Genomic DNA, 70,957 nt, shown 5'->3' on the forward strand with positions numbered 1-70,957 from the left:
CCACTGTGAGCTATGCACCAAATCTTGCTCTTGTGCCAAATAAAACCTGGGAGCTCCTAAGGGTGGGTTCTGTCTCCTGCAGTCATGGCTGGCTTTGTGGATGTGTAACCAATGTAGCTGCATGGAACCCCACGCCCAGGAAGGCCCTGTACTTCGTTTTCATACTCTGCTGTCACTGCTATGAAACTCTTAATTTTTAAATAAGGGGCTCCACACTTTTATTCTGTACTGAGCCCCACAAACTACATAGTTAGTCCTAGCTCTGGCTCTGCGGGCAGGGCCTGATTTCCCTTCCTAGGGCAGCTGGGCAGAGGATCAGATACAGCAACTTCATAAGTGAACCTTCCCACCAGAGGAAGGAAATGAGGGAGATGCTCCCAGAGAGCAGGGCCACCTGGGTGAGTCAGCATGTGGTCCCTGGACAATGTGAGCTGAAGGAAGCCTCGGGGAGGTGCTTGAGCTGGACTTAGAAGGACATAGAATTGATGGCATCCTGGGGTTCAAGGAGGGGAAGGAAGACAGCAAGAAACCTCTGGGAGAGATGCAGGGCCTACAGAATAGGCAGGGCTGTGGGCCCCTGATATTTAGGCTCCAGGCCTAGCTGTGACCCAAGCCGACTCATAGGCCCTCCCAGCCTGTTTCCTCAGTGATGACATGTGAATCTTAGCATGTGCAAAGGGGTCTGAACACATGCACAACTAACAAGTGCTGTCCCCGTGAGCAGAGCTGAGCATCTGCCATTTGGGAGTGGCTTAGGAAACCAGTGCCTCTCCTGGTCTGTCTCAGAGGAAGACAGTGATCCCTGGCTGCCAATGTGGGAACCCCAGACCTTGGCTCATGTCTCCTGAGGTAAGTGCATGTGGGTGGTGGCAGCCCAGGTAGACGCCACATTGGCAGACAGTGGAACCACTCTAAGGAACCAGACAGTGACGGTCCTCTGTTGCCACAGGTACTCAACCTTTATTTCTCTACCAACTGCATGTCCACAGATGGGTACAAGGCCCTGCCACCCTTCCCAACCTTAAGATCTCCCTTCCCTTCAGCAGGAGAGAAGCAGAGGATCTCTGTGGGCTGGTGTCTGGGGGAGCCCTGCCCAACTCTCTTGTGGTCTCTCTGGAGACTTTGAGAGAGGGGAGGGACAAGAGGTGGGATAAGAGGCCACAGAACCTGGAGCCCATTTGCTTAATCTTTGCCAAGGGGCAAAAGCTGAGTTAAAAGAACATTTGCATTCACCAAACACTCTTTTCCCATCATCAGACACGGTCCACGTAGACACACATTCCTCCAGCAAGGAAGGAGGGGGAAGACGTGCCCTTGGGTGACTAGCCATTTTTAGTGACATCCTTGCAGCTCATGGGTATGTGGCACTGGGGGCAAAGAGTGACGCCAAAAGTCTGATTCTGGGGATTCGGAATCACCCAGCCGTGCAGACTATGGTATGATGCATACGGGATTGGGCTGGAAGGGTACAGTGACCAGGTAGCCAAGGATGTCTGGGGTCTTAGGCACCAGGGACACGAAGGGCAAATCTGGCCTCTGCTTGGCAGGCTGGGCAGCACCGAGAGAGAGACTTGGCATGTCTCATTTGTTTAGGATGGGAAAATTGGAGTCTGGGAGTGCCCAGAGCAAGGCGGGCAAGCCAGCGGTCTCCTAGAAGTGGATCTTTGCCCTCTCCTACTACCATGTGCCTCTCTCTGACCTCCTAACCCCTGAACATATAAACAGCAAGAGGCTCAAGCCCTCGTGAGTCCTCTGTTTTGTGGAAACAGAGTATAGGGGGCTTGTCTACCCTCGCTGTGCACAGTTGGGCCCAGATGTACCCCCCTCACCCCTAACTGATCAGGCCCCAGACCAGACACTAAGTGAGAGGTCAGAGATGGCAAAATTCTGGGAGTCCTTCATCAGTATAGAGGCACCAGTCACCAAGTAAATGCCCAGCCTCCAAGCAAGCGGGTGCCTGCTCTAGAATGTGCTCACGGATTTGGGGGTGGAGGTCCATGTCTGGATCTGGCTTCTGGGCAGATTCCTCCCAGGCTGCAGCTCCTGGGCTAGAGCTTCATGGCTGAACTTCCCAGTAGACTCCCAGTTACATGAATTATAGAGCCCCCCATGCGGACGGAAGCAGGGACAGAGACCCCTGGCAGGGCCCAGTGAGCAAGCGATGAGTGTGATGGCAGTGTGGAGAGTATGGGTGGACGCTTGGGCATCATCAATCTGAGGTACACACTGGAGACTCCACTCTGTTCCTGGCACTCACTTGTGGTCCTTTTCTTCTGGAAGAAAAACCCAAGAGCACACTAAGTACACATTCACACTGGGTCCTTCTAGCTCCTTTCATGCTCCATTTCTCCTGGAACAGTTACATTCTCCACAGCATTCACCAGTGGATCCCCAGTCCCACTGCGTCTCCCAAGGCAGCCCCACTGATGTCCCCTGGACCTCCTTCACTCCACATGTTCTATCAACACCCCCGGGCCACCCCAGGGCATATTTTCCTCTTGATTTTCAATTTGGGGAATAACTACTCAGTATGATGAGATCCAGAAACTGATTGCATCAACTCTTCATTCACCCCATACACTCAGGCCTGCTGATTTTACCACCTACATCTCTTGAGTTCATCTCTTCCCCCTGCTGCCCCCAGGCTTCCAGTCCTCTCAGCCTTCCCCTTCAACCCTATCTTAACACACCATAATGCTCCTGCCCCTGGCATCACCCTACAAATCCAGGCTGTCTATCCTCTTTGGTGACTCTCCATTGCCTTCCGAGTAAAGTGCAGGCCCACCTTATACCCTGGACTCTCCCCTGGAGAGTCCTCACTCAGTTTCTCCAGGCCTCTTCTCTCCTCAGTCTGGCCTACTGGCCTCTGCCTGACAGTTGCTCAGCCACACCTGGGTACAGCCAAGAGATGGGGCAAGAGGACCCCCACCGCTGCCCCCTCACCTACCCGCTGGGGCTGACTGGGCATCCGCAATTCTCCCCAGGACACATCCCTCATAAATCACACGGAAGCTGCGAGCGTCAAGCCTCCGCAAAACTTCCCTAAAAGGCTACCAGGCTGACTTGGGAACGTAACAGGGTCCCCTCTCCCACCCCCGCCCCATCCGGCTTTAGGAGGCCCGAGGGACTGCAGCCACATGGGGCAGAGCTGTTTGGGCTTGCAGCACACCATTCCACCTCTCAGATGTGACCACAGATGAGCAGTCTGAGTCTTTCCTGTGGGCCCCACACCACTCCCTACAGCAGACCGCCACCCTTTCAAGCCAAGCCTCACCAGGACCATAGTCAACATCTAAGGTTAATGCTAGAGGTGGAGGTGTTGCCCAGAACCAGCTCACCCTGGGCTGGCTCATTGTCTCCCCTCAGACCAGCTCAACATAGCTCATCAGCCTCCCTGCCTTACCCCTCCTATCTGTCCTCCATGGTTTCTCCAGTCTTTTCCATGCTTCCACCCTTCTGCGGCTCTCATTGCCATGAGGATAATGTCCAGGGTCCTTCCCTTGGCATTCAAGCCCCTTTCCACATTCTAGTCTCACCTCTCTACACTGCTCTCTGAGCCCCAGCCCCAGGAGAGACACCAAACCATACTAGCCTAGCTCTTTCTCTACCAAGTTCTGTCCTCCTCTTTCAAACCTTTGCTTAGGCCTTACCTCTTCTAGAAATCATCTCCAACCTTGCCCCAGCAGGGACTGCTCCCTCCTTAACCCTTCCAACATGCCCCATCCTGTTAGGGGCCCCTTTCCTCCCCCCAGGCCACCATCCTGCAGCCAGTACTGAACAATGCCCAAGACATAGGCTTTTTCCCATTGGCTAAGAAATTTTCTCAAGAAAATACATTGAACCCATTGACAGTTGTGGCTGCTAAGGAAGGCTCTCAAGGAGGACAGAGAAGCTTCCTGAGCTGCCAAAAAGGCTTGACCTCACAGATGAGTTAGTGTGATTAAGGCTGGCCAGTGGATTTCCTGGTAGACCCCTGTGCTTCAGCCAGAAATGGGGAAGCCCTGGGCCCCTGAGGATGGCCTATGGCCTATGAAATAGGCCATAGACCTATTTCACCTTCTTCAGCTCCCTAGGAGTATCCATGGTGGGTGGGTCAGAAATAACCATACAGGGAGCAAAATGCCTTGTCCAGCTCCCTGCTACCTCACCCATGATTCCCACAAGGCCTTGCTCTGGCTGAGCCCCTGCCTCCACCCTCAGGGGAGTCCCTCTATGTGTGTCTGGTCACCCTATGGACAGACCTGTGGAGGGTGAGCTTCTCTTTAATAAGATAAAATGTTTACAGTGGTCAGGAAGACTGGCCAGCGTGGGAGATAGGAGCCGATTGATTGCCTTGGCCCCTATGGAATGACAAGTATGTGATCTATTTATAGCCCCCCAACTCCAGGCTCCCTCCCCTGAGGCTGGGACACATTCCTGCCAGAGATGGCCCTCAAGGACCCAGCTGCTCCAGGGCAGGCCTTGGCCATGGCTGGGCCTAATCCAGACCCCCCAGAGCAGCCTGGCCATGGGGCTGCTGCCTTGGCTCAAGCTCCCAGGAACAGTGAGTTTTTTGCCCCTGCTTCTTCCCCGTCTAGGCAGCTCTGACAATGAGAAGATGCTGCCTCCTTTGCCCTTGGGAGGTTCAGAGTCACCCTCTCTGAAGCTCCATCACCAGCAGAGGTCAGCAGACTTCTCTACACACTGCCCCCAGCCCTGACCCTGCCATTCTTCCTCCATCACTGGGTTAAGGCAGACCCAGAGCTGTGAGCTCAGAAACAGAGAACCCCCTCTTCCACCCTCCTACAAGGTGATACCAAAGAGGCCAATCCAGTATGGCCTGGAGTCCCAGAGGTAGTCAGTGGCTGCCCACTCCACGTCTGGGAGATTGTCCTGAGAATGCCTGCATAAAGACAGGCTAGGTTCAGAGAAGTCAGAGGCCAAGGCCCAGAGGAGGGTACAGTGGGCCTAGCCATGCAGGGTTGGTGGCAAGTGAAGAGAGGGAGACAGCATGGTCCTGAGTGGTGCTCCTGGCCCCTGTAGGGTAAGATCCTGCAGATACCACAGGTCAGAGCCACCAGACCAGAGCTCCTTCTTATCCTCCACTTGGTGATCCAAGAATACTTCTTTCTCTGTACAGACGGAAGCCTGGGAGCAGAGGCAGGTAGGGAGGTAGACAGGGAAGCAGGCTAGAGGCAAGCAGGGTGGGGGGCTTGTCTGCGGCTTCCCACTCACCATCCATGTGGTTCCGGGATAGGTACTTGAGGGCTTCATCAAGCAGGATGACAGGCAGAGATATCTGGAGCACCACCACCCACTGGCGCCCGCTCAGTGGGGTCACCTGGAAAATAAGCTGGGGAGGGGAGACGTTTGGTTAAAGGAAGGACTTCTTGTGCCCCTGCCATCCACCTCATCCACCTGTTTCATACACCGGCTACAACGGACTCTTCCTGAGCATGTCCGAGATGCTCCTTGAGGTGCCGCCTCCAGATCCTTGTTTACCCTCGTTCCTCTGCCAGAAGTGCCCTCCTCTGCCCTCCCCCAATGACCAAATGCTCTTGGTCCTGTTTGAGAAGTGGGAAGGATTCTGTACTGAGAAAGAACAAAATCTTTCCTCCCGCCCTCACCTTGGGAGATTCCCCACAGAAAGAGGTCTTATCTCCACCTCTTTGTTCCCCAAGAGTGAGGGCTCCCATAGCACAGGCTACCTGTACCAAGCACATTCAGATCTCCCCACTCCCAGTCCTCCAGGCAGCTTCCATAGTAAAAGGGCCACCCTGGTCCTCTCAGTGACCAACCCAGGGCCCAAATGTCACAGGAGGGTTTGGATCCTGTCACAGAAGAGGATTGGGGCAGGGCAGAAACTCACCGGCAGGGGTGGCACCAGCAGGATGAGAAAGTGCAGGGCCATGGACATGGCCACAGCTGCCAGCAGCCAAGGGTTCAGCCAGGGTGGCATCCGCAGTAGCGACTGGTTCTCTGAGACACTGCCAAGAGCACAGGGTGCTCATCTCAGGCCAGGATGGGAGCAGGCGCTGCTGGGGGCACCCGTCCACCCATGTGGAGGTGTGTGTGGGGTGGCCTGGGGCCTCAGCATTTCCCTAACCGGGCCTACAGACTGGACCACTTTTGGGAGGCCAGTGTAGCCAGGAGGAGTGTGTCTGCTCAGCCACACTGGCCTGTCCTAGGGCTTGGATGCCCTTTCTCTGTCCCTCAGACCCAATCTTGGCCCCTCCACTTACTCAGGCCCCAATCTTGGCCCTCTTTGTTCCCTAGATCTCAAGTCTGGCCCACTCGTTCTCAAAACCCACTTTGGGACCTGTCTGACCCTCAGGTCCTAATCTTGAACCCCATGATCCTTAGGCCACAGTCCTGAATACCTCTGACCCCAATTCTGGGCTCTGACTGGCTCTCAGCCTCCACACTTAGGTCTCAACCCCCATTTCTAACCCTCTGCCCAGCCCACCTGTTGAGGGCATTGCACATTTCAATGGTCACCAGCACAGACAAGGCCATGGTTGTGGGAAAGCGTGATTCGAAGACCTCGCAGTCAATGTCGGCAAAGAGTGGGTTGTCCTCGGAGCACTTCAGGAAGTTCCTCTGAGGGCACCAAGAAGGAGTGGGGTGGGGTTGGGGAAAACAGTGGTCAGGGGAGGGGCCAGTATGTGGGAAGAAGGAAGCCTCACTCAAACCACATCTGAGGACATAATACAACCAGTGGGCAAAGTGCTGCCATGCGGTGGACCCAAGGAGGGGTGCCCACCCAGAATGGGGTTGGACAGGCTACACTGTGCCAGGGAAAAGGGAGGTCACCCTGGGGTGGGCGTGCAGAGGGACAGAGGGAGAGCAGCTAGCATTAGGATGGGGAGGACAGAAGAGGGTCTTGGGATCAGAGGGAGGATGCAGGCTTTACTTTGAGGCTTCATGGGGCACCCTGAGTATTGGAGGTGCAGGAATAGGGGTGGTGATTTACTGAGACCACAGAATAAGTCAATGCATATGAAAATCAATCAGCCAAACTGCTTGAATAGAATTCACCTTTGGTGGGTAAACAAAGGCTGCATGTATCCTAATCACTGTTATTAAACAAGATTTTATTCATATCTCCTTCCATTTCTGCCACTGAAATTGAGCTCTACCAGACTTGGCTTTTGCTAGGGTGCCTGGGTGGCTCACTTGGTTAAGCATCTGCCTTGGCTTCAGCTCATGAAGCTGGGGTCCTGGGATTAAGCCCTACATCAAGCAGTCCAGCTCCCTGCTCAACAGGGTAATTGGCTTCTCCTTCTCCCTCTGCCCCTCCCCTCACTCGTGTTTTTTTTTTCTCGCTCTCTCTCCCCATCTCTCACTCTCTCTCTCTCAAATAAATACATAACATCTTAAAAAAAGAGACTTGCCTTTTGCTTACAACATGGGTTAATGAATTGCTAGGTGCAGGCTTACTACATGGCTTCTTCATAATTAAGCAGCAGCTCTCAGAGCTCTGTAGGGGAAGTGGCTCTTGCCCCTGCAGTCCCAGGGGAGAGTTTTCTTCCTGTTCATAGACTTTGCTCATAGATTCTGCTGTGATAAGATGCTGAGTTGAGGACATGCGTGACAATTTCTGTTTTGTTCTCTCCCACAATACTGGGATGAATGTTCATAACGGTTCAACAGCTCCCTTCTCCAATAATAAAAATCTGTTCCCTGGACTTTCATCTGAACACAGAGATCTTTTAAGCTAAAGGTTTAAAAACTGGACCCACATGCTATAAAAATAACCCTCAAAGAGAAATCTATAAAATGACAGGCTGTCTGAGCTCCTGTCCAGTAATTAGATCCCTGTTTTCCCACACTGCATAAAAATGGCTAAGGTGACTGCCAGCCAGAAGGGGCCGCTAGCACTTTCCCCTTCTCTCTCACACAAGATGAAAAATTATTAAAAACTCTGGCTTGGCTAGATTTCTTATTTTAACAAGGAGATGGAGATTCTTACCTTATTTAAATCAACAGTGGGATTTTCTCCAAAAACCAAGCTCTAGTATTTGGGACAAGTGCATGTTTTTATTTGGCACTGATCATATTGCAGAGAAAATGTCCTAACATTTGATTTCCATCCAGAGAACAAGAGGACCAAATACCTCTTCCTATTGTACCACTGTGGTCAGGCCCCACTTCTCCAGATCTTAATGGCCCATGCAAACACATGCACACAAATACAGCGTATACACCTCCCACACAGGCATGTGCAGTCCTAGATCCTTATGCATGTGCAGAGGGAAAAAAATACAAACAGGCTCACATCAAGATGCGTCAATAGATAAATGCCCTGCCCAGTTCAGACCTTCTGGGTTTTACCAGTATGCATCTGCTACATACATGCATTATGTCCCAGGTCATGGTCACAGTGTGGTCTCTTGAATTGTTTATTAGAAGGTACTCAGGGCTGGAACTTCTGTCTCATAGGTTCACTGTGAGCCTTGTAGGGATGGGGGCTTGTTTCTTTGGGTGATGCCACTGTTCCACTTGCTCCTTGCCTTTGCCTCCCTGCTTATATCCTATGTACCTTATCCTGCAAAGCCTCCTCTGTGTTTCATTAACTTAATAACGATACAACTCTTACTACGTGCCAGATGGTCTAAGCACTTTACAAGTATTGACTCAGCTAATCCTCCTGATAGCCTTCTGAGGCTGAGGTGGGGACTATTATTACCCATTTTATAGATGAGGAAATTAATAGAGAGGTTAAGTAGCCTGCCCAAAGTTACATAACCAGTGTACAGTGGAACTAGGGTGTGAGCCCCTGACTAGGGTCATGCCCCTTGGTAGTCCCCTAACCAAATGACTGGGAGGAGGACTAACGACTTCTCTGGCTCAGGAGTTGGGCTGCTATCTCTAGGTTTCCAGTGGCTTCTGAGCTTGGCTCCTTAGATGATGGGTGTCTATGTATGCGTATAGGGGTAGGGAGGCACAGCCATTGGCCAACCACAAGGTTCTGGACCCCTTCTCCCTGGAACCCCAACAACTGCTTGGGTTGTGAGTTCTACCTCAGGAATAACCCCAACAATGTCCCTGGCCGTCCTTGCTTACCAGTTGGTAGAAGGTGACGTGAGGTCCCTCGGCATCATATAGGAACCACCAGGTGGCGGCAGCCACTGTGGCCAGGCCTACGTACACTGCAAGGAGGGCAGGAGGAAGCTGGCTATAGTGGATTGCTGTGGTGTTCTGTAATCCATTTCTCCTTCCTAACAATCCCTCAAATTGGTCAGGGAACCACTCTCTCCCTTTCTGAGCCCTGTGGTTTGCAGAACCCATCCATAGTAACAGTGGTGGGTCTTGATTGGCAAGCAGCAATCTGCCACACCCCTGGCCGTGGTGATTGGCTAGGAGATAAGGAGGTGACCCAATGGGCCAAAAACAGGTCTGAGGCTTTTATCATATTACTGAGGGATAGATAGCTCTCTCTTCTGTTGAATTTGGGATTGTATTGGAGTAAACATGAGGGCTACAGCTGCAGCAGCCATCATTCTACTCCAAGGGGCACCTGCCTGAGAATGGAGCTGAGGCACAGCCAAAATACACCAAGGCCTGGATCCAGCCATGCCTGAGGCTTGATCTAGTCTTTCCCATTAGATGAGTCCACAGTTTCTTTTGGCATAAGCCAGGCTCAGTCATATTGTCTATAGTTTGCAAGCCTAACTGATAGAAGCTCTCAGGAAGCTCCTGAAACCCGACCAAGGACCCCACTTACCTCCAATAGCCAGATATCGAAAAAAGAGCCAGCCACTGATAAGGGCCTCATGAGGGTTCCTCGGCAGCTTTTCCATGATGTCCAGGTCTGGTGGGTTGAAGCCCAGGGCTGTGGCAGGTAGGCCATCTGTCACCAGGTTCACCCAGAGCAGCTGCACGGGGATCAGGGCTTCCGGGAGGCCCAGAATTGCCGTGAGGAAGATGCTGGAACCAGAGTCATAGGCTTTAGTCCCCAGCAACTGGAGGGTCTAGCTCCTACTCATACCCCAGGCTGGGAAGCTCACTTGCCGTGACCACAGGAGCCCCATCTCACTTTGCTAGTTCTTACGCATGTGAGACTTGTGTGTACATGGCTCTGGCTCCCACTGGGCCACTCCTGTCCCCCACCCCCACCCCCACCCCTGTCTCAGCTCTGGAGCCTGGGCAAATCTGCTCTCCAGGCCTCTCCTGTTAGGCTGTTAACTCCTCCCTAGGGCATGTACACATGTGGACAACGCATACTGGGTACATACACATTGTTTACAGCCAGGAGCAAGGCTTAGCACAGGCCCCACAGTCGCACAAACACAAGTAAACACCCATGTGCCTGCCCGGACAGGCGGAGATGGCAGAGTTCCAGGTGTCCAGGAAGGCACCTGCTCACCATCCCCCATGGGCATCTCTCACACGTGAACTGAAGTGGGTACAAATCACACCCCGGCACAAGCCCTCCATGCTTATACCTATGCCCAAAGATGAGCGTGTGTCCACATAACTTCCATTCGGGTACACACACCACGCTCACACGTGACCATGTGCTCACATTCACATACACACGTGAGCACATTACTGCCCAAAAGTGGGGCTGGCTGTCCTGTCTTGCCAACTCTAAATGTAGGAGTTACAGTTAGAGGGATGACAGTAGACTTTTTAGGCACCTCTTTGGGGACTGGGGTACATCAAAGGAGGATTGATGAGGTGCTCCTGCCCCTGCCCTCCTTGAGGCAAGACCCTAGGAGTCTCTAGCCAGGGCAAGACATGTGTCCCTCTATCCCTACAGACCCATCACAGGAACAGGCGTTTTCCTTAATGACCTAGAGCTGGTCCAGAGGGCTGGGAAGAGGAAATAAAGGGCCTCACCAGACAACCTCGCCTACATTGGAAGAGATGAGGTAGCGGATGAATTGCTTCATGTTGTTGTAGATGGCCCGGCCCTCCTCCACTGCAGCCACGATGGAGGCAAAGTTGTCATCTGACAGCACCATCTCAGCTGCTGACTTGGCTACAGCTGTACCAGAGCCCATGGCAATGCCAATTTCTGCTTTCTTCAGAGCCGGGGCATCATTCACCCCATCTCCAGTCTAAGGGCCAAGTTAGGAAGGATCATGCCTAAGAAACTTCACTTCCTCTTCCTTGACTCCCCCCCACCCCGAGATCAGAGGATGTCCCCAGGAAAGCAGACAGCTGAACAGAACAAATGGTGAGGTTGAGAATGAACTTAGAGACTGGGCTGGGGATGAAGTTAAGGGGAAGAAAGGGTTGCAGACACGGACAAATTTGAAGAGAAGATCAAGTTGAAGGTCAGGGAAGATGGTGATGTGGACTTGGGAAGAGGGTGGACGGGTCACTGATGATGGTGGAGATGAAATTCAGATTGGATGCAGAATAGGGGTTAGGGGCAAAGTTAGGTTAAGTCAGGGATGAGATCAAGGTGATGGCTCAGGTAAAGGACCAGGCAGGTGTTATAGTTAAGGTAAAGGTTGGAGCCAGGGTGAAGGTCAAGGTCAACACTGGACTCAGGCTCAAAATTTAAAAATTAGACTAAGGTAAAGGTCAGGTCAAAGTCAGAGGCCAAATCAAGGTTATAATCCACATCAGGAGTAAGGTCTTAATCAAGGTTGGAGTTGCAGTCAAGGTCAAGATTAGAGGCCAGATGAAGTTGAGGTCTACATAAAGTATTGGGTTAGGTATCAAGGTCAATGCAAAGCATCAGGTCAGGGTTCAGGTCAAGACTGCAGCCCCTAACAGGGTTGAGCTCAAAGTAAAGATCAAATTAAGATGGTCAAGTTGAAGGTCAGGAACCAAGTCAACACAGAGGTCAAAAATAAAGTCAAGAACCAGGTTACAATTGTAGTCAAGTCAAGATTGGTGCCTAGCTCCATATCAAGGTCAAGACTGGGCCACAGGTTAATATTAAAGTCAAGGTGAAGAACTGGGGGCTAGAGGTTAACGGAAGCCAGGTCAGGAGTGAGACTGGGGTCAAGAATCAGATTAGCATTGGTGAATAGATCTGTAATCAAGAATGAGACAAAACAAAAAATGGCCCAAACAAAATGTCCATCCAAAGGTGAATGGATTAACTATGGTTATATTTACACAGTGGAATGCTACTTAGTGATAAAAAAGCAATCATCTACTAATACCCAAAACAACATGGATAAATTTCAAAATAAAGAAGCCAGACACAAGAGTATTCATAACTGTATGCTCCCATTCATATGAAAATCTAGGACAGGCAATCTGTGGTGGAAAAATGGCTTGTTGTGGGAGAGGGGCCTGATGGGGAAGGTACATGAAGGAACTTCATGGGTCCATAGTAATGTTCCTTATCTTTTTTTAAAGATTTTATTTATTCATAAAGACAGAGAGAGGCAGAGACACAGGCAGAGCGGGAAGCAGGCTCCATGTAGGGAGCCTGACGTGGGACTCGATCCAGGGACTCCAGGATCACACCCCAGGCTGCAGGCAGCGCTAAACTGCTGCACCACCGGGGCTGCCCGTAATGTTCCTTATCTTGATAAGGGTTTGGATGACATGCAAAAGTGTGTCTGTACTTATCAAAACACATCAAATGAATGATATGTTTAAGACTTGTGCATTTCACTGCATGTAACTTTTTCCTCTAAAAGGAAAAAAAATAGAAGCACAAAGGAATGCTGCTCTCTATAGTATGCATTCTAACTATGTGAGGGAGAAATGTGCTGATGTCTGCAGCCTACTTTGAAATTTATTTAAGAAAAGATGGATTAAGGATGGATAGATGGATAGGTATGCACAAAGCAAATAGAATACTACTGGTAGAATCCAGATCATAGACGTTACAGGTTTTACTATAAACCTATCTTCATTTTTGTGTTTGAGATTTTTTTGTAATAAAATGTTGGAAAACCCAAGAATGAAGAAGAGGCAGGGGTTGTATCGGTTGCTTTCTAAGTTCTCTGGTCAGAGGTCCCCCAACGCCTCACCACCTCCACTAGGCTCCCAGCATGTGGCCTCACCATGGCGGTGACCTCGTTAAAGGACTGCAGGTTCTCTACAATTCGGGACTTGTGTGCAGGTTCCACACGGGCAAAACAGCACGCTGTGCGGCAGGCATGGCGCTGCTGCTCGGGGCTGAGGTCATCGAATTCGCGCCCCGTGTAGGCCTTGCTCACCACATCCTCTGCGTCCCTGAATATGCCAAGGCGGCGGCAGATGGCCACAGCCGTGGCTTTGTTGTCGCCTGTGATCATGACCACACGGATGCCGGCCCGGTGGCAACGTGCGATGCAAGCAGCCACCTCAGGCCTTGGAGGGTCCAGCATGCCCACGCAGCCCACGAAAGTCAGGTCCATCTGTAGCGAGGGGGCAGATGCAAGTGGGGCCTGGGCCCGTGCTCAACCTGTTACCTGCCCAGCCTCTTCAGGGAGACACATAGCTCCCGGCCCCGGGGCTCTACCCTGGCACCCACCTCGTACTGCACAAACTTGCTGCAGTCGTCCAGCTGCATGTCCTCCTTCCTTGGGGGTGCATCCCGGGTGGCCAGTGCCAGGCAGCGCAACGTGTCTGAGCCTGAGCCCCAATCCCGGATCTTGGCCAGGATCTGCTCCCTGGAGGTGGCATTCAGGGGTACTCTGTGGCTCCCCACTCGGACTGAGCTGCAGCGCTCGATGACACTCTCAGGAGCCCCCTGCATCATGGGGGAGGGCAGAAGCAGCTCTGTCAGTTAGGAGCCCTTGCTTCCTCCTCTTGCCTACCTGAGGATGGTTGATGGCTAGAAAAGGTGAAAGGCCGTCCAAAGGGACACAAAGCAAGATATGTACCAGATTCCATTCTCTGAGAGCTCAGAGTGGGAACCACATGGGCCTTGCTATGAGAATACCCAAAAAGAATGGGGGAGGGTTGGGGGCTGCCCATGGTGTGGCACCCCAAAGCTGAGAAAGTCTGCTGCAGCATTTGGGGAGGAGGGGGACAGGACTGGCAGGCCTCCTACATGTCCTGCCTCCCTGCCAACTTGGTGCTACTGGGATCCCAATTCTGTAGACGGCTCAGCAGTGTGGAGCAGTATGAGCCCTGCCTGGGGAACACAAATAGAGCCATGCTGAGGGTGTGGCTCTGGGAAGGTGTTCTTGGGTAACAGACTCCTCAGTAGCCTTGGGGCCTCACTTTAGGTCTTGCCCCAGGCCTGGGAATAGCTTCTGAACCCTCTACCAATCCTTTTCCCCTCTTCCCAAAGGGCACTCCAAATGATGTTTTCAAAGTGGTCTAAGATCCCAATACAGAAACTTTTTCATTTCAAAAAGGATTAAAACCTCCACTTCAGTATGAAGTTAGGGCTGTCATTCCTACTTCAGGTTGAAAAGCAGTGACAGGCATGATGGGCAGAAGTCTGGATGGGAGGCTTCCCTACCTAGGACTCAGTTTCCAGAACATGAAGCACCAAAGATGGGCATCAACCACCTCAATACCCCCCATCAGAGGTGAAAGGCCTCCGAGACCTCCCAGTTTGACATTGACATTAAGATGGAGGGACTGGGGCCCATGGAGGAGCAGAGGTGACCCCAAGGTTATGTGGCAGGCAGGGGTCCCTCAGCCCAGAGCTGGGACTGTGATGAGCGGCAGGCCTTGGCATCTGGCCCTGGCTTTATCTCCACCAAGACTGGATCCTGCTCCCAATTCCCCATGGCAGGCAACCACCCTAGTTCCTGATTTGCTGCTTTGACAGTGGGCCTCACACCTCCCTTAGTCTCCACAGTTGCTGTCACTAGCTCTTCAGAAGATTGAAGGTCAGATCTCCCAGGGCCCTCACACGTACAGAAGCCCCCGGGCAGTTAGGCAGGCCCCACCTTCACAAACATCTTGCTGCCCTGGGCTGCCGGGCCAGGGCTAGTGGGCGTGCAGTACACCGACATGGACTTCCGGTCTCGGGAGAACTCCAGAGTAAACTCCTTTCGCATCAGCTGCTTGATGACCTAGGGGGCTCAGGAGGGTCAGGACATGAACAGATGCAGCCAGCAACTCGCTGCTTTCTTTCCAGCTGCTTGATCCCATGAAAACACCACTCCCTGTGGGATGGTGTCTATCTTCCTCTGAACCTGATATTCAAAGCCCCCATCTCCCTCTCCAGCCAAAGAAATGACAAAAGGTTGCCACTTCTGATGCCGCTGTGCACTTCCCAAATCTGGGTCCTCCCCTACACTCAGTCTTCTCTTCTCTTTTCTCTCTAGCCAAGTCTCCCTAGAGTCTGAGGTCCCTCCTCCTCCCAGAAGCCTCCCAACACCTTGTCCTCCCCTCTTCTCTAGATGGCCAGAAGCCCCAGCTAAGAGGCCTGCTCACCGCATTGCAGGCACTGGCTCGCTCCACTGGGGACAGGGCCTGTAGGTTGGTGTCAAACACATTCATTTTCTCCACCAGGCAAGTCAGAGCCGTCTCCGTGGCCTCTCCCACCTTCTCATACACGCCCTTAGCCTGGTGGGGCCAGGAGTGCAGGGTGTGAGGAGCAGGGCAGCCTCTAGTGGAGCCCCAGACTCCCCTCCCACTCATTCCCTGACCCCCCAGAGCTCCCTTTACTGGAGTCACCTTCAATCTCCTTTGCAGCAGGCCTGTAGGGCCCTTCCGAGTCCAGCTGACTCGGGGGCTGGGTAGTGTCTGGCACCAATACTTCCCTTCCCTCTGATGTCAGTGAACACGCACCCTCCCTGCCACCCACCTCAGCCTCCTTCCACAGATTCTTCCTTCTAATCTCTGCTGTCCAGGCCCTGCCCTCTCTCCTACCTCCTCCCCCAGAGGCTGACCCCTCCCCCCACCTTTCAATGTGCTTGATGTCCAGTGCCCAGCCAGGCAGTGACTGGTCCCCTGAGCTCCAAGCCCACATCTCTGATGACTGCCTGTGGGACCTCAGGCCACTTCCCCTTCCCTGGTTTTGCCACTCCAAGGACAGTCCCCACTGGGACAGCAGCCAGGAGGTACCCTCCAGCTCTTTCACCTAAGCAGTCACCAAGTCTCATCCAAAATCTCTAATCCATGCTTTCTTCCCTTACTCTGAACCCCCAGCCAGCAACACTCTGACCTGGAGGACCACTCAAGTCTCACCCTGTCTGTCCCATCCTCCACATAGAAGCCTAGGGGATCCTTTGTAAACACAAATCTGACCCTATCTCCTGCTCAAAACCCTCTGGTGTCAGGGCACCCTCTGGGTGGCTCAGCGGTTGAGCATCTGCCTTCAGCCCAGGGCGTTATCCTGGAGACCCAGGATCGAGTCCCACATCGGGCTCCCTGCATGGAGCCTGCTTCTCCCTCTGCCTCTCTCTCTGTGTCTCTCATGAATGGATAAATAAAATCTTTAAAAAAAGAAACCAACCCTCTGGTGTCTGTCTACCCTCCACTTGTGATGGGACCTGATTTGGTCCCATGGTCCGTTCCATAGCTCTAGTAGCAGGTAAGGGCATTCGGCGCCTATATCACATCAGGCTGTTATGACGTGTGGGCCTATTTCTGGGGTGCGCCTTCTACTTTAAACACCTTCCCTAGTCCTTCCTAAATTTGCTTCCCAAATTTCTTCCAGACACTGGCACTACAGTCCCTTACATTATAGCCCTGCACAGCCCAAGAGCCCTAGGGCATGGTTCCAAAGGCAGTCTGAGAAAGCAGTGGCACGGTGTGCAAGGGTGGCAGTGTTCCTGACGCGTGGCACTCCAAAGGGGCAGGGACTGCCAATCCTGGGAGTTTTGAGACCGTGGGAGAAGGGTCTGTCCTGGGCACCTGTACACTGGTAAGGTCACAAAAGAGAGCTGGGTCCCACCTCATTGTAGTCCAGCGCTGAGTCATTGCACAGGGCACAGATTGTCGCCAGTTCCACCAGCCCATCGAACTGCCCACAGCGCACAAGCTGCTCCGCCTGCCTCCTGTGGGGCTGGGTCTTGGTACAGGGCATTTGGCCCCATCCCTGGGAGGTGCACAGCCTCTTGATCCCACCCCAGGAAGCCTCACCCACTGACAACTCTCAGAGCTGTCCCGTGTTGCCCAGCCCACCAGGAAACGCCACCCACCTGCACCCACCCTGGTCCGGCACTTACACTTCGCCCTCCGGAGCATAGGTGGTGCCTGAGATGGTGAACTCGTGCAAACGGCAGGAGCCTGCTTCGGCTTCAGCTTCAGCTACCACAAACATCTGGGGAGTGCAGAGGCATGTTTAAGCAAGCCCTCACCTCTTCCCTCTTTGGGCAGCCAGTCTGAATAAAGCCTGACCCCAGGGTGGGGTCCTCTGGGCCCCCAGGGAAGCCACTGCCCTTCCCTCCTGCCAAAGTCTGGGAGGTGCAGTGTAAGAGTAGGGTTCTAGTTGAGGTAGGGCCTCGGCCCTGGACCCCTGAGGGGTATATGGCAGATTCTGCAGTGTTCTGGATAGAGCCCTGACATGGGGCAGGAAGCCTGGGTCCTTGCCCATTTTGTTACATGACTCCTGGCTGAGCACCTGAGCGTTAATTTCTCTGCTGGTAGCATGAGAAGAGAGTGGGATCGGAAGTATAGCTGCCCCTCTTTTCCCCTTGAAAGAATGAGTTCCTGGCCTCCAAGGGTAGGAATCCCCACACTGCTCTGGGGCACAAACCTTCCTGCCCAAAGGTGTTCCTGGACAGTGAGCTCTTGGCTACGGGGCCTGCTGGGTCACCCAGCCTCTACCTGTGCACCTCAGGGTCAGGGGGTTTATCTCTCCCAGAATAGCCCATTTTCTTGCCTGTCAGCCAGCTTTGCCAAGGAGACAGTTCCTGCTTTCTAGAAATTGCCCTGCTGCACATTCCCAAGCCAATGGCTAGCTCAGCACCCAGTAGGTGCTCAACAAATGTCCCTTCCTTTGTGCTCCCCTCCCTGCTCTCAAGGGCAGCCCTCCAGCCAGCATAGCTCTCGAGAAGTCAAATTTCTCAGCCCCCTATCCAGCAGGTAAGGCCTCTACAACTCCCTAGAGTGTGTTTTTCAAATATTTATTTCAGTTAAGGAATATTCTGTTCAAATGAAGTCCTCCTAGAGATTTTAGAGGTCAGGGGCCAGAAGATGTAAAGCTTGCTGGCGCTCCTTCCCTTGTGGCAGCCTCTAACAGGCTTCAAGGCTTTAGATACAGAGCCTGAGTTTCCCAATGGGCAGATTATGGGAGCAGAGATGGGGGAAGAGCCATGGGAGATTTTGGGAGGGGTGGGACACCCACAGCCTTTGCCATTACCCCACGCACCCCTCTGCCCCCTGGGTCTGCTGGAGTTTCAGCCAGAATCCCCAGAGCATGTGGGCAACAGGCCCAGGATCTGGGATTGTGTGCCAGAAAATGAATAATTCCCACCCTGGCCCTTCCCAGGTCACTGGAGGTGGCATATCTGGTGACAGGCATCTACTGCAGAGTCACCATGGAGCTGGACAGAACTTGGCTGGGTCCAGGCCCAGCTTGGCTCAGATGCCAAGGCTGTATGTGACCCTCTGCCGTGTTCCTTATGGTTGTCTATCAAAGCTTGCATACCCAAATTTCAGATGAAGAAGCTGAGGTTCACACACAGGCTATGCCCTGCCAGGCCCCTACAGTGACATGTGGGTCCTAGTGACACATATCCAGCCAGACTTTGCTGCTCTGCCCCATGAAAACCTGGGTCTGCTCCCTCCTGCAGGACAGCCCACAGGTTCTCTCCTCCATCCTCTGCCAAAAAGGAGTCAGGGGGCCAAAGAGGGACTTCAGACTGCTGAGCATCACACAGCAACACCAGTGCGATCCCAAGTGGCCTGTCGCTACTCACCCGGCAAACAGACATCTGATTGGTGGTGAGCGTGCCTGTCTTGTCAGAGCAGATGACCGAGGTGCAGCCCAGGGTCTCCACAGAAGGCAGGCTCCGCACGATGGCATTCTTGCGCGCCATGCGCCGTGTGCCCAGAGCCAGGCACGTAGTGATAACAGCTGGGAGGCCCTCAGGGATGGCAGCCACAGCCAGGGCCACAGCAATCTTGAAGTAGTAGACAGCGCCACGGACCCAGGAGCCGCCATGGGCTGGGTCCGCAAAGTGGCCGATGTTGATGAGCCACACCGCCACACAGATCACAGAGATGGCGTGGGACAGCTGCCGTCCAAACTCATCTAGTTTCTGCTGCAGCGGCGTCCGGTCTGGCTCCACTGCTGCCATCTGGCTCCGGATCTTACCCAGCTCTGTGTGCAGGCCTGTGGTCACTGCCACACCCAGGGCCTTGCCTGCTGCGATATTGGTGCCCTGGCCGAGGGAGACACCAGCAGGGCCGCTTAGCATCCCGGCTGGGGCCCAGCACCCCTGACTCCTTGGGGCTAGGGTAAGGCTCCTGTCCCCTACTTGGCTTTCTTTTGCTCCACGTCACTTAGTACTCGCAGTACTGGGCTTCTGCTGCCCTCCCCATGACAGTGTTAGCTCTGGGAAGGCAAGGACTTGGTTTAGCACCTGCGTGGCCGCACAGGAAGCACTAGACCAGTACTGACTATGTGATGAGCCAGCACAGCAGGACACCAATGCATCAAAATGCGATGCATAAAAAAACCAACGTGGCCCTGCCTGAGTGCCAGGCTGACTGCGCTCCTAGGTAAGTAATTTGTAAATATTTACTGAAGAATCCAGTTAACTTGAGTTTAAGTCCATCTACCCCCAAGGCCCTGGTAAAATCCCTGAGTCCTAGCTAGCCTTGAGCTTCTGTGTCCTCTTCTACACATGATGGTTCAACCAAGGAGCTGCTCCGAGGAGGCTAATAACCTGGCACCCCTTCAGACGGGAGCCCTGTGCTGAGGCTGGAGAAACGGTAGGTGTCAGGGACAACCTCAGCTTCTCTTCTTTTGTCGTGAGCAATGCGACTTCCACTCCCCCAGGCCTTCACCCACTTGTAAGCCCCTCAGCTAAGGAAATGACTTGCAGTCAGCCAGAGCATCTTCCTTAGAAAGATGCTTGTGACAGTTGCTGAGCATACAGGGCTTGCCCTGTATGAGCATGCCCTGTAGAGTCCCCTCCCCACTTCAGAGCAGCCTGTCCAAGGCTTCCAGGCATCCAGGCAGGGTGCTCTCCTTAAGAGCTCTGGGTGAATATTGCATTCTCTGTTTCTGTTCATTTCTGGGCAGATTTTTTAGGCTTATAACTTGGTGTCCTGGGCCATGGCCATATGGCCTGACCCATCCTGGTGGCTTCTGTGTTCAGCTTCAGGCTATTTCTGAGCAGCCTATAAGTATCGATGGTCAAGTCCCTCTGAGGCCACAGGGGACTATCATTCCCACCAGGGCTGAGTCCACCACTCGTTCTGAAAAGAGCCATTGGGCCCTGACACCTTGACTGAGGGGTTAGTTTTCCCATCTGAGAAATGGACTATTTCTGCCATCCTCCACCACTTTAGCAACACTCTTATCTCTAGATAATTCTCCACTGAGTGATTACAGGCTAGCTTTGTCCCTCTTCAGATTAAAGCTGGATAAGAGGAACAGCTCTGTAGTCAGAATGTCTGAGTTCACATCCCAGCTCAACCATTTGCTGGCTGTGTGACCTTGGGCAGTTTATTTAACCTCTCTGTGTCTGTTTCCTTGCTGGAAAATGCAACTAACAAGAGTACTTACTTCAAAAGCACTGTGAGGATTAAATACACACAGCCTTCAGCAAACATAAGCTATTACCAGTACTATAAATTTGTACCTATTGTCAATAATTGATGAGGTTCTTTCTTGTAGGGCTTTGACTGATTAAATACTAAAGTTTTTATTATCAGTGTCCAGACAAAGGCTCCAGCCATCCCAGGAACTTACAGAGAAGAGCATATTCTTTTTGTCCTGGTTCACAGCTCTGGGATCTAGGATGGCATCTGTATGCTTGGTCACAGACACGGATTCACCTGGTCATGGAATCAGAAATGAGAAGCCCCACATGAAGACACTCCTCTCCCTGGACTTAAGTAAGCCCTGCTCAGCCATAGCCTCTGGGCCTCACCTGTCAGGATGGACTGGTCCACTCTCAGTGTGGTAGACTTGATCTCGATGAGGCGGAGGTCAGCCGGTACTTTGTCTCCCACTGTGGAGAGAGAGTGGCTGAATGTGGCTTTGGGTACCAGCCCCTGGCAAAGCCAGAAGGGCTGCCAGGAACCAGGGGTAGGGCTGAGAGGCAGGTGAGCTGTGATCCCTGAGAGAGAGTCTCCTTAGTTGTCCAACAAGGTTTTGGCTGAAGAGATTTGGAAGAATCTGATAGCCACCTGCTCTGTGCACACAGCCAGAAAGACGGGGGCACAGACAGGGATGGGCTCACCAGCATCACATAATGAAAAGAGGCCCCCAGTGTACCTGCCACCTCCACGATGTCTCCAGGGACGATGTCCCGGGCACGGATCCTCTGCACACCTTTGCGGTCTGAGCGGATCACCTTGCCCATCTCAGGCTCATACTCCTTCAAGGCCTCGATGGCACTCTCAGCATTGCGCTCCTGCAGGACATGAGGTAGGGAGGTGGTCTGGCCCCACTGGCCCTGGCAGGCTGACCCCTTGTAATGACATCCCTGGGGCCTGGGATGGAGCTAGACACAGAAGGACCTGTAGGACTCTACCACCAAGTGGCAGTAACATGTAGCAGCTGGGAGACCCAAGGGCCCAGGCCCACTTCCATGCTTCCCACCTGCCATACGCCCACGATGGCATTGGCCACGAGGATCAGCATGATGACCAGGGGCTCCACGAAGGCTGTTGTGGTCTCTTCGCCCTCCTCAAACCAGGCCAGGACCTATGGAGTCAGAGCTGAGTTGAGGCTAGGCTGTGGGCCAGGATCTGCTCACCATTTCCTTCATACCCTAGGTCTGCTGTCTCCTGCTTTGGGAGAGATTCCCCTGGGGAGCCCGGGGTTTGGAGAAGGCTGTTAGAGGCCTTGGCTTATCTGCAGGTAGTGTCTGGCACAGCCCACGTCCCACCCAGCCAACTCTCAGGATGTGGGGCAGTCGGACAGCTGCCGGCTAGACGTCTCACTATCTGCCTAGCTGTGGTTTTCCAAGGGGATGCCAGACTGGCAACAGGAGGATCACCCGGGAGCTTTGTCAGAACTGTGATTCTCAGGGTCCACCCCAGTCCTTCCTGAGTCAGAAACTCTGGGCTGAGGCCCGGAGTCTATGTGGTAACAAACCCGGGCGATCTTGTTACAGGCTTGTGCTGGAAGTCCACTGACCACAGCAGCATAATTACAGCCAGAGCCCAGGCCTGAGACAGAACACCTGGTTAAAGCCCTGTTCCCACCTCTTGGCCCAAGTGGGTACTTGTCACTCCCCTCCACAGGTCTCAGTGTGTCCATCTGAATTGTTGAGGGGAACCAGCATCATTTTGGCTCAGCTGTTGTAAGGTGCCTGCACTGATAGGCTTTTTTTCTCCATGAGAGTCCTCAGTTCCCATAAGAACAGTGGCCAGGAGGGCCAGACATAACTGGCTGGGACTCCTGCTGCCCTGTACTCCATGTCACCCACATGAGGCCTCCTCCCCAGGAGGAGTTGCTGGGCACAGGGCCAAGAGAGGGAGCTGTGTCTACCCTCCGGATGGACATTTCCCTGCATTGCCCTTGGATTTCTGCTGCTCAGCGACCAGTGACAACTATCATCCCCCCTCCCGTGGCTCCACCATGGCCCTGCAGGTCTAGGGGGGCTTCAGGCAGTAAGAATGGGGAGAGAGCAAAAGGAGAGCAGCCACAGACAATCTGTAAGAGGATAAAGTCCAAATTATTCTGTGGGGCACTAGGAGACATGGAAGGAACTTGTCCCTCCATGAGGGACAATTTGGCAACATCTGGAGACTTTTATTGCCACAACCGCGGGGGAGTACCCCTGGCATTGGTGGGTAGAAGTCAGGGAGGCTGTTAAATATTCTCTAGTATAGGACAGCTTCCATTCCAAGAATTATCTGGTCCAAAATGTCAATAGTCCTGTGGCTGAGAAACCTTGTCCTAAGACAGGGAGGGGTGGGGTCAGACCTGTGCTTCTGGAAGCTCACCCTGATAGCCAGAGTAGAGGGGGCAGATGGGAGCAGGGAGTCCAGCATGTAGAGGGCGGGCCTTGGGGGTTCGGGCAAGGGAAGCTGAAGTCTGAGCAAGGCAGGGGGTGGGTAGGGGCCCAGGGATGTCCCTGGCTGAGAGGATAGACCTGTGGTTCAGAGCCTGGACCTCTGAGCACTGCCCTAACCTGGCTCTCCCTTCCCGGCTGCCTGATGCTGTGGGATAGGGGCCTTACTTACAAAGGAGACCAGAGCAGCCAACAGCAGGATGCGCACCAGGAGGTCCTCAAACTGTTCCAGCACCAGCTCCCACAGGGACTTCCCTGAGAACCAGAGCACCATGTGAAGCCTGGGTCCTTTACCAACTGGCCTGCCCCCATTTGGGGCTGGGATCACCTCCGAGACCACCTGGCCCACTCCCTCCCTCCCATCCAAAGAGCAAGAGTCTGAGGCAGTAGAGGCACAGGTGGGTGATACTGGGGGGCTCAGCAAAGCCTCACTCTGCTGAGGAGAGAGAAGGATATAACCTGAAAGTGAATGGCCCAAGGATGCTGCTTCCTGGTAGCCTTGCAGCCCACCCTGGCCCAAGCCTCACCTTCCTCAGTTGGGAGCTCTGCGGGATCCAGGCAGTCACAGGAGCCATGAGGAGACAAGAGATAATTGAGTTATGCAGTGGGACCAAGGAGGAATCTCAGCAGTCCCTCCCACTGTGCCTACCCAGGCCAATATGAGGGTCTAGACAGGTCCTCACAGCTCTCTGAGGTCACAGAATGGATGATCTGAGTCCAGAGGCTTCCATTCCTCCACTCACTTCACTCCACTCTGGTTAAGGAAGATCTGGATGGCCTAGCTCACCTGGGGACAAGATCAGAGCCAGGAGGGTCCTTCTAGACCCTCTCCCATGCACAGAGGAGAAACAGAGCAAACTAGAAAAGAGAAGGGACCTCGGAGGTCACCATTGAGTTATTAGTTCCCCTGCACTCTTTGTCAGATGGCTGCATGACCCTATTCAATGTCCCTCATGGCCATGGCAAGGGAGCCCCTCCCTCAAATTGAGAACATGGGCTCAGGCTACCTCTGACATACCTGCCCCTCTGGGAGAACTGAGATAAAGTCTGCAGCACGGCCAGCCCGCTGAACCCCCCCTACCAGGGGGATCCCTTGGACACAACCTCAGCAGTCAGCATCCCAGGCAGTGCGGAAGCCTGCCATGGTTCAGTTCCTAGAGGTTGAGTCTCAACTGTTCCCTCCCAGACCCTCCTCCACTCTGGGCAAGGCCCATCCCACATACCCAGTCTGAGACCAGTGATGTTCCCATACACCACCAGGACCTGCTGTCACTTTACAAGCTCTATTTTTATCTCCTACATTTCGTGAAGCCACCTTTCATTCCAGGTAGAGCTGGCTGCCATGGTATCTGAAGTCTTTGAATCTTCCCAACGCACAAAGGGGTGTCACAAAGGGGCGACAGGGTAGGAACACTCACCCTGTTTCACACATGCAAGAACGGAGATCCAGAGTGGAAAATGACTTGAACAAAGTCACACAGCAAGTAGGCAGGTCTACGGGAAGGGGCAGGACCTGGACCTCAAGGGGTGGATTCCATAGGGATCCTGTGGATCCCTCCACAGGCTGAGCTCAGGCCCTGCAGAGGCCTGTCTGAGGCTCCTCTCAGACTGAGCCCACCTGAGCCCTGCTCCTCACAGTATAGTCTCTAGACCAGCAGCATTGGCATCACCAGGAAGCATGTCAGCAATGCAGATTCTGAGCCTGTACCCCAGGCTGGCTCTCTCTCTTCCGCCTTCTTGACACAAGTCCTTTTATCTGTCCACCTGTTTTTAGCTTGAGTACCCACACACATTTTTCCTGTGGGAGCCCTCTCCCCAGACCACCTGTTTGGAAGATCTAGGGCACCTGGCAGCTGAACCATGGAGAGTATCAAGCAGCCCACTGGACTGCAGGAATTCAGGAGGAAAACATATAACCTAAAAATACACCTTCTAGCATTTTCTCCCTAGTCCTATTTTAGGCAACAGCTGACATTTTCCGTGGAAAATGTAATCTTCAGTGTCCTGCATTGAGATTAAAATCAAACAGACTTTTTCCTTCTGATCTATTTAGCTGAAGAGAACAGGAAAGGCAGGGGGAGGGCCAGGCCTGGTTTCTGGGCCAATTCTCCATTGGAGCAGGGTCCTTAGAGATCATCTCTGTCATGCACCAGCCTTGGCACAGAACAGTTCCAACCTCATGGCCCACGTCGGCCTCCACCTGCCATGCTCTACTCAGGAGAGCCTTCTAAATCCCTCATCTCTGTGCATGTCTTCAGGGTTTCTGACTAAAGGAAGAGTTTTTCCATAATTCTCAGCTGAATCCCTCCTACTATCTCCCTAACCCCTCCTTCTGTCAGGCATGTAGCCTCTAGGCCACTGTATTAGGGCATTTTTCTGGGCGGGGTCAAGGCCTGGGGTTGGGAAACAGGTTACAGGACACACGTACCAGCTCGAGTTCCCCCTCAACTGCCCTCTGCCTGCCTCAGTGGTCTCTCAAGTTCTCCCCTTCTGCTCTGACCCAAAATCTGACTCAGGATCCAATCTTTGGTGGTCATTCATTCTCTAAATGCTTCTGATTCTTCCCACCTTGTGGGCACATAGTAGGACTGCACTTCCTGGCCCTTATGCAAGTTACAAAAAAGAAGGGTGCATGTCAGTTCTGGGCAGGGGTGCCCAACGGGTGGCAAGACACTCTGTTTAGAAGGGTGCCGTCCAGTAGAATTTTCTGTGATGATGGAAATGCCCTACAGCTGCACCGTCCCACATGGTAGCTACTAACTGCATATAGCTATTGAGCACTGAGCGTAGCTATTGTGCTCAATACTTAATGAGTACTTAATTTTCACTCATTTAAATCTAAATAGCCACACAAGGCTAGTGTCTGTGTACCAGACAGCGCAGACCTAGTGCTCTTGGTCCCTCTGCAATAGCAACTGGCAACTGTGACATGGTGTCTGTGCTGTGAACCAGAATCACAGAGTACAGGAGACACAAAGCCCCCACATGACCTGCCATTGACGTACGTATCTACAATGTGAGCAAGAAATGACCTGTATTAAGCCATTGAGGCATGAGGTTTGCTCCTGCACCATGACCGAGCCGACCCTGACTGGTAGGTACCTCCTTCTCCCCAGACCTAGCATCGACTACAAGGTTCCCCTTCTACCCTTACTCACTCCCTGTCGGGAAGGCTCAGCCAGCCATGAGGTCCCAGAATATGCCCTGCCTACCCTTGCACGTGCTTTTAGTCTCGCCCGATCAGCTGGCTCCCTGTGGGGTTCTGAGCTTCATTTGGAAGATGTGGTCCCCACCCTCACTCTGAAGGGCTGCTGGAGGACTAGCATCATCATTAATAAGAACCACATTTACTAAGCACCTACTATGTACCAAGCAGTGTGCCAAGTGCTATACCTACATTATCTTCAGAGGTGAATGGAGAGGTACTGTATGCTGAGCATATAAGACGATCCTCCACAGATGGAATAGCTATAGTGGAATTATTAGTGTTGAGTGTGCCAGATAGCACGCATCCTCTAGGGCATTAACTCTCTTGAGATTCTCAAACAACCTGAGAAGGAAGATACAATTATTATTCCCATTTTACAGAGGAGACAACTGAAGCGGAGGGAGGTTGAGTGACTGGTTACGGTCCTACAGCTGGGAAGTGGCCGCTTTGAACTCAGGTGGTCTGGTCTTTGGCCCCTCGCTCAGCACCTCCTACACTAATTCCTGAGCTGCTCTGCTTTTCCACCCCATCCACTGTCTTCCCCAGCCAAAGTCACTGAGAAAACTTGGCATCCTATATCCTGATTGTTAGGCTGGATGCCCTTATCCCACCAACTAGCTCACCCCTCCACTGTGACCCCAGAGCCACTAGCCAAAATTATTCCTGCCCAAAAAGACTCTGCTCTCCTCACAGGTGGCATTTTGGGGGGTTACTGTCTGTTCAGGCCTAGTCTTCTTCAAACTCCAGTCCTGCCAAGACCCTAGACCACCCATTTTTCCCTTCATGTGACTGACTTCTGGGGCCATGGAGGAACTGGAAGGGGACTGGAGACTAGTAGGGGCTAGGAGAGCACCCTCCCAGCCTCTCTCCAGGCATCTCTGTTGGATGCTGTTTTCCCTTTGCTATCCTCAGGCTGTGTATGGAGAGGTTGAGCCCTTAGCAGGGCCAGATGCGCCATTTGTTAAATGGGGAGAATGCCCTGGTCCTGCCCACCTCTTGGTGCCATTCACTAGGTCATGCAGGCAAAGACAGTAGTAGAAAGCGCTCCTCCCTCTCACATCCCAGCTGCTTGAGCCCACTGGCTGCAGCCCCCCACTGTTCTTCTGAAATAGCATCCCCTCTGCACCTCTCACATACTGGACTCTCCCAGACAACTCCTGCTCTGGGGCCACTGGGGCCAGACTGAGCTGGCCCACACCCCCAGATGCCCAAGGTGGGGCTGGCCTAGAGGGATCTGGAGTTAGCCTGTGGGTTCTGGGGGCAAAAAGGAGTATATGATCAGAGAAGCCTCACGGTGTAGAGCAAGGGGTCTGGCCAGGGAGCTAAGTTCAAGTCTTGCTCTATCTCTTGGTAGTTCTCTGGCTATGGACAAGTCACTTAACTTCTTCTGTGCCTCAGTTTCCCTATCTGCAAAATAAGGATAATAATAGTAAGTTGCTGTGAAGATTAAATGGTATGCTATTCAGAAATGTTTAGAATATGCACAGCACATCGTTATTAAAGCACAAGCACATGGTCATTAAAATGTAAGCTCCATGCCAGTAGTACTTCATCAAGAGCAGTATCTTCAGCACCTAGAGCAGTGCCTAGAACATGGCAGGTACTCAAAAAAGATTTGTGAACGAGTGACTGACTCTGCCTTTGCCCTACTCATAGACCATTAGGGTTCTTCTTGGCCTGCAGCATAAAGATCAATCTTAGCATGGCCTTCAGGGCCTTCCTAGAACTACCCCGACCTGGCCCTTCAGAATCCTCCTATATCTTAGGCATATTCCCATCTGCCAGTCAAGTGAGATGCCTCAGAACTGCCATCACCTTCCCTGGTTTTGCTAGAGCTTTTTCTCCTCCAAGACTGTGCTTGGGCCATTTCTTCTGTGCAGAGTGCCCTTCCCTAACTCCTCATCTAAACCCCAGCCTTTCAGGAAGCCTTCCTGGAAAAGCCCATCCCCCTACCTTCCCTTCTCTTACCAGTCATCAGTACTGGGGCCACCCCCACCTGACTGGAGCACTTCCAGGGTGGAGAGGGGCTGAGTCATCTCTGGGTCCACAAAGAGCCTCACAGAGTTGTTTACTCAGTTGCCCCACGGTTCAGGTACAGGCCCTGAGCAGCCAAGGCTGCCCCAGGCTCCATGCACCACCTGCTCCCCTAATCTTCCCTCTTGACTCCTTTCTTCTCATCTCAAAACACTGGAAACTGGTATTTCAACTTTTAAATGTTGTTTCCAGCCTGGAGAGGCAAGAGCTCCCAAGGTCTTCCTCAAAGGTAAGTTTACAGAGCAATTAAATCACGTCTTGCAGAGTCAGGGAGGGGCCTTCACTACCTGGCCCTGTGTGGCTCTCTAGGACCCGCCCAGAGTGGACAACATGGCCCTGCTCTCATAGGGGCCTTGGGATGCAGATCTCCCAATGCAGGGGCCTACAGCCTACCTGGCTGATCTGCCGCTAGAAAACACCGGCAAAGGGTTTGCTTAGCATCTGTGGCCTGCTGTGCTGTGAACAAACTCAGCCCTGCCTCAGGGGGCTCCTCGAGCAAGGGGATGCTGCTCCCAGGAGGAGGCTTAAGGCTGCCCCCTTAAGGGCCAGTGGGCATGAAATCTAGGGTGAAACCTGAAAGACCTGTAGCTTTCCAATGCCTGCAGGCAAACCACACCTCCCCCAGATCCGAGAGTCACTTCACATCCTGAAAGGCCTTTAGGGGATCTCAGAGTTCCACATCTGCACTGAGGAGGACACAGGCCAAAGAGGGACAAGTCTTCCTGAGGCCTCCAGCAAGTTGGACCTCTCTGACCTCACCCCCTCCTCCTGCCCGGTCCCACTCCCCTTGGCCAAGTTTCTAAGGGCCACATATATGTGTTTCCTGCATCCCAGCAGCCTACTGGGGCCTGGGTTGAGGGCGGGAGATAAGGTCACAGCCCAGACAACACTGGCAGTAATCTAAATCTGGCCATCCTTCCCACCTGCAGCTCTAGGGCCATTGTATCCACTACACGGAGGGGCAGCAGGAGGCCCAGGAAGGCAGGCTCCAGTTTCTTTAGGAGCCCCCTCCCCCAGCTCCCCTGAACAGGAACCACCTCAGACCTTTTGGGATCTTGCCTGACTCTCACATCACTGGGCTCTCCAGGGCCATTAGGTGTTGGCCCACTTGGTAGGACACGCCCAGCACAGGCCTGCCTCTTACCTTGGCTCATGTCCAGCAAAGGTGATGGGCAGCCCACTCAAGGACACAAGGAAATCAAATGGTTCCGAAATACAAGGAAAAATGCCCAACCTGACTTGTAAATGATGAAATGCAAAGAAAAACTATAAGAGGACTCTTTCCATCAGACTGGCACAGATCAAAATGTCCTGTGGGAGGGTGAGGAAGCAACTGCTGCAACTTTATGGAGAATAACTTAGCAACAGCCGTGAAAATTTAAAATATACATGGCATTCGACCCAGCAATTCCACTTCTAGGAATTTATCCTCTGGCAATATTGACAAGTATGTGAAGTGATGTGGGGACAAGAATATGCTTGTAATGTGTGATAGGAGAGGCTATGAACAATCCAAGTGCCCGTCAAAAGACAGGCAAAGAAATACTAGAACAGCCTCATGAAACTCTACAGAAGCCACTAGGAAGCCTGAGGATGCTCCATGTGGCATAATCTCCAAAAATGATTATCACGGAAAACAGGGGCAAAACAGCACTCACAATCCTTCCCTTTCATGTGAAAAAGATCATAGATCACAGACCTCGTGTGTACGTACAGAATATGTCGCGAAGGAGACACAGGACACTGGGAACACTGGGTGGTTGGGAACAGGTCTGAGGAGACTTTACTGTATCCTTTGTACCCTCTGAATGTTGCATTGTGTGCACAGTTTTACTTAAAAAAATAAACAAACAAACAAACTGAAAGGATGTAGAAAGCCTCCGGAGGAAGCAGAGTCCTGGGCACTTGGGGACCTGCAGGGAAGGGTACTCTCACAAGAGGTGCTGGGCCAGGAGGCTCCCGCTCCCTGCTCTGTTGGGGTTTCAGAGGACACATCTATTCAGTGGGGTTAAGAAAGCTGTGTTCTGTGTGTATGGGGGACTCCCAGCTGGCATATGCCCTGACAGCACTACTGAGGCCCCATCCCCAGCTCTGGGGAGGGAGGAGGAAGAGAAGGTGGGAGCACGGGATCCCCAGCCTCTGCTTCACAGCCTCCCTTCCTCCATCCACCAGCAGAATTTGCAAACTTCGGGACTTAAGCAAATGACTTCCTTGTGGTTTCCAGCACTAACGACCTTGCAGGTGCAGAGACTCCTGGGTGGGGTGGGAGGGGACACTAGTCCCTGGGGTGTTTCCCTCCACCTGTAGGTTTGGCCCATCCCACCACCCAGCTGGCCTGGAGCCTGGCCTAGACTCTTCTGCTACAAGGAAGGATGGCTTGGTGTGCATAAACACTTGCAAGCAGCCATATGGCACGGGTCCTATTGTAGACTCACCTATGATGAAAAAATTAAGGCACAGAGAGAGGTCACTTACACATGATACACCACTATGAAGGGGCAGAGCTAAGGTTCAAAACTGTCAGCCCTACCCCAGAGATGGGTATACTACGCCTGGTCACCCAAGAGGAAAAGCCCTCCCCAGTGCCTGTAGAAACTGCAGGACACCCATGCCTCCTCCTTAGCTGTTGCTGGTCAGAGTGAGAGCATGATGCAGGAAGGGGCAGCTGGCTCCACTCTCCTCACCTGAGGACTTCCAGAGCCCTGGAATGCTTCCTGAGGAGGAAGCCAATCAGTGATCTGAAGGATCTCTGGGGTGCTGGGAGGGCTGGGGGGCTGGGATAGCTACTGCCTAGCTGACCCACCTTCTAGTACAGCCACCAGTACCATGGGCCTAGGGCCTGTGGGACCAGTGACCCCTTGTACAGACAGGAAAAATGAGGCAACAGAGGGATAGGTACCTAGTATCAGCTCTATCAAGTATTGTGTGACCTTGGGCAAGCTATCTAACATCCTGATGACTCAGTATAATGAGAATGACGATAGTTATTTTCATTGAGTTGTTTTGGGGAATTAAAGAAGAGATGAAAAGTGTTAAGAACAGTGCCTGGCACATAGTAAGTGCTCAGTGAGCATTAGCTTTTATCATTTACTACAAAGTTCAAGGGAACCAGGGGAGTCCATCAATGGCCCCCCCCAGCTCTTCCTACCTACCACCCCCCGAATGCACATCCACCCCTTTTAGGGACCTATATACCACACCAACATCCTTATGCATCACCTCACACAGATGCTCAGTGGCCAGCTCACCCCCAAATCACCTTACCTACACAAAACAACATGGGAGAGACCTAGAGGCTCCCTCCTCAGGCAGAGTCTCTGCTGGATCAACGAACACATGGGAACCAGAAACTAGAGGGATGTTGTTCAGGGTCACACAGAGCCTCTGGGGGTAGAACCAAGGTCTGGGTCTCTAGTTTTCCTTGGGAATCAGGACTCCTAAGCTGGAGGAGCAGCTTTTCTGTACAGCAGCACAGAAGAGTCTGTAGAACCCCAGACCTGTTGCCCTGACCTCCATCCCCACCCCGGGTTTGGGGGACAGGTCCTGCTGCCTTGCCCTCTTGCAGCAATGACACCCTCCCTGCCAAGTCACTAATGGAGGATATTAAATAATATTTATCTCCCTAGTTCCTCCCACAGCTCAACTAAATATAGCAACTAATTTTTTTGGAAAAGGATTTCTGCTCCAGAAAGATAATATTTATATAAGAGGTGGTTTTCATAAGCCAATACAAAACCCAAAGCTCCCTTTCTGACAGCTCTTGGTAATTTTCAAGTCATCCCCGAGCAGTGAGACACTCAGGCCAGAGCACTTTCCCCTCTGGCTGGCTGGGATCCCTGAAAGGGTGAGGACCCAAGTCCTAAAACAAAGTGGGTCCAGACTCCGCTTTGGGGATGGAAGGGACATTTCCATCTAAATCCCTAACATTGTGCCCAATGCAAGGGGGTGGGGCAGTGACAAAAAGGGTGGCAAGTCCTGCCTGGAAGTGACTTGAAGAGGGCCCCCCAACATCTTCCACCTTCACAAGGCCTCCGAATGTGCCTGTGGTCACATCTGGAGAGTACCTGGTACTTGTGCCTTTTAGCAGACAGAGAATCCCAAACTCCTTTGAAGATGAGGAAGAAATGATACCACCTCCACCCAGACAGCAACAGCAGGAAGGCTCCCTCGCTGCCCAGGGATGGTCAGGTGCCGCTCCAGGTCATGCAAGAGGGAAAGGCCTTCCCTGGCAACTCCCTGGGTGAGGCCTTGAGTCAGCCCCCGCCCCGCCTCGAGGTGGGTCTCCTGCCTCAGCGGTTCAAAGCCCCCACCGACTCCCGCCAGCCACATCCGCCTTGGGTTGCAGAAAGAGGAAGACCTGGGGTGGGGGTGGGGGCACCAAGGCTGCCAGCTGACGAGCTGCACCTTCTGGGTGTTTCACTGAGCCTACCGGGGAGACCCTCAGGGCCAGCTGGGAGGCTGGGTCTGAGTCCCTGGCTGGTCCCTAGCCACATTGCCTTGGCATATGCATTTGTATGATGGGGGCCGATTGCAGTGCGGGGTCAGAACGAGGGCGGAGGGCGGAGGATTCAAACTCGCGGGAGTGGATAGGGTCGGGGGGTGGCCGTGGGAAGCCCTGCGAGACCGCACAGGTCCCTGGGAGCTGGGAAGGGGAGCCCGGCGCCAGGTCTCTAAACCCGGAACCCACCCTACCCCGCTGGAGGTGGCCGCGCAGCCCGTCCGAGAGCCCCAAGAGCATCTGCAGACGTTTCCGGAGCTCTCGCTTCCTGCCCGCCCGCGGGGACCGAAGGCTGGGGGGGGGGGGGGGCTGCTCCCCGGCTGCGGCGCGCGGCCCCCAGCTGCCCCGGCCAGGCCCGCGCTCTCACCGTTGGGGCCGTAGCGCTCCCGCGCGGCAGACACCTGCTCCGGCCTCAGGCCGCCCTCGACCGTCACCGAGAAGCCGCGCAGCACTTCGGCTGCCGAGAGCAGGTGCGCCGCCTCCATGCCGCCCGCCCGCCTTTCTGCGCGGTCGGCACCGTCGAGTCCGCCTCTTCGCGGGGCTACTGCGCGGGGCGCCGGGAGCTCGAGCCCGGGCGAGCGCCGCGCGAGGTCATGTCCGCTCGGGGACCTTCCCCGACGGCAGTGGCGGCGAAGGCAAGCGCCAGGATGCGGCGCCCCAGGCTCCCTCCCCGGGGCGGGGCGGCGCGGAGCCCGCCCCCGCACTCACACCCCTTCCGGCAGCCCCGGGAGCCGCCGCCGCCCCGCCCCCGCAGCGCCCCGGGCCCGCGAGCCCGGCCGCCCGCCCATTCTGCGGAAGGGGGAACTGAGGCCGCGCCGAGCGTGGCCGGGAGGGGTCTCAGCCCCTGCGCGCCGGGCTTCGGGCGCCCCCGGGACGGAGAGCTGAGGCGGGCCCCCTTCTTTAGAGCCTTCCTGGGTCCGGGGGGCGGGGGGGGGAAGGTGTGGCAAAAGGGAGGTGTCGGTAGAAGGGTTTCCAACCCCCGAATTTGAGTTATGCAAAGGGTCACCCTGGGTCTAGAGAGAACCCAAAAGCCTGTGAATGAGCGCATCCATTACGGAGGAGCCAGTGATGTTTACTTCTTTTGACGTTTGTGCTTTATCTCTTCCAAATTTTCAACAATGCACAGTTATTCCTCCTCATATAACCGAACTTCCGACAATGAACCAGTATATGAGAAAGAAAACCAGTCTCGTGATCCTAGACTCACACCTTCACCCAAGCAGGAAATGTAACTGCCAAGGTGGGCGTGGGAGTCCCTAGAGGCCTGAGGGGGTGGGGTGGAGGCCTCTGGCCAGGGCCCCCAGGGAGAGTGATCCTGAGCCAGGGATGGGGAAGGACTGAGGAACTCCCATTCCAGCGCTTTGCTCTCTGAGTCTCAGCAGCTCTAGGGGAGAAAGGGCTGCAGGTCAGGGCAGCAAGCTGTGGGAAGGCAGAAACCACTCACCCCAGGAAAGGTGGAGCAAAGAGAACAATCTACTTCAGGCATCCTCTTCAGCTTAAGACCCAGCCAGTCTCATCCCATGGGCCATCTTATGCCCCACCAAGCTGGCCTCTGTTGTCTTCTGGGGTCCACCATGGCTGCACAAGGCCACAGATTCCAGGATTGAACCCATCCAGCCAGCTGTTCAAACCCTAAACCACATAGTGCCTCTGCGCCAGAAAGCCTTTCCAGATACCACAACTGCACACACAAGCCCCAGCTTCTAGCCTGGCCTCTGGTTGCTGACCCCTACCCAGACCATGTCTACCTCCAGGTCCTGATCTCTTGTCCTAGTACGGAACTGTGGTCCTCCTCCTGCCTTATCTTCATTATGCCACCTTGAGCATAGAGACATTCAGTGAGCATATGCTTTATCTGCACTTGGACAAACAGCTAGTGGCCAAAGTGACATGGTCATAGGCGTGCTGTACAAAGGGCAGGTCTGTCCACCCCACTTTCCAGCTGCCACGTACTGAGAACTTCAGTGCTGGCATCTGGTCCCAGCTCTCTCACTGGACAGATGGTCAGCAGAACTTACAGCCTCTGGCAGTGGGCATGCCTACCTCACCTCCCCTGAGGGGGCTAAGGTGGAGCACGGGGAAAGATAGATCTTAGAAGGCTTTGGACGTGTGAAGAAGAGGGTGTTGCAGTTAGGGAAAAAAACAGCCTGTAGGGCAGCCCCGGTGGCCTAGCCGTTTTGCGCTGCCTTCAGCCCGGGGTGTGATCCTAGAGACCCGGGATCGAGTCCCACTTCGGGCTCCCTGCATGGAGCCTGCCTCTCCCTCTGCCTGTGTCTCTGCCTCTCTCTCTCTCTCTGTATCTATCGTGAATAAATAAAATCTTAAAAAAACAAACACAAACAGCCTCTGTTGAAGGTGGGAAACCTCAGCTGTGTGCCAGAGACAGTGATTCAATCCCACAGCATGGCTGGGTCATAAGGAGTATGAGCACCAGGATCAGAGAGACAGGGCTGCAAACACTGAGAACCTTCATTGTCTATCTAATGGCCTGGATTTTGTACTGAGGGCTTTTTAAGCGATAAGAGATGGGGCTTCCCTCTGAAGCTTTTGCAACGGAGAGCAGAGGCTGAAGGGATTCTGCAATCTTCCTGACAAATAATGAGGCAGTGTGCACCAAGGCAGAGAAGGCTGCGAGAGACAGGACCTGGTAATGGATTAGATTTAGTAATGAGAGATAGTGAGGAATCACAGCTAACACCCAAGTTTCTGCTTCAGTAGCTGGGCGGTTGAGGGGTTCAGCTTATGGGGGGAGAGGAGTCAGGGGTGTGTCTGGGGTCAAGTGGAGAGTGAGGGGCCTGGGGGACTCCAGGTGGAGGTTTCTAAGAGCAGCTGTGTGTTTGGGGCTGATGAGGGCCACTTGGGAGGCAGCTTGAGCTGCTCAGTAACCACCTCCCAGCTGAGTGGCAGGGGGGGAAGGCTCTGACCCAGGAGTGGCTCAGCCATTGATAGGTGAGCTGAGCTAATCAAACTCTTTCTTGACAGTTTAAGTGTTGAGAGGACATGCCAAATATGCCGTCCCACTCAAATACAGATTTTGTGATGGGACGCATGGGAGTTCAGTGAGACTCAAATTAAGTATAAAGCAAGTGTAGTCCATCTATGACTACGTGGAAGTGCTGACCACCCTGAGAGGCCATACTTTCCTTTGAACCAGAACTTGCTTCAAAAGCAGAAAGAAGGCAGTAGGGTCCTAAGAAACACTTCCTCACTCATGTTACTTCCCAGCATTCACAGACCATTTATATTAGAAAGAATGCACCTATAAGAAAAGAAAAATCTGAAGGAACAGGGAAGGGAAAAGTGATCTGGGCTGAGGGGCAGCCTGTGCAAAGTAGGCTTTGCTGAGAGGTCTTGGAGGTGCCGGTCATCTCTGGAGGTCTCTGTGAGGTCTTGGAGGTGCCTCCTCAGTCTCCCCATCTATCACATCAGCGCTGGCTGTGGGAGGAGGACTGAGGCTGTGCAGTCCTTAGAGGAGACAGAGAGTCTGGGGTTGCCCTGCCACTGCCCCACTTTGGTTTGTAAATGGGTTTGACTCAAAATGCAAACCGCCCTGGAGACCGGAGAACTTCACTTCCTGTTCACCAGGGTCATCCAGGCCCAACAGGGAGATGTTCCAGCTCTCTGAGGCCCTGCCACTGAGCACTGATTTTAAGCCCACTGTCTTAACCTCCTACCCCACCCACTTGGACAGCCCCCCTCTGGAGGGGCAGGAAAGACTGCCTCCCAACTAACTGTTCTGACTGGAAGATGTTCCTGTCTGCTACCTTCTCTCTGACCCCAAGTTATTTTATTTGATCTTTCAGGCTTGGGGACCCCATGTAAGCCCCTGATGCACCCCTACTAGTTTTCCTGGTCCCAGGGCCCCACCTGGCCTGGAGCCACTTGTATAACCTGTGTAAGCTGTGCTCTCAGCCTCTCTCTGTTCTCTCGCGTCGGGACTTCCACCCTCTCATATCCCTTCAGCCCTACTCCTTAGAGGGTATCCAACTTCCTCAGCCCGACATTCATCTTCACTGCTTTCTACCTCCATGGTTGCCACATGGGGGCCATATCTAATTCACTGCATATACTAGGAAGTTTTTTGCCTCTGAATCTTTGCTTACGTTGTCCCCTGTGCTTGGAACACCCCTTCATCTTTTAGTGCTCATCCCTACTAGTCCTTAAGGCCCGGAAGCCACTTCTCATCCCTGAGGCCAACAGGACTTTGGTAGCCTGCATGACCCCATCAAGCTCACGGCACCCTGGTGTCCATTGTCTGCCCTGCTCGTCTTACTGGACATTGATACCCCTGAGGGCAGGCACCTGGTCTGACTCACCTTGGTTCCCAGGAGGTGTCAGGGAAAGTGTTTGAATGACAGAGCTGAGACAGGAAAACTCCAGAAGCTCTTCCTGGGACAGGAGCATACCTGATCTTCGAGGGCCTGGGGAAGCACAGACCTGTCAGCAGCAGGACAGAGCAGGCACCCAGGGTCTTTCAGCTGGCCCAGGACACCTATAATTGCATTTTGGTCCAAGGAGCCTGGCCTCCTTCCCCTTGCATTTACCTCTACAAGAACACCTTACATAGGGTGGGGGTAGGGGCTTTGGACCACGCTGCCCGCTCCTCAGTTCCTTAAGGCAACTTCCTGTCCTTGCCACCTTATCTACCCGGCCAGGCTGAGGAGAAGAAGTTGTCCTCTGTCTCCCAGTGGTGGACAGAGACACCTCAGACTTCAAAAAGTGGGGAGCATATAATGTGAAGGTGTCTGCTCCTTCCAGGTCTGCCTCCTCTTGCTACTTCTACCAGATTTCTCTTCCTAAAGCAGCCATGCTACTCCTCTCCTTCTCAAATGCCTTCCATGGCTTCCTATGGTCTTCCCCCATTAAGATCAACTCCTCAGTTTGCCAACCTTATCTTGTGCTCCTGCCCCCTCAACACATTAAACTTTTTATTTTTTTAAAGATTTTATTTATTTATTCATGAGAGACAGAGAGAGAGAGAGAGAGAGAAAGAGAGAGAGAGGCAGAGCCACAGGCAAAGGGAGAAGCAGGCTCCGTGCAGGGAGCCCAATGCGGGACTCCATCCCGGGACCCTGGGATCACACCCTTAGCTGAAGGCAGACGCTCAACCTCTGAGCCACCCAGGCATCCCATCAACACCTTAAACTTGAGTCACTTTGACTTATCTTCTCCATCCTTGGTCCAAGAATTCCTCCCTCCCTGTCTTTGCCCATGCTATTACCTGTTCTGGGAAAATAGTTCACTTATCTTTATCTGTCTAAACCCTCCTCACTCTTCAAATGCCTTCTCCAGGTGGCACCTGGGTGGTGGAGTCGGTTAAACATTCGACTCATGGTTTCTGCTCAGGTGGTGATCTCAGGGTGGTGAGATCTAGTCCTGTGTCTAGTCCTGGGCTCAGTGCAAGTCTGCTTGAGATTCTCTCTCCCTCTCCCCTTGCCCCTCCTGCTTGTGCTTTTTCTCTCATTCTTTCTCTAAAATAAATAAATAAATCTTTATAAAAAAATTACCTCTCCCAGAATTCCTCCTTGACCCCTTGGGAGCCTTGTAACTCCTGAGTGGCCTGTTTGTGTGCTCCTCCGTACTTGCCTGAATTCTCATCTGCAGCAGCCTACTGTATCCCCCCAGAACAAGAGCTACATCTGAATCATCTCAATGTGTTTGCAGGGTGGTCCAGGCTATGAAAGTTATTATAAAGTTGCCCTCTAGAAAATGAGTGGGAAAAATTAGAGAGGGTGACAAACCATGAGAGACTCCTAACTCTGGGAAGTGAACAAGGGGTAGTGGAAGGGGAGGTGGGCGGGGGGGGGGGGCAGTAACCGGGTGACCCCAGATGGGCACAGAGGAAGGCACTTGATGGGATGAGCACTGGGTGTTATATGTTGGAAAATCGAACTTCAATGAAAAAAAAATATATAATAAAGTTGCCCTCTAGATTGGGAATCTCCCGAGGCCTAAGTTAAGTCTATAGCACTCATCCTTACATCTCAGTGCTTAGCACCTAGTCTGGTATCTTTGTAGACACCAGGTACCAAAGATATTGGTTAAATGAACAAGGTCCAGGCAAATGTAACAAGAGATAAAAGAAATACTGGAAAGCGAAAAATGAATGAGTGTATTAACATCCCTGAGCTGTGACATTCTCACCATAGGATGTATCAGAATTAGCATTCCCATTATATGAATGGAGGCTTAAGGCCCAGCAGGGTCACATAATGAGTTGGGTTCCCTCCTAGCTCTCTGCTTCCTTCTCTGCCCCAGTGTCTGGCACAGATGCATAGTCTCTCAGCTAGTCTTTGGCAATATCAATCAGCATCTTGGACAATGAGGCAAGAGGACCTGTCTGGCAAGGAGGGGGCTTCACCTGTCCCAGGCCACACCTGACCAGTCTGCCTGCAGGGACTCAGCTGGTAGTGGGTTGTAAGAAGATAAAATACAAAACCCTTATTTGCCTTGTAAATCATTATACTCAACCAGGCTTGTCAGCCTGAGCTACAACTTAAAAAAGAATTTGGGACCTGGGACTTTTCCCCTGGTATGGGGAAAGGCTTTGGCCTAGGGGCACCCGAGGGCAAGACTTGTGTTGGTCAGGCTCTCAATCTGGAGGTCCATTCTTGCACCCTGTGTGCAGAGAGCAGGGGCTGCTGGTTTAGCCTCACCCAGAGGGTGTCTCTTGGCCTGGGGCTGGGCTAAGGGGGTTAGTTAAGTCCTCAAGCTAGGCTGGGCCCTCCTGGACATCACCCTGGTCACTGGAGTCTGAGAAAGCCCCTTCCCCTCTGGACCTAACGTCTTTGTGCAGTGGGGGTGGGACAGATATCTGGAACTTGAAGGAAGCTTAGTGGGAACTTACTCACACTGCCTATCCAGAACCAAAATCAGGACAGGGTGGCAGGAGACTGGATCCTTGCCCTTGGTTCCCAGGTTGGAGGTAGAGGAGAAACTCAGGTCTCCATTTTCCGGCCGCTTACTGCCTGTAGCTGTGGTTTCCATGGCAATCTGGCCTGTTCTTTACTCTCTCAGGGCCCAGCTGTCCCCACTTTGCCTCCTTGGTATGTTTTTGGGTCTCTTATCAGCAGTGCCAGGTCTCTGCCCAGTGTTCCCTGTGTGGCGACCAGCCCAACTCTCTGGGGATATCCTGTCATTGTGGCCCAGAGCCTAGGCATTGAATCTTGCCAAGTCAGCCCCAGTACTCTGGGTCCCTTCCAGGTCCCCCAGGTGGGGCCTCTGAACCCAGAGAGGTTAGGGAAATTGGCAAAAGCACCCAGATCCCCAGTGTGGCAGACCTGGGCACTGTGCCCAAGACACCTGACGCCTGAGCTGTGGCCAGCCTCTGGGCAGACACAAGGGCAAGCCTCATTGCCCTGTTGCCAGCCCTGTGGGTGACCTTGGCATGCCCTGTACTTCTGTGGGCTCCCTCGCTGAGGCCATGGCTTAATGGCAGGCCCAGCCTTGGCCCAGAAGACCAAGGGAATCTGTGTGACCTGTGAGTGTGATTATTCCCAGAGGGGTTGGATATGCTAAGTATACTCACTGGACCTTGGGCTGGCTTTCTGTATGGTAATAATGGCAGCAAGAGACGAGAACTTCAGGTGGGCTCCATCTCTTGGCCTCCATGAAAATGCCCAAATTTGCAGGTTGAATTCCATTTGCCTTTAATTTCCTGAAGTCTCACCACCCCCCCTTATTTGTGTACCCAGATCAGTCCAGGCCTCCCTGGGTGTTTCATTCACAAAGGCAGCTGCTGGGGCTGAGGGGAGGATGGGATTAGGAAGGGGCCTTTGCGTTGGGTACCTCACAGTGCTATCTGCACTAGGGATATAAAATAACTACGTAACGAGAACCGGCTGGGTGCCAGGCACTGGGCTGAGGACACTTTTTAATCTTTACAAGCAGCCTTTAGAGCAGGTTCTTTATACTTCTCTTTATAGAATTGCACAGTGAAGTAAGGGCCACACAATTGGTACCTGGGAGAGCAGGAGTTTGAACCTAGGCCATCAGGCCCCAGAGCCCAGCCTTTTAACCGTTGTCCTAGAAAAAGGTGGTATATCGCTTGCGTAGAGTCCCTAGGCAGTATAAGGCTGGGGTCCTAATCTGGCTCATACTTAAAGCCCCTCCTGATAACTATTGAGTTATATGGCCTAGTGAAAGCTCTGAGGATGGGCAGGGACCTCCTTGGCCCCCAACATACCCTTGCCACTCTCTTCAGGGTGAGTGGGATGGCAGTCACTCTTGACTGGGGAAAGAGCCCCACCTGAGAAGTTCACGGGCTTCAGTTTTTAATCTAAGCTCCACTGTGTGACCTTGAACAAATGACTTCACCTCTCTGAGCCCCACTTTTTCAGCTGTAATGTGGGAAAGACCATCGTCCTGATCGTACAGGTCATTCTTAGTGCTAAATGAGACAGTATATGTGGAATGGCTATCTGAGTTCTGGGCTGCAGATGCTCAGAGCCCATCTTTTTCTTGCATTCACTCCCAAGGACCCAGAACCAGACTGGTTCTGCCCTGTTCCCCAAGACACACCCCTCCAATCCAATTGTCTGTGACCTGACCAGGAAGCTGGCCAAGGGCAATACCCACCCAGATCCTGGAGGCAAGAAGCCAACAGGCGGGAACAAAGAATTTTCCATGGCTCCATAGTTGATGAGGAACTGACCCTCTTTGGGGCCTCAATTAGTCTTTCACCCTCCTCTCCTTCCCCCAAATTTCCATCATAGGTGATATTTACATTGGAATTCTTCCCAGGACTTCAGGAACCCAGCATGGGTAAGTGGAAAACAACACTGAAGAAGAGATAGGTGTATTTTTTAAAGGGAGCATTGGCAAGTTTGCATTCTTGGTTTTAAAACACATTACAAAGCAGCAAGTATCAAAACAAAATGATTCTGTATTTAAGTCCACTTGGTTAAGCTTCTGTCAGCTGTAAGACACAGCAGAAATATAAAGATGAAGAAGACATGTCCCTTTCCTCAAGAGGGTCATGACTTGGAGTGATTAAGAGCACACTTTCAGGAGACAGACCTGGAATTAAACCCCTACTGATTAGCAGTTGTGGGATCTTGGACAAGTTACTAAACAGCTCTGAGTCTCAGTTTCACCATTTGTAAAATGGGAATTTAAAAAGACACCACCGCAGAGGACTACTATGAGTTTCATTGAGAAAATACATAGCATTCTTAGCTACCTCACAAAAGGGCCCCTTTTTTGCTAACAGAGCCTTGACTTTGCTCTGGGTAGCAGAATGCCCCAGTTTAGTGCATGAACCATGAACAATTTAAGCCAATCATAGCGATGTCCTTCTTCTTTGCCAGATACTGGTTTTCCTAGTTCCCTGGCAGCTTAGGATGGATGTGACCCACTTATGGCCAATGAGGTATCAGGGGAAGTCTGAAGGGGGCTTCCTAAAAAATACAGAGGATGAAGACTTTGCTTCCCCTGCTTTCTACGCGTGAAGAATCATGATGCTTGGGGCTGCAGCATCCATGGTCCTGAGGCATGAGCTTCAGGATATGAAGCCCACATTACTGAGGATGGCTAGTGGGAGAAGAATGTCAGGGGAGGCATTGTTGAGCTACAGAACAGCCTGAGATTACCTATCCATCTTTCTTGTTTTGAGAGAGATAATTTTAAAAGCCTTTATTCAACCAATTGGGAAACCTGTTGTCTGCTCCTTTCAGTTGAATGCACCCCCCCTTTTTTTCTTTTTCTTTTCAAGAATGGATTTATTAAGGACAGATGGGTCCTGGGGTCATTCTTAGAGCTTAATTACCATGTCCTGAAGCAGTTTGAGATCTTAATGACTTGACTTCTTCGTATCCCCTGGTGTCAAATTTAAAACTAACCATACAAAACATTGGGGGCGAAATGTAGTCCAGTAAACAAACTTATTAATAGAAATGAAATTCCACAGACACACACAAGCCAGGGGGGATATTAAATTCCACAGACACACACAAGCCAGGGGGATATTAAATTCCTGTGATAAGTTAATATGGGTTAAAAAACTTTTTATGGTGCATGTTCTTAGTATCAAATTTTGAAGCACAGCAACATCTGAAAATATAATTATAATATTTATACTATTTCTAATAGGTTGCAAATAATCCTAAAGGGATATATTGAAGGAAAACATTGATTCACTCAATAAATAATTATTGGACACCCATTCTGTTCTGAATTTGGAAATAAAGCCAGGGACATATCTTCCTGGAGTCTATTCTGCACCAATGAAGTAGACTTAAATAATTACACAATAAATTGCAATAGTAGCAAATGCTACACAAGAGTTGTTTGTAGATCTGCCACTTGGAGTAGCTTAGTTTCATGAACACTAATAATCACAAAAGAAAATGATCAAATATAGAACTATTTTTAATATATTTAAAGTTTTTTGAATTTTTTCATTGTCCAAAGGCTTTATGGAGGCTGTAATTTTCTAAGATAACTTCTTAAATACTGAAAGTTGGAACTTTTTTCTCTTGTTTAGATCCCTTACCCTCACTTGCTGATAAAATGATTGACAGGGTCAATAGCTATGCACGTGATGGTTGGCAGGAAGATTGCATGGGACATTGCTCACAGTCCTCCATTCCATCAGCATGGCAGTATGTCCAGTGGTTAAAGCCCAATACTAGTGTTAGATTTCCAGAGTTCCAGGCTCTGCCACTTGGTAGCTGGGCAATATGGGCAAGTCACTTAACTCTCTTAAGGTCCGTTTCCTCTGCTGAAAATGAAGATAACAATAGTATCACCCTCCTCAACTTTTTTTTAAATTTTAGCATTCTAAATAAGATAATGCAGATAAAGCACTTGGGAGAAAGTAAGTCCTCAATAGATTTTAACCATTTTTTAAATTTGAAAATCTATTTGGCTTTATTAAGCAATTTGTGAGTCAGGTGTCATCCCATCTAGCAAGTAGAGGGAAGCTCCCTAGATTCTAACTATTCTATCGTTACTTTATTTTTTTTGTATATTTTTTTATTGGAGTTCAATTTGCCAACATATAGCATAACACCCAGTGCTCATCCCGTCAAGTGCCCCCCTCAGTGCCCATCACCCAGTTATCCCATCCCCCCGCCCACCTCCCTTTCCACTAACCCTTGTTCGTTTCCCAGAGTTAGGAGTCTCTCATGTTCTCACCCTCTCTGATTTTTCCCACTCGTTTTCCCTCCTTTCCCCTATAATCCCTTTCACTATTTTTTATATTCCCTGAATGAATGAAACCATATAATGTTTGTCCTTCTCCGATTGACTTACCTCACTCAGCATAATACCCTCCAGTTCCATCCACGTTGAAGCAAATGGTGGGTATTAATCATTTCTAATGGCTGAGTAATATTCCATTGTATACATAGACCACATCTTCTTTATCCATTCATCTTTCGATGGACACCGAGGCTCCTTCCACAGTTTGGCTATTGTGGACATTGCTGCTATGAACATTGTGGTGCAGGTGTCTCAGTTTTTCACTGCATCTGTATCTTTGGGTAAATACCCAGTAGTGCAATTGCTGGGTCAGAGGGCAGGTCTATTTTTAACTCTTTGAGGAACCTCCATATGGTTTTCCAGAGTGGCTGCACCAGCAGTGCAAGAGGGTTCCCCTTTTGCCACATCCTCTCCAACATTTGTTGTTTCCTGTCTCGTTAATTTTCCCCATTCCCACTGGTGTGAGGTGGTATCTCATTGTGGTTTTGATTTGTATTTCCCTGATGCCGAGTGATGCGGAGCATTTTCTCATGTGCTTGTTGGAATGCAGCCCTTTCATACAGGCTCTTAGCACAGAGCTTAGCACAGGTAAGCATTCAATAAATGCTGTCTGTGACCTTACAAAGAAGTACAGCGTATTCCACATTAATTTACATGTGCTCTGAAGATGCAGAGGGAAAGAGGAAGAAAGGAAGGGTATAACTGGTGTGGGTGACTCCATTTGTCTTACTATTCAGCTGGTGAATCTGCTGTCCCCTAAATAACTCTCAGGACCTCAGGGTGTGAAGATAGCCTTGGTTGTGGGGCCCATTGGAGAAACCAAGGCTATTCCAGGTCTGGCAGGAAAGCTAGCAGTCTGAAATCACCAATGGGAAGTGCCATCTGGCTCTCCACTCCTTCTAGGGGGGTTTCAAGGATAATTTCCCTCATCTTTGGTTTTTGCCTTATGCTCTAACTTTGGAATGGTGGCATTGTGTTTGAATCAGAACTGCTGGAGGTGCCTGTTATCCCAGCTGGATGGAATAGCTAGAGAGAGGGAAGCCAGCAGACCTAGGGGCTGACCATCCCCCCTACCCCAAGGTTTCCCAGGGAGAACAAACCAACCAAAAAAAAAAGGGGGGGGGGAGACAGCTCACTTAGAACCTAAGTGATTGATTACAGTCCTAATTTTTTTAAGATTATTTATTTATTTATTCATAGAGACACACACACACACACACACACACACACAGAGGCAGAGACACAGGCAAAGGGAGAAGCAGGCTGCATGCAGGGAGCCCGCCCATGGGACTCGATCCCAGGTCTCCAGGATCACGCTCCAGGCTGCAGGTGGCGCTAAACCATTGAGCCATGGGGGCTGCCCTGATTACAGTCTTTTTTTTTTTTTTTAATAATATATTTATTTTTTATTGGTGTTCAATTTGCCAACATACAGAATAACACCCAGTGCTCATCCTGTCAAGTGCCCCCCTCAGTGCCCGTCACCCATTCACCCCCACCCCCCACCCTCCTCCCCTTCCACCACCTCTAGTTCATTTCCCAGAGTTAGGAGTCTTTATGTTCTGTCTCCCTTTCTGATATTTCCTACCCACTTCTTCTCCCTTCCCTTCTATTCCCTTTCACTATTATTTATATTCCCCAAATGAATGAGAACATATAATGTTTGTCCTTCTCCGACTGACTTACTTCACTCAGCATAATACCCTCCAGTTCCATCCACGTTGAAGCAAATGGTGGGTATTTGTCGTTTCTAATTGCTGAGTAATATTCCATTGTATACATAAACCACATCTTCTTTATCCATTCATCTTTCGATGGACACCGAGGCTCCTTCCACAGTTTGGCTATTGTGGACATTGCTGCTAGAAACATCGGGGTGCAGGTGTCCCGGCGTTTCATTGCATCTGTATCTTTGGGGTAAATCCCCAACAGTGCAATTGCTGGGTCGTAGGGCAGGTCTATTGTTAACTCTTTGAGGAACCTCCACACAGTTTTCCAGAGTGGCTGCACCAGTTCACATTCCCACCAACAGTGTAAGAGGGTTCCCTTTTCTCCGCATCCTCTCCAACATTTGTGGTTTCCTTTCTTGTTAATTTTCCCCATTCTCACTGGTGTGAGGTGGTATCTCATTGTGGTTTTGATTTGTATTTCCCTGATGGCAAGTGATGCAGAGCATTTTCTCATGTGCATGTTGGCCATGTCCATGTCTTCCTCTGTGAGATTTCTCTTCATGTTTTTTGCCCATTTCATGATTGGATTGTTTGTTTCTTTGGTGTTGAGTTTAATAAGTCAGTCTTAATTTATGAATGAATGCTGTACCCTACAATAGGCAGGCCCACCTGTAACTTGATGTGACATCTCAGTTTACATAGGCTTTGGAGTGAAACAACTTGACATCTCTCAACAGCTGGCCTCCTTTTGAAATGTCAGTGAAGATGAGGAGGGTCTGGGACTTGTGATAAAGGGTGGTACTCAAGCAAGATAAATCCCATTTGGCATCTTGGCCCCCAAGGCTTTCTGATTAGCTTCCTGGGTTATAAATATTACAAATTGGGCTATTGTTATTATTATTATTTTTAATAGGAGGTGGTACAGTGTGAAATTAAAAACAGATTCTACTCTCTGCTTTGCTGTCTGAGAAATGGGAATAATACTAGAAACCACCTCAGCTGGTGTTATGTAGCTCTGTCAGGTGAGGTGTCAGCCCTGAGCATGGTTCCCACCATACAGAATGGTTCCAGCTATCCTAAGTGTTGGTGGTGTTGCTCTGTCACCATGCAGAAAAAGGCATTTAGAGACAGATGAAGAAGGAGGTCCTAGACACCATGCCCCCTCTGCAAGGTATTCTGATGAATTACTGCCTCAGGGAGCTGTAGGGAAGGAGGCTGTGGCTCTGTCACCCTATAAATGACAAAATTGTACAACTGAGGATATCTTGACCTAGAAAAGGCTTCTGAGTCATCTCTGTCCACCTTCCCCTTGCAGAGCTGGGACATGAAGCCTGGAGAGGCCAAGGACTGTTCCAAGGTGAAGCAGTGAGGCCACACAGGGGAAAGGAATCCAAATATTGAAGAGACAGGGAATGTTGTCAGCAAGAAGATAAATGAGGGCAGATGAAAACAATACATATTTGTGTGTTGGCATTTTCTGCCATATATACCAAGAGAACAGCCACAGAATGGGAATGACGTGGGGTTGCAGCCACCACATGCTTTTGCTCACATATGGCAGTATTGGAACCTGGCACCAGCTCAACCAGCACTGTGGTGGAGGGACAGTCCACACCCTCAGAGACACATGCTGCTGGTAGTTATCAGGGAAAGTAGAGAATCTCCTTTGCAATAAAAAAAAATGTAAGTGTATTTGTGCAGCCTGAACTTGTGGCAGACACTTCCCCTTTGGACTGGATACCTGATTTGGCCCAGAGACCTCTCAAACAGCCAAGGCTCCCAGAGTTCTGTGATTGGAGGTTACCCAGCATCCCATGCTGCCCCACCCAATCTCAAGGCTGACCAGATTCCTCTGCCTCTGCCACCTGGGAGAATATGCTTATTTGTGGGGGGTTAACAACTGGAATGAGGCAACAATCCATTCGAGACCCCCACCCTGTCCCTAGGTCACCTGCTCCCCTGAATTGTGCTGCCCGAGAATTCAGATTGTACCTCTTCAGTAGGCCAAGGGCAGCCAGGGCCAGCCAGAGCCCTCTAAGCTGGTGGGGTCTTGGGTAGTTTTGAGCCACCTCAGCTCTCTCTAGGGCAGAAGGAGACCTCCCCACAAAAATCTTCCTTTTTTTTTTTTCTTTAAAGATTTTATTTATTCATGAGAGACACAGAGAGGCAGAGAGAGAGGCAGAGACATAGGCAGAGGGAGAAGCAGACTTCCTGCAAGGAGCCCATGTGGGACTCGATCTTGGATCCTGGGATCACACCCTGAGCAGAAGGCAGATGCTCAACTGCTGAGCCACCTACTCGTCCCTCCACAAAAATCTTTCTGAAGCAACAGTCCCCACTGGGAATGACTGCCTGATAGGATCTTGCAAGATACCTAGCAGCCATAGAGGACCCATTCAGGCAAGGTAGTCTAGATACCTCTAGCTTCACCTGGGGGGGATATATGCACATTTGTGTAGGATAGGGTTTTGAATTAAGCAGAGGCCTTGGGCTGCCAAGGGCGAGCTCCCATGGCCTGGCCTCTGGACATACATGCCCTGTTCTGGGTCTCTGGCTTCTTGCACCTGCACAGCTTAAGAATGCCCAATAGGCACCTTCTTGCCTATTTTTGGGAAGCCAGGGCTCTCCAGTCCTGTGAGACTCCAGCTGGTCCAAACCATTTGGATAGCCACCTGGGTTGGAGGGATCCCAACCCTGAGAATCTTTCAGAGGTAGCAGCTTGAATGTGATGACAGTCTGTTCACATTTGGACTGCCTGCTTGATGGGGTTCCTGGCTTCTCTAGCAAAGAGAATACCTTAGCCAGCCACCCACTCCTAGCACTGGCAAGGCAGTGCAGTTGCCTCCAGACTGGCGTTCAGTGGGAGTTTATGCATTTGTGTAGTGTAAGGCTTCAAATGAAGCAGACGCCGGGTACCTCCAAATAGCCTACTCCTGTGACCCAGTCTCTCTGTACAGTTACCCAGTTCCAGGTTCCTAGCTACTCCGACCTGCGCATCCTGCAGATGCATCATCTGTACCTTGTCAGTCCACATTTCTCAACCTTGTCCTTCTGGGAGAATATACGCCTTTGTGTAGGTTTGGACTCAGATTATGATGATACCCTGTATCCCCAAGCGCCTGCTCCTGTGACCCTGCCTCTCCCCACAGTTGCCCTGATTTAGGTGCCTGGGTCCCCTGGCATACTGGGCCTGCATGCTCATTCTGACCCTGTCAGGCAGCCTTGAGTAGCCAGGGCACTCCAGACCTGTGGAGCTTGGGCTGATACCCAACTACCTGCATAGCTTTCAGTTTAGAGGGAGCCCACCTACCAAAAATCCTTCTGCCATGGCAGCTTTAGACTTGTGACTATCACTTACCATTGAGACAGATTGCCCAATGGGGTGGCAAGCTTCTCCAGGACTCTGGGCTCCCAGGCATGTCCTTTGGCTGGCTAACCAGGCCAGTGGTCAGGCTCTGACATGGCAGGGCAGTTCAAGCCCTCCAACTCTGCCCTAAGGGGAACAGGTCCAATTGTGCATGTTAAATCTTGGAAAAATTTTAGATGTCTGATAGCCCTAGAAGTTTCTCCCCTGCTCCAGGTTCCTGGCTACCTTGACCCATGCAGCTTGCACAGGTGAAGTCTGGACCCTGTAAGCTGGCCTTGGTCTGCAGGAGACACTCTATGGCTCTGGAGCTCGAGCCAATCTTCAAGCACCTGCATGGCCTCCAGAATGGAGAGAGCCCACACTCTGAATATCTTTCTGTGGGATATTTTATGCTAAGGACTGTCAGTCCCCATTTGGACTGGAGGTCTCTATGGGGTCCAGGGCTTCTCCAGCAATCAAGGCTGCCTAGGTGTCTCTTTTTGGAGGTTACCCCTGCCTATCCCATGGGACTCCACCCTACCAAGGCAGTCCAGATTTTTCTACCTCTGCCTTCAGGGAAAATATGCAGATTTTGTAGGTTAAATCTTGGAATTAGGCATAAGCTGGCTACTCCCAGTTGCCTCCTACTGTGGCCTGGCCTCTCCCTACAGCTGCCCTGTTCTAGGTCCCTGGGTCCCCTGACCCATACTGCCTATGCATGTGCCACTGCACTGTGTTAGCCACTCATGGTTGCCAGGTCTTCCATTATTCAAGGCTCTGAGGTGTTTCTTTAATAACCTTCTACTCTGGCTGTTCCTCTTCAGTCACTTGTCCTTTTTTTTTTTTTTTTTTTTAAGATTTTATTTACTTATTCATGAGAGACACACAGAAAGAGGCAGAGACATAGGCAGAGGGAGAAGCAGACTCCTTGTGGGGAGCCCATTGTAGGACTCAATCCCAGGACCCCGGGATCACACCCTGAGCCAAAGACAGATGCTCAACCACTGAGCGACCCAGGTGTCCCAGTTGTCCTTTTCATATCTGTAGTTACCCAACTTGGGGCACCCATGTGCAGCTAGCATCCTTGAGTTGGCCTTGGGCTGCAGGGTGCACTCCAAATCTATAGAGCACCAGTTAGACTCCAATCACATGAATGGACTCAGGATGCTGGGTGTCCACACACTGAATATCTTTCTGAGGTTACATTTTAATATCGGTGTGTTTTATTGGATACAGTAAGTCTTGGGATTAGACATATGCCAGGTACTTGATATAGTTTGCTACTGTGATGCACCCTTTTTCTACAACTACCCTGTAGGGCCAGGCCAGGCTGCCCAGTGATAGCTGACAATGTGCATGTGTGCACATGTGGCCTCTTAAGTTAGGTAATCCAACTCAGGGCAGTCCCTGACTCTTGCACAGCCTCCATTGTGGAGAGAGCCACACCCGGAAAAATCTGAGGCTTTGTTTTGAATATGGGACCACTAGGCCCCATTCAGACAGCTGCCTGATGGACGCTTTTCCAGTAATCCAGGTTCCCAGGTGGCATGCAAGGGGAGCACAGGTCAAGGAAACCCAGGAACCTGGGACAGGGCAGTTGAAGGGAGAAGCCAGGTCCCAGTAATGAGCTCTCTGGAGTGACTGGCTCTACCTAATTCCAGATCTCAGGCTACATGACTGAGCATTTCCTCTCTGGAGGCAGAACTGGAGGAATTTGGACTGTCTTGCCAAGGCAGGGCCAGGAGGGATGGACTGGGTAGCCTCCACTAAGACACTTAGGGGGACTTCTTTGTTGAAAAAGTCGAGACCCCTTGAGGCAACCAGTCCATAAAGGACTAACAGTCCTGTTTCATTTTTTTGAATTTAAATTCAATTAACCGACATATAGTACCTCATTATTTTCAGAGGTAGAGTTCAGTGATTTATCAATTGCATATAACACCCAGGGCTCATCACATCACAAGCTTTCCTTAAGGCCCATCATCCAGTGGATCCATCCCCCCACCTTCCTCCCCTCCTGCGACCCTCAATTTGTTTCCCAGAGTTAAGAGTCTCTCATGGTTTGTCTCCCTCTCTGATTTCTTCCCATTCAGTTTCCCTTCCTTCTCTTATGATTCTCTGCACTATTTCTTATATTCCGCATAGGAGTGAAACCATATGACGATTGTCTTTCTCCAATTGACTTATTGACATATTTCACTTAGCATAATACCCTCTAGGTCCGCCCATGTCAATGTAAATAGTAAGACTTCGTCTTTTCTGAGGGCTGAGTAGTATTCCACTGTATATATACCCCACATTTTCTTTATCCATTCATCTATTGATGGACATCTGCATTCTTTCCATAGTCTGGCTATTGTGGACATTGCTGCTATAAATATTGAAGTGTAGGTGCCTCTTCAGATCACTATGTTTGTGTCTTTGGGGTAAATACCTAGTGATACAATTGCTGGGTTAAAATTATAGGTTAGCTATATTTTTAACTTCTTGAGGAATCTCCATACTAACAGTCCTGTTTCAAATGCAGGCTCAAACAGATTTGCTGGGAATGATTTCTTTCCATCCTGGAGGCTCTGCAGGACATAAGGGACCAGCCTGAGCCCCACAAGTCTTGATGGCCCCTTCCAGGCAAGCCCATCTGACAGAGTGTGCTCTGCACATGCACAGATCCATGCAGGTCATAAGAGCCATGGAACTGGGACTGGCAACTTCTAGGGAATCCACGTTTCATGAAGAGGCTCTTTGGGACCATGGAATCTGCCTAATTCTGAGCCCTACCCTAAGCACATATTTACTGAGGTGGTAGAGATGGAGGGATCTGTACTGTTTTGCTAGGATGGGGCCGGGATAAGGGTATCCTTCACTAAGAGGCACCTGAAGCCTTGATAACCAGTAAGCCCAGGACCCCATCAGAAAGCCAGTCCAAATGGGGGCTGACTTCACACCAGTTTGAAGCTGAAGCCTCAGAAAAATTTTAAAGGATGAAAGATATTCACACAAGAGGTAGTGTAGGTGGTTAGGGATAGGCCAAAGCTCCACAGGCCTTGAGGGCCACAAATGCCCAAGGCTGGCTTCAGGGTGTAGGCTGCCCATGCCCAGTTCCTTCAGGTCAGGGCATCTGGGGACCTGCAAGAGACAAGCTAGATGGGAGAGGCTGACATCCAGGAGCAACTGTGTGGGGTCCCTGGCACCTGCCTCATGGCAAGTTTTATCCTATTCTGTAAGAGACATCCAGTTTCAAATGCAATTGCAAAAAGATATTTGGAGAGTGGGCTCACTGTGTTCTGGAGGCTCTACAAACTTTGAGGACCGGTTTATGCTTCACAGAATTGGAGGACCCAGGCAGTCAAAGGCCAGCTGATAGTATACAGACTACCCATGCATGTAAGGCTCAGGTCTGGGAAGCCAGGGACCTGGAACAGGGCAGCTGTATTAAGAGTCTGGGTCATAGGAGTAAGCTCTTTGGGGGTACCTGATATCTGCCTTATTTGAAGCCTTAGTTTATAAAAGACACATATTCTCCCTGCAGGACAATCTAGAGGCAACTGCATTGCCTTGTCAGCACTAGGGAGGGAAACTGACCTGAAATAGGACAAGTGTCCTAAAAAGATGGGTCTTGGGAGTAGATTGTTGGTGGTACAAGGAATCTGCCTATTCCAAGCCCTATCATACAAAAAAGTGCATATGCTCTCTGAAGGTACAAGTGGAGGAGTCTGGACTGCCTTGCCAGGGTGCAGTTTGTCGGCCTACAAGGGTATTCTTAACTGAGAGACACCTGGGAGCCTTGATTGTTGGTAAGCCCTGGACTCCTCAAGTGGCCATCCCTAAAGGGGACTGAACTTGCCCAGTTGAAAGGTGCCAGCTCAGGAAGATTCTGGGGGTGGTGAGCTCTCTCTGGCTCAGAGGCTGGTTTGGGACCAACCTAAGCTCCACAGGCTTGGAGAGCCTCCCAGCTACCTTCAGCAACCTACAGAGTGCTTATTGCCCTTTCATGAGTCATGTAGGTGAGTGTAGCTAGGGACCTGGTTACAGGGTAAGTGTCTGGAGAGGCTGGTTCACAAGAGTGGGCTAGTGGGGGTATATGGCACCTGCCTATTTATAGATGGGTTAATCCACATAAATGTGCATATCCTCTAAAGGTAGAGCTGGATGTCCAACAAGCATACGAGAAAATGCTCCGCATCGCTTGTCATCAGGGAAATACAAATCAAAACCACAATGAGATACCACCTCACACCAGTGGGAATGGTGAAAATTAACAAGACAGGAAACAACAAATGTTGGAGAGGATGTGGAGAAAGGGGAACCCTCTTGCACTGTTGGTGGGAATGTGAACTGGTGCAGCCATTGTGGAAAACTGTGTGGAGGTTCCTCAGAGTTAAAAATAGAGCTACCCTATGACCCAGCAATTACACTGCTGGGGATTTACCCCAAAGATACAGATGCAGTGAAACGCTGGGACACCTGCACCCCAATGTTCATAGCAGCAATGTCCACGATGGCCAAACTGTGGGAGGAGCCTCAATGTCCTTCCACCAATGAATGGATAAAGAAGATGTGGTCTCTATATACAATGGAATATTACTCAGTCATCAGAGAGGATGAATACCCACCATTTGTTTTGACGTGGATGGAACTGGAGGGTATGATGCTGAGTGAAGTAGGTCAATCGGAGAAGGACAATCATATGGTCTCACTCATATGGGAAATATAAGAAATAATGAAAGGGATTATAGGGGAAAGGAGAGAAAATGAATGGGAAAAATCAGAGAGGGTAACAAAGCATGAGAGACTCCTAACCCTGGGAAACGAACAAGGGTTAGTGGAAGGGGAAGTGGGAGGGGGGATGGGGTGACTGGGTGATGGGCACTGAGGGGGGCAGTTGATGGGATGAGCACTGGATGTTCTACTATATGCTGGTAAATTGAATATAAATAAAATATTTTTAAAAATCAAGGTAGAGCTGGAGGAATATTGAAGCCCTGTAAAGGGCTGATTCTAGTGTGCTGACCATGGTGTCTTTAACAAGAGTCACCTGGGAGCCTTCATTGACGCAAAAACCTGGGACTTGAGTAAGCACATGTGGGAACAGACTGTCACCATTTCAGTGCTGTCTCAAAGAGAATTTCAGGGCTGGGCACCCTCCACACTTAAAGTAATGTGAGTAGTTGGAGATGGGCCTTAGCTCCAAAGCCTGGTGGGCTCTGGCTGCCTATGGGCAGTTGAGGGGGTATGTCTGCACAGGTGTCAGCTTCACAGGTCAGGGTAGCCAGGGACCTGGTCCAGTCACACTAGCAGACTCTTTTTTTTTTTTTTAAGATTTTATTTATTTACAACAAAAAGAAATAAAAGGCATTCAAATTGGCAAAGAAGCAGTCAAACTCTCCTTCTTCACAGATGACATGATATTGTACATAGAAAAACCCAAAAGACTCCACCCCAAGATCACTAGAACTCATACAGAAATTCAGCAGTGTGACAGGACATAAAATCAATGCATCTAAATTAGTGGCATTCCTCTACCCTGACGAGACTGAAGAAAGTTAAATTAAGGAGTCAATCCCATTTACAATTGCACCCAAAAACATAAGATACCTAGCAATAAACCTAACCAAAGAGGTAAAGGATCTATACCCTAAAAACTATAGAACACTTCTGAAAGAAATTGAGGAAGACACAAAGAGATGGAAAAATATTCCCTGCTCATGGATTGGAAGAATTAATATTGTGAAAGTGTCTATGCTAACCAGGGCAATTTACACGTTCAATGCAATTCCTATCAAAATACCATGAACACTCTTCAGAGAGCAGGACCAAATCATTTTAATATTTGTGTGGAATCAGAAAAGACCCCGAATAGCCAGGGGAATATTGAAAAAGAAAACCATAGATGAGGGCATCACAATGCTGGATTTCAAGTTGTATTACAAAGCTGGGATCATCAAGACAGTGTGGTCCTGGCATAAAAACAGATACATAGATCAATGAAACAGAAGAGAGAACCCAGAAATGGGCCCGCAACTCTATGGTCAACTCATCTTTGACAAAGCAGGAAAGACTCTCCACTGGATAAAGGACAGTCTCTTCAATAAATTGTGCTGGGAAAATTAGACAGCCACGTACAGAAGAATGAAACTGGACCAGTCTGTTAACACTAGAGACAAAGACAGACTCAAAATGATTGAAAGATCTAAATGTGAGACAAGAATCCATCAAAATCCTACAAGAGAACACAGGCAACACCTTTTTTGAGCTTGGCCACAGTAACTTCTTGCAAGATACATCCACAAAGGCAAGGGAACCAAAAGCAAAAATGAACTATTGGGACTTCATCAAGATAAAAAGCTTCTGCACAGCCAAAGAAACAATCAACAAAACTAAAAGACAACCTACAGAATGGGAGAAGATATTTGCAAATGACACATGAGATAAAGGGCTAATATCCAAGATCTATAAAGAACTTATTAAACTCAACACCCAAGAAACAAACAATCCAATCCTGAAATGGGCAAAAGACATGAACAGATATTTCACCAAAGAAGACATAGACATGGCCAACAAGCACATGAGAAAATGCTCCGCATCACTGGCCATCAGGGAAACACAAATCAAAACCACAATGAGATACCACCTCACTCCAGTGAGAATGGTGAAAATTCTCAACAAGACAGGAAATAACAAATTTTGGAGAAGATGTGGAGAAAGGGGAACCCTCTTGCACTGCTGGTGAGAATGTGAACTGGTGCAGCCACTCTGGAAAACAGTGTGGATTTTCCTCAAAGAGTTAAAAATAGAGCTACTCTACGACCCAGCAATTGCACTAAGATACAGATGCAGTGAAAAGTTGAGACACCTGTACCCCAATGTTCATAGCAGCAATGTCCACAATAGCCAAACTGTGGGAGGAGCCCCAATGTCCTTCAACAAATGATGGATAAGAAGATGTGGTCTATATATACAATGGAATATTACTCAGCCATCAGAAACGACGAACACCCACCATCTGCTTTGACGTGGATGGAACTGGAGGGTGTGGTGCTGAGTGAAGTAAGTCAATTGGAGAAGGACAATCATCACATGGTCTCTCTCATATGGGAATATAAGAAACAGTGAAAGGGATTATAAGGGGAAGGAGGGAAAACTAGTGGGAAAAATTAGAGAGGGAGACAAACCACGAGAGACTCCTAACTCTGGAAACGAACAAGGGGGACTGGAAGGGGAGGCAGGCGGGGTGTGGGGTGACTGGGTGACGGGCACTGAGAGGGGCAGTTGATGGGATGAGCACTGGGTGTAATACTATATGTTGGCAAATCGAACTTCAATAAAAATGTATTAAAATTTAAAAAAAGAAAAACGATTTTTATTTATTTATTCATGAGAGACACACAGAGAGAGGCAGAGACACAGGCAGAGGGAGAAGCAGGCTCCCTGTGGGGAGCCCAATGTGGGACTCAATCCTGGGACCCCGAGATCACAACCTGAGCCAAAGGCAGACGCTCAACCCTGAGCCATCTAGGCGTCCCACAGTAGCAGACTCTTGAAGGTACCTGGCATGTGTCTAAATCCAAGCCCTAATCTACACAAATGTACACATTTTTCCTGAAATCTGCTTGGTTTGGGGGGGTACATAATGTTCAGACTGATTTTGTCATTGTCAACACTGACTCTAACACTGGTTAAAACACTGTGGGAATTACTCCAACTGTAACTTAACTAATGTAGGTTGCTCCTTGGTGAGTTATAGGTAGAGACTATGTCAGGTGGACTTGTTTCTCAGAAGGGAAACTTTATTTGCAATAAATGAGATCACAGGGAATAACTTCCAAAGCCATGACTCCCTGAGCAGGGGTGAGTGGGTTTCTTTTATTTAAGGTTAGAATAAATATTCAGAAAGGAGAATTTTGTCATCACGTATAGAGGTGGGCATAAGGTCGCACATGCATCTTAAGGAAATGTGCCTACACATACACTGTGTGTTTCGTTAATGAGGTTTGTGCTCCTTCTTGGAAAAAGATTTTAAAATTATAATGAAGAAGAGGTAATTCCATAGACCATCTGTGCAAGTAGGAGTTGGTGTTTGAGCTCAAACTGGTCTAGGCTATCCAGAGCTCTTCCTGCTGTTTGCCTCTAAAATACAAGGTTAACATTCCTGTGAAGATGGGTAGTATGTGGGGGTCTTCCTGGTGACAATTTTCCTGCAAAAGCAACTCAAGAGGGCAGCCTGGTAGCTCAGCAGTTTAGCACCGCCTTCAGACCAGGGTGTGATCCTGGAGACCCAGGATTGAGTCCCACGTCGGGCTCCCTGCATGGAGCCTGCCTCTCCCTCTGCCTGTGTCTGTGCCTCTCTCTCTCTCTCTTTGTGTCTCTCGTGAATAAATAAATAAAATCTTTTAAAAAAAAGCAACTCAAGAATGTGCTTTAGGTCAATCTTTACTTTTGAAGCACTCTGGGAGTTTTTTAATTAAAATTTTTATTAATTCAATTACATTTTGTGTTTCATTAATATTTTCTAGCTTAAAATTTTTCTTTTTTTCTGATGTTCTTTTCTGTTTATTTATTTTTTAAAAAACAGGTTTTATTTAGGGACATCTGGGTGGCTCAGCAGTTGAGTGTCTGCCTTCGGCTTAGGGCATGATAGAGTCCTGCATCAGGCTCCCTGCATGGAGCCTGCTTCTCCCTCTGCCTGTGTCTCTGTCTCTCTATCTGTGTATCTCATGAATAAATAAATAAAATCTAAAAAAAGGTTTTATTTACATTTCAGTTAGTTAACATACAGTGTAATATTAGCTTCAGGTGTACAATATAGTGACTCGGCTCTTCATACAATATTCTGTGCTCATTACAACAAGTGCCCTCCTTAATCCCCATCACCTATTTTGCTCATCCTACCACCTCCCCTCTGGTAACCATTGGTTTATTCTCTAAAGTTAAGAGTCTGTTTCTTGGCTTGCCCCTCCCCTTTCTTTTCCCTTTACCCCTTTGTTTTGTTTCTTAAATTCCACATTAGTGAAATCACATGGTATTTGTCTTTCTCTGACTGACCTATTTCACTAAGCATAATACTCTCTAGCTCTATCCATGTTCTTGCAAATAGCAAGATTTCATTATTGTTTATGGCTAAGTAATGTTCTGTTGTATTTATATATCACTTCTGCATCCATTCATCAGTCAATGGACATTTGGGTTCTCACCATAACCTGGCTATTGTTGACAATGCTGCTACATATAAACATTGGGGTGCATGTATCCCTTTGAATTAGTATTTTTGCATTCTTTGGTTAAATACCTAGTTGTACAATTGCTGAATTGTAGGGTAGGTCTTCTGTGTGTTAGGAAAACCTGTTGCTGAAAGTAATGGCTATATTAAGAAGAGGTCATATACTGTCCAGAACCTTGTGCTTCAGGAAGTTTGTGTGTGTGTGTGTGTGTGTGTGTGTGTGCACTCTTCTGTTATATTTTGGCTGCTCTTTCCATCTGATCAGTCCCTTGCAGAGTTTTTCCTTACCTGCAGTGTGGAGTGTTCAGATCTGGTCCAGTGTGTGGCAAGTTTCAACTAGATGTATTTTGGTCTGATTTTAGAAAAGGCTGAATCCTATTTCCCCTAAAGCTGAAGCTTTGCAGCACTCTATGATCAATAGTCTTGGTTTGTGGGGGGGGTGGGGAAGGGGAGCTCAGGGGAGAGGAGTAGTTTGTGCTGGTCTTCTGGGGGAAGGCCTGATGAACTGGTTCTGTCAGACTTGCCCTCCTAAGACGCACCTGCAGGACACTGAGGAAAGGCTTGGTGCAAACGGCTCCAGCCTCCACTAGGGGGTGCTTTGTTCCTCACTGAAGTCTGTCTATGCTGATGGGCAGGGCGGGAAATGGGTCACCCTACTCTCTGATCACTGGAGAGGAGAATTTGTGCCTTTTGCTGTTCAGGAAGCCCTTACAGAAGAGTGAACGATCTACTCTCTTGTGTCCCAGACTTCTGTCAGAACCCTGCCTTCACCATGTGTGTGCTGAGCTGTCTGTCTACCTGGCAGAGCAGTACTCTTGTGTTTTATCTCAGGTGCTTGGCTGGGTTTCAAAGCTCCAAATTTTAGAGACTCATCATGGTGCAGACCTACACTGCTCCTCTGGGATGGGTCTTGCCACACTGTGGCTGATGCTAGTTTGTCCCAGAAAAGTAGTTGCATGACTGTGCAGGGATAGGAGCTTATGGTAAAGCACAGCCAAAAGCTGGCTTCCAGTTTAGCAGCCTTCAGCAGGTGCCTCTGCTGGTAAGCTAACTAACGGACCACTCAATGGCACCTGCCTTCTCTTTTGTTCCCTGAGAGATGGTGCCACCTGTCCCAAATGCACTCCAAGGAGGGGAACTGTTTCTCCCTGAGCATCCCAGGGGATCCTCAGATATGCTGTTTGCTCATGGATCTCTGCCCTCTTTCTCCACAGTAACACCACTAAGACCACCAGGATGACCCCTGTGATGGTGTGGACTTCTAAAACTTCAGACTTTGAGCTCTGATGCTTATAAGAACTTGGGATAGTCAGCCCCTTCTCTTTTCTCAATCAGTGGTTTGGGGGAAGAGTTTTTCTTGTGCAATCCTTTGCATGATGCTCTCTCTCTCTCTCTCTTGCTCGCTCTGACTCTTGCTCTCACTCTTTCTCCTCTGTCTGTGATCAGGGCTCCCTCCCCCCCACAGCACCTGTAATTGCACCTGTAATTGTTTTCTTCCCCAAATCAATTCTCTGCAGCACCTACCTTCCACGATGTAACCATTTTTCTCTCTCTAGATATGCAGTTTGTCCTTAGTCCTCAGATAGATTTCTCAGAACGATTTGATATTTATCTGACTGTGTTCAAGGGACAAAGCAACCATAGCATCCCCCTATTCCTCTGCCATCTCAACTCCTTCTGAGAAATTTCATTACTTTTAGCATTCAGGCAATGATTTTCTATAATTGGACTGGTAGTTGATAGAATAAACAACTAAAGAAACATGAATGTACAATGACAAGTAATATAAGTGTTCAGAAGGAATAGCAAAGTTTTAATTAAAAACAGAGGGGAAAAAAAAATAAAAACAGAGGGGAAGAGAAAGGCTGATGGAGATTGAGGTTCAGTGAAGAAATTTCTGAGGAGTTGACATTTAAATGCATGCTGAAAGAAAATGAATATGGAGTGAGAAAATTTGTGCATATAGATAGACAGGGGTGTGTACATATGTGAATGAAAAATGATGAAGCTCAGCTTCTAGAGCAATGCTTAACTGTGTTTTGGTGGTTCTTAGAGTACTTGTAAAAAAAAGTCCAAGCTTTCCTGGTAGAGCCATTAACAAATATCATAGACTAGAAATAGTGTATTATAATCTGTCATTGTGGGGGAATTGGTATCTTGAGCTATATTTTATTTTAGGTGTGTGTAATTATACAAGTAGAAATGATAGTGCATAAGTTGAATGCAGACAGGATTTCTGTCAGTGTTAATTTAGAGAGAGTAATGTAAGAAATTTAAAGAATTGAGAATACCAGGAGAGGATATTTATAAGAAAATTAGAGAAGAGGTACTAGGAGGAAGTATTGACAAAAAATTTTTAATATTGTTTGCATTGTTCTTTGCAGAGGACACGGTGAAGAAATGACTTTAGAGTACTTTGAATATAATCAAGAGACAGAGATTATATAAAAAAAACGGAGTCTCTACAAGTAGATACTAGTCCGAATCTGTTCTGGTTCAAAGTAAGAGACTGAGATACCATTATAAATGTAATGGGAAGAATATTGATGGTATTAACAAGGTAAATGTAGGGCAGCCCCAGTGGCGCAGCGGTTTAGCGCCGCCTGCAGCCTAGGGCGTGATCCTGGAGACCCTGGATCGAGTTCCACATTGGGCTCCCTGAATGGAGCCTGCTTCTCCCTCTGCCTGTGTCTCTGCCTCTCTCTAGCTGTGTCTCTATGAATAAATAAATAAAATATTTAAAAAAAAAAACAAGGTAAATGTATGTTGACTTTGGGAAACAATTAGAGGAAAATTACAGTACTAGCTGTGTCAATTTTTAGTGGATTAAGAACAAGTCTCCTCAAAATGTTCTACTTTGGCATGGAGACTATATTGGACTAAAGGATGAATAGAAAAATTTCCCCTCAATTACCTCCCTGGAAGTATCTAGATTGGGTGTCTTTCTCAGAATAGGAGTTATTACCAGAGATGAATTTTATCTGAGTGACCCATCTTCATGGCAGGACAAATTAATTGTCAAACATCTGCTCTTCTTTTGCCCAATAGATTGTACTCTTTCTCTTTGCAGCCCCAGGCCTCTATCCTTTTTGTTTGTTTGTTTAATAAATTAATTTTTATTGGTGTTCAATTTACCAACATACAGAATAACACCCAGTGCTCATCCCGTCAAGTGCCCCCCTCAGTGCCTGGCACCCATTCACCCCCACCCCCCGCCCTCCTCCCCTTCCACCACCCCTAGTTCGTTTCCCAGAGTTAGGAGTCTTTATGCTCTGTCTCCCTTTCTTTTCTTTTTTTTTTTTGTGCAAAAATTTATTAGATTTCATTCTTAAATCACAGCACACATATTGCAATAAACCTTCTTTTCGAAGCCATTTTTGATATCATTTAGAAAAAATGATGTTAGGAAAGTCCTATGAATAGTACAGTAATCTTCCCCCCATTTTAAAAGTAGATATAAGTTTTCAGCCTTTAAAGACCTTGAAATTCTGAGAAAGCTACTATTATTTAGTAGAAATAAGGGAAAATAACCTAAAACCATCACACACACACACACACACACACACACACACACATATATATATTACACATATTTGTGTTTCAGTGAGTTGAGCTGATGTCAGAACTTGTTTCCATTCATAATAAGTTTATTCTTAGATTTAAACTCTGTATGCTAATACTGGAAGTCTTTTCTAGGATAATGTAAATTCTTTTTTTTTTAATTAATTTTTATTGGTGTTCAATTTACCAACATACAGAAAAACACCCAGTGCTCATCCCGTCAAGTGTCCACCTCAGTGCCCGTCACCCATTCCCCCCCACCCCCCGCTCTCCTCCCCTTCTACCACCCCTAGTTCGTTTCCCAGAGTTAGGAGTCTTCATGTTCTGTCTCCCTTCCTGATACTTCCCAACATTTCTTCTCCCTTCCCTTATATTCCCTTTCACTATTATTTATATTCCCCAAATGAATGAGAACATACACTGTTTGTCCTCCGATTGACTTACTTCACTCAGCATAATACCCTCCAGTTCCATCCACGTTGAAGCAAATGGTGGGTATTTGTCGTTTCTAATGGCTGAGGAATATTCCATTGTACACATAGACCACATCTTCTCTATCCATTCATCTTTCTTTTTTTTTTTTTTTTAATTAATTTTTATTGGTGTTCAATTTACCAACATACAGAAAAACACCCAGTGCTCATCCCGTCAAGTGTCCACCTCAGTGCCCATCACCCATTCCCCTCCAACACCCGCCCTCCTCCCCTTCCACCACCCCTAGTTCGTTTCCCCGAGTTAGGAGTCTTTATGTTCTGTCTCCCTTCCTGATATTTCCCAACATTTCTTTTCCCTTCCTTTATATTCCCTTTCACTATTATTCATATTCCCCAAATGAATGAGAACATAAACTGTTTTTCCTTCTCCGATTGACTTATTTCACTCAGCATAATACCCTCCAGTTCCATCCACGTTGAAGCAAATGGTGGGTATTTGTCGTTTCTAATTGCTGAGTAATATTCCATTGTATACATAAACCACATCTTCTTTATCCATTCATCTTTCGATGGACACCGAGGCTCCTTCCACAGTTTGGCTATTGTGGCCATTGCTGATAGAAACATCGGGGTGCAGGTGTCCCGACGTTTCATTGCATCTGAATCTTTGGGGTAAATCCCCAACAGTGCAATTGCTGGGTCGTAGGGCAGGTCTATTTTTAACTCTTTGAGGAACCTCCACACAGATTTCCAGAGTGGCTGCACCAGTTCACATTCCCACCAACAGTGTAAGAGGGTTCCCTTTTCTCCGCATCCTCTCCAACATTTGTTGTTTCCTGCCTTGTTAATTTTCCCCATTCTCACTGGTGTGAGGTGGTATCTCATTGTGGTTTTGATTTGTATTTCCCTGATGGCAAGTGATGCAGAGCATTTTCTCATGTGCTTGTTGGCCATGTCCATGTCTTCCTCTGTGAGATTTCTCTTCATGTCTTTTGCCCATTTCATGATTGGATTGTTTGTTTCTTTGGTGTTGAGTTTAATAAGTTCTTTATAGATTTTGGAAACTAGCCCTTTATCTGATACGTCATTTGCAAATATCTTCTCCCATTCTGTGGGTTGTCTTTTAGTTTTGTTGACTGTATCCTTTGCTGTGCAAAAGCTTCTTATCTTGATGAAGTCCCAATAGTTCATTTTTGCTTTTGTTTCTTTTGCCTTCGTGGATGTATCTTGCAAGAAGTTACTGTGGCCAAGTTCAAAAAGGGTGTTGCCTGTGTTCTCCTCTAGGATTTTGATGAAATCTTGTCTCACATTTAGATCTCTCATCCATTTTGAGTTTATCTTTGTGTATGGTGAAAGAGAGTGGTCCAGTTTCATTCTTCTGCATGTGGATGTCCAATTTCCCCAGCACCATTTATTGAAGAGACTGTCTTTCTTCCAATGGATAGTCTTTCCTCCTTTATCGAATATTAGTTGACCATACATTTCAGGGTCCACTTCTGGGTTCTCTATTCTGTTCCATTGATCTATGTGTCTGTTTTTGTGCCAGTACCACACTGTCTTGATGACCACAGCTTTGTAGTACAACCTGAAATCTGCCCAGGCCTCTATCCTATTCCTTATCTTAGGATGGGATATATACCTGTCTGTTTTGGAACCTATCGGGTATGTTGGTTTCCTATAGGTATGAAACTAAATTTGATTTTCTCCGCATCACTTGTCATCAGGGAAATACAAATCAAAACCACAATGAGATACCACCTCACACCAGTGAGAATGGTGAAAGTTAACAAGACAGGAAACAACAAATTTTGGAGAGGATGTGGAGAAAAGGGAATCCTCTTGCACTGCTGGTGGGAATGTGAACTGGTGCAGCCACTCTGGAAAACAGTGTGGAGGTTCCTCAAAGAGTAAAAAATAGAGCTATATGTCTATAATGTCTTCCACAAAGGCAGCACAAGTTTGCATTCCCATCAACACTGCAAAAGGTTCCTTTTTCTCCACATCCTCACCAATACTCATTGTTTCTTGTGTTTTTTGTTTTAGTCATTCTGACAGCTGTGAGGTGCTCATTGTGGTTTTAATTTGTATTTTCCTGAGGATGAGTGATGTTGATCATCTTTTTGTATCTGATGGCCATCTAGATGTCTTCCTTGGAAAAATGTCTGTTCATGTCTTCTGCCCATTTTTAATGGATTATTTGTTTGCGGGGGGATTTTTTAGTGTTGAATTGTACAAGTTATTTTTATATTTTGGATACTAACCCTATATTGGTTATGTCCTTTGAAATATATCCTCCCATTCAATAAGTTGCCTGTTAGTTTTCTTGGAGTTTCCTTTGCTGGCCAGAAGTTTTTTTATTTTGATGTAGTCCTAATAGATTATTTATGATTTTTTAAAAGATTTATTTATTTATTTATTTATTTATTTATTTATTTATGATAGACAGAGAGAGAGAGGCAGAGACATAGGCAGAGGGAGAAGCAGGCTCCATGCAGGGAGCCCGAGGAGGGACTCGATCCCGGGACTCTAGGATCACGCCCTGGGCCAAAGGCAGGCGCCAAACCACTGAGCCACCCAGGGATCCCCGATTATTTATGCTTTTGTTTCACTTGCCTCAGGACACATATCTAGAAAGATGTTATTATGATCAATGTCAAAGACATTATTGCCTGTGCCCTCTTCTAAGATATTTATGGTTTCAGGTCTCACATTTAGGTTTTTAATCCATTTTGAGTTAATTTTTGTGTATTGTGTAAGAAAGTAGTCCAGGTACATTCACCATTTCTTAAATAAACTTTTTCCCCTTGTACATTTTTCCTCCTTTACTGGAGATCACTTGACCATATAATTGCAGGTTTAATTGTGCGCCTTCTATTCTGTTCTACTGAACTATATATACCTGTTTTTGTTCCAGCCATACTGTTTTGATTACTATAGCTTTGTAATATAACTTAAGGTCTGAAATTTGATAGCTTCAGCTTTGTTTTCCATTTTATTTTTTTTTAAGATTTTAATTTATTTATTCATGAGAGGGACAGAGAGAGAGAGAGAGAGAGAGAGGCAGAGACACAGGCAGAGGGAGAAGTAGGCTCTATGCAGGGAGCCTGATGTGTGGGACTCTATTCCAGGTCTCCAGGATCACATCCTTGGCTGAAGGCGGTGCTTAACCGCTGAGCTACCCGGGCTGCCTTTTTTTTTTTTTTTTTTTTTTTTTTTTTTACGATTTTATATATTTATTGTTTTCCATTTTCAAGATTGCATTGGCTATTTAGATTTTTTGTGGTTCCACATAAAGTTTAGGATTGTTTGTCCTAATTCTGTAAAAAAATACTGTTGGGATTTTGATAGGGATTGCATTAAATGTGTAGTTTATGGTCTTTATTATAGTGAACTATGTTGCCTCTAAATCTACTTTGCTGAGTGTTTTTTTTTTTATCATGAATCGATGCTATACTTTGTCAAATGCTTTTTCTGCATCTATTGAAATAATCATGTTTTAAAAGTCTTCCTCTTATTGATGTCATTATCACATTGATTGATTTATGAATATTCAACCACCCTCACACCTAAAATAAATCCCAGTTGATTATGGTGAATGATTTTTTAAATGAATTGTTGGATTAGGTTTTCTCATAAATTGTTGGTGGATTTTTGGGCCTGTAGTTCTCTTTTATTGTAGGATATTTATTTGGTTTTGGTATCAGTGTAATCCTGACCTCATAGAATGAATTTGGAAGTTCCTTACTCTTCTATTTTAGGAATAATTTGAGAAGAATAAATATTAACTCTTCTTTAAACTTCTGGTAGAACTCACCTGTCAAGCTGTCTGGTCTGGATTTTATTTGTTGGAGTTTTTTTTTATTACTAATTTAATTTTATTGCTGGTAATTGGTTCCTTCAAATTTTAAAATTTCTTCCTGTTTAGTTTTGGTAGGTTAAATGTTTCTAGGAATTTATCAATTTCTTCTGGGTTGTCCAATTTGTTGACATAATTTTCCTTAATATTCTCTTATAATCCTTTGTAATTCTGTGGTGTCAGTTGTTTTTTCACCCCTTTCATTTCGGATTTTGATAGTTTGAGTTCTCTTTTTATAAGTCTGGCTTGAGATTTATAAATTTTGTTGATCTTTTCAAGGAACTAGCTTCTAGTTTCATCGATCTATTATATTTTTTTAGTTTCTATTTTGTTTGTATCTGTTCTAATCTTTACAATTTCCTCTCGGGGGATCCCTGGGTGGCGCAGCGGTTTGGCGCCTGCCTTTGGTCCGGGGCGCGATCTTGGAGACCCGGGATCGAATTCCACGTCGGACTCCTGGTGCATGGAGCCTGCTTCTTCCTCTGCCTGTGTCTCTGCCTCTCTCTCTCTCTCTCTGTGACTATCATAAATAAATAAAAATTAAAAAAAATTTTCATTTCTTCTGCTGGTTTTAGGTTTTGTTTGTTTTTATTTATTTCTTTTTAGCTCCTTTAGGTATACAGTTAGGTTGTTTATTTGATACTTTTTATGTTTCCTGAAGTGGGCCTGTATTGCTATAAACTTTCCTCTTATAAACTGTTTTTGCGGCATGCCAAAGATTTTGGACCATTAGGTTTTCTTTCTTTCTTTCTTTTTTTTTTTTTTTTTTTAGGTTTTCATTTTAATTTTTTTTTACATAAAATTTTTTATTTCTCCTTTGATTTCTTGGTTGACCCATTCATTATTTAGTAGCATGTTGGTTAAGCTTTCATGTATTTGTGATCTTTCCAGATGTTTTCTTGTGATTGACTTGAAGTTTCATAGTGGTGTGGTTAGAAAAAGTGTATGGTATATCTTCAATCTTTTTGAATTTGTTGAGACTTTTTTGCAGCCTCATGTGTGATCTATTGTGGAGGATGTTCCAGGTGCACTTAAAAAGAATGTTTTAGAATGGTATATTCTGAATATATTTGTAACTCCAGCTGTCAGGTCCAGGGTGTCATTCAAAGCCACTATTTCCTTGTTGATTCTCTGTTTGGATGATCTATCCATTGGGGTATGTGTGGTGTTAAAGTTCCCTACTATTATTGTATTACTCTTGATTAGTTCCTTTATGTTTGTTATTAACTGTTTCATATATATGAGTGTTCCCTTTTTAGGAGCAATTGTTACATATTCCTTTTGGACTGTACCCTTTATGATCATATAGTGTTCTTTATCACTTGTTGTAGTCTTTGTTTTATTTATTTTTATTTTTTAAATTTTTATTTATTTATTCATGAGAGACACACACAGAGAGAGAGAGAGAGAGAGAGAGAGAGAGGCAGAGACATAGGCAGAGGGAGAAGCAGGCTCCATGCAGGGAGCCCCATGTGGGACTTTATCCTGGGAATCCAGGATCCTGCCCTGGGCCGAAGGCAGGCGCTAAACCACTGAGCCACCCAAGGATCCCCAGTCTTTGTTTTAAAGTCTATATTTTCCTATAAAAGTATTACTACCAGGGATCCCTGGGTGGCTCAGCGGTTTAGTGCCTGCCTTCGGCCCAGGGTGTGATACGGGGGCCCCAGGGTCAAGTCCCACATCGGGCTCCCTGCATGGAGCCTGCTTCTCCCTCTGCCTGTGTCTCTGCCCGCCCCCCTCTCTCTCTGTCTCTCATGAATAAATAAATAAAATCTTTTTTAAAAAAGTATTACTACCATCACTTTGTTTTCACCTCCATTTATGTGATTATGGTTTCTCCATCTGCAGGTGTCATTAGGTCTAAAATAAGTCTTGTGTAGGCAGCAAATAGATAGGTCTTTTTAAAAAATCCATTTTATCACCCAATGTCTTTTGACTGGAACATTTAGTCCATTTACATGTACAATAATTTTTTATAGGTTTATAGTTATTGCAATTTTGTTACTTGTTTTATTTATTTATTTTTTGTAGTTCTTTTGTTTCTTTCTTGGCTTTCTTATCTCATGATAAGTTGACAGTTTTTAGCGGTATACTTGGATTCCTTTCTCTTTATTTCTTGCATATCCATTACATTTTTCTGATTTGCAGTTTCTATCAGGTTTGTATATAACACCTGCATATAGCAGTCTATTTTAAGTAGATTGTAGCTTAAGTTTAAATCCATTCTTTATTCCTTCCCCCCACATTTTAGGTGTATGGTATCATACTTTATATCCTTTTATTTTGTGAGTTCCTTGGATGATTTTTACAGATATATTTATTTATACTGCTTTTGTGTTTTTTACTTTTCTTACTTTTAGTTATGATCTTTCCTTTCAACACAGAGTGCTCTTTAACATTTCTTCTAGTGCTAGTAGAGTGGTCATAAATTCCTTTAAGTTTTGTTTGTGTGGAAAAATCTTTATCTCTCCTTTCATTTTTAATGTTAGCTTTGTTGGGTAGAGTATTCTTGTCTGCAGATAGTTTCTTTTAACACTTTGAATATATCATGCCACTTTCTTCTGGCCTGCAAAATTTCTCATGAAAAACCTTTTGATAGCTTTATTGCGTTTTCCTCGTATGTAACGGTTTTCTTTTCTCTTACTGCTTTTATCTTTTATTTTTAAAAAATATTTTATTTATTTACTTAACAGAGAGAGAGAGAGAGAGAGAAAGCACAGGCAGGGGGAGCAGTAGAGGGAGACAGAGAAGCAGGCTCCCATGGAATAGGGAGCAAGATATGGCTCGATCCCCGGATCCTGGATCATGACCTAAGCCAACGGCAGACACTTAATCAACTGAGCCACCCAGGTGTGCCTCTCTTGCTGCTTTTAAAATTCTCTCCTTATCACTCCTTTTTGCCATTTTAATTTCTGTATGTTTTGGTGTGGACCTTCTTGGGTTGATTGCTGTGCCTCCTGGATCTGGATATCTGTTTTCTTCCCCCAGATTCATGCAGTTTTCAGCTATTATTTCTTCAAATAAAATTTCAATCTCCTTTTCTTCCTCTTCTCCTTCTAAGATTCCTGTGATGCAAATGTTATTACACTTGATGGACCTATTGAGTTTCCTAAGTCTATTCTCATTTTGCATAATGTTTTTTTTTTCTCTCTCTCTCTCTCTTATCTGCTGAGTTTGACTTCTTTCCATTACTCTGTCTACCAGGTCACTGGTCCATTCTGCTTCATCTAGTCTGCTATTTATTCCATCAATTGCATTCTTAATTTTATTTATTGTATTCTTCATATGTGATTGGTTTTTAAAAACTCTTTGTTAATACTTTCACTGATGTTCTTCACTCTTTCCTGATGTCCAGTGAACATCTTTATAATTATTTAATTGTCTATCATGCACATTACTTATGTCTATTTTTCTTAGGTCTTTTGCTGTGGTTTTGTCCTGTTCTTTCATTTGGGACATATTCATCTGTCTCTTCATTTTTTCTAGCTCTCTACATCTGCTTCTTTGTGTAGGAAAGTGAGCTATGTCTCCTGCTCTTGAGAGTAGTGGCCTTATGAAGAAGGCCACCCCAGCTTCCTGCAGTGTTCCCTGTTCCCCCAGAAACTGGTACTTCAGGGGTTTGTCTTACTATTGTGGCTGAGCCACTGTTTCCTTTAGTCTAGTCATCTGCAATATCTCTCTTTGCTTGTTGTGCGCAGTGTTTCATCCCTTTCATATTAGTAGACTTCCTTGAGTTGAGTCAGACCAGGTGTTTTCCAGAGGTGCAGTAGCACTCAACTGCAGTGTGTTTTCCCTAGGAAGTTTTCATTGGGGGGTGGAACTGTGATCAGACCAGCTGTCTGCACCCAGCCCACTGACTGGTGTGTATGATTATCTTTTCCTCTCCCCAGGGCAGGAGTCATTTTGGAGTATTTCTGGACCCTCTTGCTACTATACTACCAGTCTCATAGCCTCAGTTTGAATGGACTCAAGCCAACAGCATGTTTGTGGGGATGGATTTACCACATGTTGAGGGGGGGCAGTGCATGGTTTTAGCATGATTTATGTGCTGGTTGTCTATGAGATGGGACTCTCTACTGCATCCACTGGGACTAAGGCCCTGAAAAATGCATGAGTCAGGAGACACAGTGTCGGCAAAGTTTGTGCTGGTCTTCTGGGGTTGGGGAACCACAGTGCTCAGACTGAGGCAGGCCTGACTGGAGGTGGAGGATCCACTGTAACACAAGTGGGGGACAGAGTGTGGTGTAAGTACGTTGGGTAGTAAATGTCAGTGCTATGACTGGTTCCCACATGTGGGAGTGTGGTTATGCTGGGGGGTGGGAGGAGGGAAATAGCACCTGCCAGCTTTTTTTTTCATGGAGGACTCTCCCGATCTGTGGCCCTCTGGAAACTGCTCTGAGATTAGTAAATAACTCTCCTTCCCATATGTTTCAGGCATTTTTCAAACTACTGCTTTTATGCTTTACCACTGTGGGTTGTTCATTGTGCTGTGTCTTTAAGTGGGAGGACTCAGTTACCTCTCACCCTCCTAGTTCTCCCAGAACTGAGCCTGCTGGTTTTTAAAATTCCAGGTTTCAAGTTCTGTTGCTTGTAAAAACTCATGAAATTTAGCCCCTCTGGTTTTTAAACTCAAATGCCATGGGGATTTTTCTTATCAATGTAAGATCCCTGGTGTCACAGTCTGTCTCCCTTCTCTGTAATTGCAGGTCCCTCCTGAAGACAGTCCCATGGTCCACTAACTCCCCACCAGGTCTTTGCTGTTCCTACTCTCTTTTATTTGGCCTCTTCTCTACACTTAGTTGTGGAATTTGTTGTGCCATTGTTCGTGTCATGTTCTGTGCTATATACACCGATGTGAGCGCTATATAGTTTTATCTGGAGACAAGATGACCTATGGTTCTCCATTCTGCCATTTTCTCAGCAATCCCCCAAATGAAGTG

General features: G+C 48.6%; 1 protein-coding gene across 5 annotated transcripts; it reads right to left on the reverse strand.

Annotated features, from left to right (window-relative positions):
* Nucleotides 1–938: 938 nt before the first annotated feature.
* On the reverse strand, nt 939–33,433 carry ATP2A3 (ATPase sarcoplasmic/endoplasmic reticulum Ca2+ transporting 3). Of its 5 annotated transcripts, none has more exons than XM_025987914.2 (22): nt 33,099–33,431; nt 26,389–26,541; nt 23,519–23,536; nt 23,164–23,246; nt 21,572–21,676; nt 21,245–21,383; nt 20,898–20,978; nt 20,717–20,802; nt 18,714–19,178; nt 17,019–17,113; nt 16,745–16,847; nt 15,280–15,411; nt 14,790–14,915; nt 13,415–13,633; nt 12,963–13,298; nt 10,825–11,045; nt 9,707–9,909; nt 9,046–9,131; nt 6,446–6,579; nt 5,849–5,966; nt 5,215–5,332; nt 939–2,273 (listed from the first exon to the last, which is right to left on the reverse strand). In XM_025987914.2, exons 5-22 carry the CDS (start codon nt 21,611–21,613, stop codon nt 2,254–2,256), a joined length of 2,724 nt encoding a protein of 907 aa, XP_025843699.1. In that variant the 5' UTR covers nt 21,614–21,676; nt 23,164–23,246; nt 23,519–23,536; nt 26,389–26,541; nt 33,099–33,431; the 3' UTR covers nt 939–2,253. The 5 variants fall into 5 exon arrangements, with proteins under 5 accessions (XP_025843699.1, XP_072604071.1, XP_025843698.1 ...); XM_072747970.1 differs by having other exon boundaries at nt 939–2,270; nt 33,099–33,403; XM_072747971.1 differs by lacking the exon at nt 26,389–26,541 and adding an exon at nt 4,811–4,882 and having other exon boundaries at nt 2,067–2,274; nt 33,099–33,433.
* Between the last annotated feature and the right edge of the window lie 37,524 nt (nt 33,434–70,957).

This window comes from Vulpes vulpes, chromosome 2, assembly GCF_048418805.1.
Source record: "Vulpes vulpes isolate BD-2025 chromosome 2, VulVul3, whole genome shotgun sequence".
Classification (NCBI taxonomy): Eukaryota; Metazoa; Chordata; class Mammalia; order Carnivora; family Canidae; genus Vulpes; species Vulpes vulpes.

What these genes read in the sequence shown, in the direction of transcription:
- ATP2A3 (XM_072747971.1), bottom strand. Translation starts at nt 33,216, where the DNA reads ATGGAGGCGGCGCACCTGCTCTCGGCAGCCGAAGTGCTGCGCGGCTTC. An exon ending in TGGCTGCTCTGGTCTCCTTT is followed by an intron (nt 21,677 to 23,163) that starts GTAAGTAAGGCC and finishes CTGACTCCATAG; the next exon opens with GTCCTGGCCTGGTTTGAGGA. An exon ending in CAGCGCTGGACTACAATGAG is followed by an intron (nt 15,412 to 16,744) that starts GTGGGACCCAGC and finishes TGGCCCCACCAG; the next exon opens with GCTAAGGGCGTGTATGAGAA.